This window comes from Anoplopoma fimbria, chromosome 5 (assembly GCF_027596085.1).
Source record: "Anoplopoma fimbria isolate UVic2021 breed Golden Eagle Sablefish chromosome 5, Afim_UVic_2022, whole genome shotgun sequence".
Taxonomy (NCBI): domain Eukaryota; kingdom Metazoa; phylum Chordata; class Actinopteri; order Perciformes; family Anoplopomatidae; genus Anoplopoma; species Anoplopoma fimbria.
This window is the reverse complement of record NC_072453.1, coordinates 4,793,660-4,854,607: the sequence shown is the minus strand read 5'-3', so window position 1 is coordinate 4,854,607 and position 60,948 is coordinate 4,793,660. Positions and strand designations below refer to the sequence as shown.

The following is a 60,948-nucleotide window of genomic DNA, read 5'->3' as shown; positions in this document are numbered from 1 at the left end:
TGATGCACTGCAGCCCACTGGCTCTGCATTTATGCATTTCCTGTTTGCTGTACTTTGCTTTTTTACTCTTCAGAGGGAAAACATCCTTCTTCTTCTGCTAAACTCATTTAACAGCTGTAGGTTTGTAACATACTTTTGGTTTTAATTGGAGAAAAAAAAACCATATGTTGTTAAAATAAGAGAATGAAGTATTTTCAGAAACAAAACAGCGAGTGCATCTACAATATTAGGTAATCATTTATATTAATGACTTATTGTAAGCTATATTTTACTTATTTAATGTATGCAACAATTCAAATGCAGTAATATTTAGGTGTGTTGGGGCTTTGAAGACTTTGTTGTATATTATTGTCTCCACAAACATTTTTTAGATTAATTTGAACAATGCTATCGTCAGTTTTTCAATTTGCCCTGACTTGGAAATCCTAAAACGTGTGCAGTGCTTTTGACAAAATTACAGAATTTGTGAATCTAAAATCTGAAAACAAGACCAGGACAAGGAGTTCAAAGAGCTAAGAGGGGTGGCCCTGAGTCGTGAGACCTGCAGCCATTCCTGGAGAGCAGCTGTGGGGAGAGGGGGGCTGGAGGAAGCCGTCATCAGCAGAGCTCAGAGTGTCAGCTGGCTGAGCAGAGCATGGTGGCAGAGCAGAGCAGCAGGACAAGGTGTTGCTGCTGGGCTTTGACCAGGAGAGTCAGATGAGCCAAACAGTTTGGATGCCACATCCGACTCCTCATAGTGTAGAAATGTTTGATAACTCTAACTACCCCTTCAACTGTTTTAATTACGATGGAGACGGATATCCCACCTCCAGCACAGACGAAGAGAAGAAAATGTGTAGACCTGCATACAGGTATGGACCATTTCCTTTTTATTTTATGTAACTTTGAAAAATCTGTTTTTACATCACTTCGTCTACCAGTATGTCATATATATCTATCTATCTATATCTATCTATCTATCTATCTATCTATCTTATTATATATATATATATATATATATATATATATAGATAGATATAGATAGATAGATAGATAGATAGATAGATAGATAGATAGATATACATTTAATATAGTACATTTCATATAATTTATTGATATTGTGAGCATATCATACTTTTGACAGTCTGGACAAAACAAAACGATTTTTTAGTGCAACCTAGTTCCGTTTATCTGTACACAAAATGTAGGCCTATATTCTGTATAATACAGTAGGTCTTAAAACATATAACTAATCAGAAATATATCTTGCTTTAAGAGGCATAGTTAGATATACTGTGTTTTTTCCTTTGCTTTCAGTGGTTCTTTTAATATCCATTTTTAATTTTTTTATTTATTTAGTTTCATGATTTTTCATAGACTTTTGCCAGAGTTTAATATAATATAAATGTTAATAAAAGATGTTTTTCAAACAGCAGTCTAATTTATTGTGGCTGCTGCATGCATCTGTTAGAACTCTCTTAAATTAAATTAAAGATACAATTCAAAACCTCCCATTCCATCCTCACTAAATTAACCATAATATTCAGTTTGGTTTCTTTAATAGCTCAAAAACATAATTAACATTGTTTTATTAGTTTATGAGAATTACTAAGAATTGCTCATAGAAGCAGTGTTGAACTTATTACATTTTATAATAAATGAAGCGTTACTCAGAGACCCCAGCTGTAAAACATTAAATACAATGTATTTTATTTATTTTTATCTTTATCTTTATATTTGTGATTGGTGTTGACCGCACTGTAAGTGTAGCACAACCACCAACAAAACCCAAATAAGTCCATTCAGATTTCTGTTATTGGTTTTGAGATATTAAACTGCACATTTCGGATATTTCTTTTTTAAACAAAAGAATATATATATTTTCTTGAAGCCCCCATACAACATATAACTCAAACAAGATGCATTTTATTTGCTATAATAACAGTGAAAATTGTTTATTTCTAGATTTTGTCTCCTTCATCAAATTGTTAGGACGAGTTTGTGGTAAATAGAAGGGTTACCGCTTCATTATTTTTCCATATATTGGGCTTTAATAACATCAGATATTAGGAATAAATACTCAAGGAAAACAGTTAGTAGAATTGGTCATTATCACAATTTTAACACACAAAAGTCAACAAAATTCAATTATCAAGAGCCTTTATCATGTGTCTATCTTTTGTCAACTTAACACAGTCTGTTGTTTGATTAGAGTGTGTGTCTGTGTGTCAGCTACATAGCTCTGATAGCCATGGCCATCCAGCAGAGCCCCGAGCAGCGGGTCACTCTGTCGGGCATCTACGAATTCATCATGAAGAGATTTCCGTACTACCGCTCCAACCAGAGAGCCTGGCAGAACTCCATCAGACACAACCTGTCTCTCAACAGCTGCTTCATCAAGGTGAGGGAAAACACACTGCACTGTCTGCAGGGGAAACTGGGAAATGATGTCTTTTACACAATATTTTCTTTTATTTTTCAATTCATATTTCCTGCAGGTTCCTCGTACAGAGGGCAATGAGAAGGGAAAGGGCAACTACTGGACTTTTGCCACCGGCTGTGAATCGATGCTCGACCTGTTTGAAAACGGCAACTTTCGGCGTCGCCGGCGCAGGAGGAACATGAAAATCGGCTTCCGTGATTCCAGAGAAACCCCTTTCCACCCTTTGGAAAGCCACAGCAATCAGCACCTACCCGCAGCTCGGCGGCCAGAACCCGACTCCACCGTCTGCGCTTTGAACCCTGAGAGGCCGAGGTCAGGCCCCCAGCCAAACCACCTCATCCCAAACCCCACACAGCATGGGAAACCAGAGTCAGAGATCAAGTTTAGCATTGACTACATCCTATCCACTCCGGATCCACCCCTGTCTGGGGTCAGATCCTCCCACGGCCCCGTTCACATAGGGCCCACAGGGCCTCCAATACATGTCCTGGAGCCCCAACATCTGAACCTGCACTTCTGGACTCTGTAAGACATGAGGAAAGCAGAGACTGAACTTATTATTTCTTTATGTCTGTATCCAAAACTGGGAAGTACTGTAAGGACATCCAAAGTCAGAGAAGGAACGCCACAGAAGGGATTTTACTGACTTGAAAGTGTAAATGAAGAGCAAAGTATATAGGTACAGACTCATGGGATGGATTTTAAATGGAAAAAAGTCACTTAAAATCATGGTGACTAAGAATTAATCAAAAAGATAAAATGTGAACAATACAGTACAGCATTCATTTTGTCATTATACTGTACATACGGTGTCTAGTGCTGACATAGACTAGATTTACAGTATTCTCTATATGTATGTACACAGGAGCCATTAGCACAAATATGACATGTAAAACACAACAAACTCCACTGGATTATCTTCTGATCAGAAGTTGAGTTAATTAAGAATCTTATGGTTTGATTTGTTATTCTTTGGCCAGACAATGATGCCTGTTAGAGCTAAATATGATTTATGTAATTACTCAATTTTATTAATCATTATTGGCACATTTTGTCATTTTTTTTGAGTGAATGTGACAACAAATGAGTTCAGCAGTAAAATACTTTTATTTTCAAACATCCCCTCCAGACACGTTTTATACAAAGTGGATATTCAAATACTCTTTTTGTCTCATAAAAATAAAACAAAAGACATATTAATTCCCTTTGTAAAAAATGTAATTAAATTCTAAAATGAAATTTGTTCCTTCTCCCTCATTGTAAACTCCAGAACCTATACATGCAGATATATAATGATATATTGAACCGTGATTGGCTAAAAAAACCACTTCTGAGGTCATAAACCATGCTCGTGAATTCACATCCTCCACTTTCCTTCTCCAGCAGACGAACACTATGTTGAAGGAACACAATACCTTTTGACATGTCACAGTAGGAAAGGAACAGATGTAAATACCACTATAAATGAAGGCTGAATTCCATTTAGCTGCTTCAGTTTCAGGGTCATGTGCGTGCTGACTCACTGTTGGCATATCGCAAATACGAAAAACATAAAAATTCCATATAGTACTGTATAAACTACATACTAATGGTCAAAGTATACAGTTTAAGCATTTAATATACTAAAGACAAAGACACAAGTTCAATTTTCATACTAGATACTAGATCATGTTGGAAAAGTGATGACATTTAGGAAATTCAAAACAGTCAGGACGCAGGCTTGAATATTGATTGGACTGTTGATGTTGATGTACTGTACCCTCCCAAAACACAAAGGAAAATCTAACTGTGGATGGTGGTGATACCATACCAGGAATTCCTCAGGAAACAGAAAAAAGGCAATTGAATTTTGGTGGAATATTTTGACGTCTTTAAGTTAAGTTTAACTGACAGTGTCATTCTAAAGTTGCAGTTAGACTGCCTTTGCACGACATCTATTGCAACATTTCCTTATTTTTTTAATACAAAAAACCTTTAGAATAATAATTAGTAAATAGTTAATATATAATACATTAGCATGGAAATGCAACACACAGTCAATGTTCTTTTTTTGCAATACAAACACCACTCACACTTTTTTTATGCAGCTGAGTAACTCCTCTAATTCCGTTGTGCATTGCATTGTCGCCAGTAGCCTCAACCGCATGATCAAAAATCTTATTTAATACGTATACAGTCTAGTTTGATTATATTCCATTTTGTCACTTTTCCATTTCAAACACACTATGTACAAAAACATGCTTAGAATAAGTATGTACTATGGAATTGGGCCAAGCTGACACTGTCATGAGATACTGGGAGATTTGGACAGAACATAGCCATGTTCATTTTAATATCAGTTACACCTCTGCTTGTGCTAGTATGACATGTCTGGTGTAAAAAAAAAGAAAAGGAAATGCAAGTCCTATTCTGACTGAGCGGTTGTTTCAGACCCACCTTTTGCAAACATTTTGCTAATTTTTTCATTGACCTTTCGAAATCCTGATTGACTGACACTTAAATTCAAATCCAGTCACTCATTATTATAACACATTGTATTCACACACACTTAAAAGAGGCCTAACGAAACAGAGGTCTGGCTAACATTTCCTTGCCTGTACAAGGTAGATCAATCATAGCGTGTTCCTGTGCCGTTGAAGGGACATTTTTCAATTTAACCTTTATATTATGTCTTGACTACATCAGAGGAGGGTTTCAACGCACTTAACATGAGTGGCATTTAATATAGAATAACACTTGCAAGGTGAGACCGAGATGTGACCCTATTTAAATACAGAGGCCCCTGCCTAAGCCTTAACAGCAACACCTCCCCCAACAAACACACACAAACCTCCTGACGCAATTATAATTAAACACACCTTATGCCTCCTTTGCAAATGCCCCTCATCGATCTATTGGTTTTTAACATTCATATGTGAACTGCCCCCCAGCAAACGTCTGCGGCTGCACAAATGTTTATGGATCAGCAAGTTTCCATTAACAAAGTTGTGATGTTAAATAGTGGGGGCTACTGCTGCCATGATGCCACGGATATATTTGGGTAAATTAACTTAGCATAAAGTGCTCCGAGGCTATGGGGGTCTTTTGAGGCAGCTAAAGAGAAAGCAAGGCAGCAGTCAGGCCCGAAAAGTCAATGCACATATTATGTTGTCGGTGAATAAATGAAACTGTAGCTACTGGCACATTGTCCCAATGAATGGCCTCTATTAAATAACTCTTTTAAATTCATCTGTTTGGTTTCATTCCTAGTTAATGCTTCTAACGTTTTATTCATAATTATGTGCAATACTTTTTCTCATTTATAGGAGAGTGGGAATTTATTTTGTTTGAGACTTCATTATGCTGCCAGGTAAAGTGAGCAGCTCAGGGTGAGAAACAGCAGAATGGCAGGTAAAATAAATTGGGAAACCATTGATCTGCAACGTTAATATAAAGTAAATCATAAACACAATTAGGTCATTTAATCTTGAGTGCTTGTTTAGCGATCAGATTGCACCGAGGCTGTGGATAGGATTATGGGGATGAAGATAAATATTAGTGTTTTGTTTTATTTGTGTTTTCTCCCATGTGGTTGGAGGAGTATGGATGATCTACACTGGAAAGACAGTATGAGCTACCGGCTAATGAAGAACCATAGTGAAATAGCTGGAGGCCTTTGACATACACACATCTGCAGGTTATCCAGTATGCACTTTAAGGCAGGAACGTGCTATTATTTGAAAATGGCTTTAAGTGTGTGCGTGTGTGTGTGTGTGTGTGTGTGTGTGTGTGTGTGTGTGTGTGTGTGGTGGTAATGACAACATCAACATGGCATGTCAATCAATGGCAGTCGGGGACGAGTTTACATTTTCCCTGTTAGGTTGATGTCCCTGCAAGGAATACCAGAAGTGCTTTTCCAGAAAGAAAAGGGAAAATAGTAAATTTATTAAAAGAAAGGGCTTGACATTCAAATGAAAATATATCTCAGAAATCTGCCAGATATCTGTTTAAATTTGTCATTTCTCATTTAATAAACACTCCACCTGTGGTAAAGTTTCAGGAAAGGTCCTTGTGCTAGAGGGTCATGATTAGATCCTTTGACACACTGTTTGATTTATATGGAAGCCCATAGGGGACTTTATTAAAATGAAAGAGTAAACTTGAAATTAAATGCAATTCCACAATAGCACACAATATTTCTCATATGTACAGTATGTGTTACTTGACAAACAATTTAATTGCAAAAATCCAATTTTCATTAGTATGAGTGCTCTATGACCATATTTTATATGAAAATGGAAAAGCTGTTTGACATTTCATTTCCAAACTCGTTCCCTGCTGTACAGTGGCAATATTAATGTCGATTCAAACTTTAAAATTTAAATACAATGTCATACAAACAACGCAACCTAATTTTCCATTCATATCATTTAAATGCAAAAAAAATTAAATGCAATTTTCTATCTTTTTTTAAATTAAATAGGGATTGATGCTTTATTTTCAGCATTGCTTTTCAGTGGACAATATTCAAAAGCAATAATGTATTTTGCATTTACATTTGAATGTCACCACGTTCTTTTGGTGTTCAAATCAAAATGAAAATGCAATCTGATGGCAGTAATATCTGTGGTAAACACACAAGCATTTCCATCCCTTACCAACCTAACTTTTGTAAGATGTAATTCTTGGCGAGAAACTTGAATGAATACAGTTGTTTAAAGAAGATATTTTCACAGTAATATAACATAGATATTAAAGAAGGAATTATAACTTGTTTAACTTCCTTACACTAACTCTAAGCAACTTAGAACACATAACTAAAAGTATTTCTGCAAAGATTTATTTTAAACAAAGCAAGTATTCGAATAAAAAAACAATCATATAGTTCCTATTCATTTGAATTGTGTCATTTCTGCAAATAACCACCATAGATGCCAATAAGAAAGTAAAATCATAACTTTTAGAATTTTTGATGGTTAACATTGATTTATGGTTAATTAAGCCATGTACTTGCCGTATCAGCGTTGTACCCCGTTCAGAAGCATTAATATTGACATTTAAGGAAAAATCCAATAATAGTGTGATATAAATTTTAGGCCACTCTGCCCAGCCCTGAGCTGCATCTTTTCACTATCAGTAACGTTATCCGTGTGACCCACCTAAGTACATAAACATAACAAAAGCGTAACATCAATTATTCTGTAGTGCATTCCAAGTGTGCTGAAATCTACAAAAACAAGTTTCACATAGCAGTTCTAGGACAGGGCACTGAATACCTATGGAATATTACACAGCATGAATTTGCATAGCAGCTGGAGGATTTTGGTTAATAAGTTAGTTACTTTTTCTTACTCATAGCTTTTCTATTCTAACTTTGTTTAAATTGCTGATTGCTAGACAAACATCTTATCTATTGAATTTCATCCTGAATGTATGTTTTTTTCAGCCCAACATCTTGACAAAAGAGCAGCAGCTATGTAATGTTATAGTACTCATAAAAAAAAGCCATTGTAAACCAAATCATAATGTAGTATGTCCATAAAAGTCATGAAAAAAAGACATAGTATAGTATTTTAAAAAATGTCATAAAAATAGTTTTAGTATAGTAGCTCGAAAAAGTCTTAGTATAGTATTGAAATAAGTCAAAATCTAGTAGGTCAAAAACGTACCATACCAAAACCAAAAAATAGTAGAGTAAATATCGAGACAGGTCAGGATAAAATTCACAGTATACAATGTTGAAGAAGGTCATGAATGTCATAGTTTTATATGTCAAAAAAAGGGACTGGTATTTTACAACAAAAAATAGCATAAAAAAAGTGATACATTTCAAAGTATAGTTTGTCCAAAAAATTCATAGTATTGTATGTCAAAGAAAGTAAAAAAATAGTCATGGGTGTCCAAAATAGTCTAAACAAGTCATAGCATTAAACTTCGAAAAAATACTTAGTAAAGTATGTCAAAAAAGTTGAAAAAGTCATAGTATATTATGTCGAAAAAGGTCATAGTATAGCATGTCGTAAAAACTCAAAAGAAATGTACAGTATATTATCATAGTTCAGTATGTCGTAAAAACTCGAAAAAAAATCATAGTATAGTATTTGGAAAAAATCATAGTATAGTATGACAAAAAAGTCAAAGTTTAGTATGTTGAAAAAGCTCAAAGTATAGTTTGTCCAAAAAAGTAAAAAGAGAGTCATAGTATAGTGTGACAAAAAAGGTCATAGTTTGCTATATCAATGAAAGTCGTAGTTTAGTATGTCAAAAAAGTCATAGTATAATGTGTTGAAAAAAAGTAAAAAGAAAGTCATAGTTTATCATGTTGAAAAAGTCAAAAAGAAGTCATAGTGTAGTGTGTAAAAAAAAAAGGTCATAGTATAGTATGTCAAAAAAAGTCTCAGTATAGTTTGTCGGAAATAGTCTAAAAAAGTCTTAGTATATTATGTAAAAAAACCTTACTTTGTGGCTCATACTGATAATATTTACCTGATATACAGTAGGCATGGCTTAGTAAAAGCAGAATATAGACTCACTGAATTCCCTTACAGTAGATATATTATCTCATTTGATGTACTGTATAATGATTACAGGCACTTGGGAAAAATCACTCCTGTTGACCACTTAAAAAAAAAAGTGAGAAGTTTCGGGGAAAATATAAACAGTTTCTGATTGTCCGTATTTCTTTAAAATATAAAAAATGATACCTGGTGAGCCCTGGTGGCCCCTGGGTTTAGGCACAAACTAAAATGCATCATCTGGTCGAGGACCTTTGTTGGATGTCATTCCCCATCTCTCCACTATAAACTGTCTAATAAAAGCCATAAAATGCCCCCCAAAATGATATTGACACAATGCTTATACCAACATTCGATACAGTAAATAGAGAAATATATGTAGTAATCTAAAAGCAGTAAGAATTAATTACACACTTACATAATATGTATACTTTTTGTATTCCCCTATAAATAACAATAGCATTTACAATTTTGATTACCTCTTATGTCAAGTGACAAATGTTAGTTATACAATAATGGACTATGCTTTGATTATGCTTGATGGTGTTCATGATTCAGTTGTTATATGACCGAGTTCTGTGTTGCAAAGCAGATCCATTGCACTGTCAGCATAGCATGCAATGCAACTACAATGCACCACAGCTCTGGCCAGCATTTCCACTCTCACTCTGAACATTTGGTTGATGGTTGATCCAGAGGTTTTTGTGGTGATTCCTGCTCTTTATTGCAAGTTGTTTCATGCTGCCTATTGTCGGTTCTATTGATGGTTAGAGTGGAAGGATGTTCCTTTTCCACTCAATTAAAACAATCACAAGTGTGTGTTCAGGCTCTGTAGTCCAATCACCAGGGTGTGCTATCTAGCTGCTTGTGGAGAGGGGAATCACAAACACCACGGTGGAGGTATCAATCTCAGGAGTAGTAAAAGCTGATCCTCTATATTTCTACTCTTTGGTGCACAGATTCCTGAGAGTCCAACAGCTCCACACGCTCAGGCTTCTGCAACAGACGTAATGATGTTAGAGTTAATGTGATGCTTGCCAAGATACGAGCAATGTGTCTAAATTCAGCACAGTGTTGAGGTTAGATTTTTGTCCATATTACTGCCTCAATATCAACACATACTTTTTTACAGCATTTGTGGTAGCGCATGTTTTTACACACACAGTAAACAGTACAACATTTTACACCAACAAGCAGCACATGGTGCCATTAACCACCAGTAAAACAGGATTGAGTCTTCAAATTACTACCAGATTTATATCCAGGGCTAAAATGCATCCTAAAAAAACTGAACACATTTCTAAAAAGAAACATTAAAATTAAATGTTTCTTTCAGTGATTAACTTGAAAACATAAAAGCATCCATTTACCTCTTGAAGAGAAATCCACAAGCTCTTTTGTGCAATATGACTTTTTAAGAGATTATGAAGTCTCATTTAAAATCAGCACGTTGAGTAAAACAGGACTCCTGTGCACTGGTGTATTCCAGTCTACTGTCCCACAGACACACCCCTCTTTTTCTTTTGACCGGGAAAACGCTCCAGTGGCCGAGGCTGAATGTGTGGGGCCATGCTGTGGGATGAGGTGATCCCAGACAACCAATGGGGAAGCCCCTGGTGTGGGGCCCATGGGCCTCCAGGGAGGGTTTACTGCAGGTCAGCTTCAGCTATTACCATCTGAAGGAGCCAGGCGAAGGATGGTATGCCAAGGAGAGGACTGGAGTGGTGGCAGCACATTGTGGTGCAGCAAATAACTGTTACATTCTGCAGGAAAAACAGCCCCGCAAAAATAAAGACAAACAGCTAGGATGCGGAAACAGTGCTAATGTTTTATTATATGTCATGCATAAGTCAAACAACACAAAGAGAAAGGGGAGATGAGGCAACTCAGGAAAGAAGCAGTCACACAGCACGGCCTCCTTTATCAGCATCTCTATTTATATCATCCAGCGACAAACAAAGAAACTAATTGTTCCTCTGCAGAACAGAGATGACTTGGCTATGCTGCGATTCAGTTACAAACCACTGACAGAGCTCACACTGATATAAACCAGGTTGATCCTGGACGGTATCAAACAGGATAGTAACATGTATTCTTTAAAACACACATTTTTAGGCTTCTATTTTTTTTTTTTAATCAACTGAGATAAAACGTTTCTGCGTTACAGAACAGCTGACACACACACACACACACACACACACACTCTGAAAACACCAAAACAAGGAAACAGAAGGAAAGGTTTCCCTTTCAAAATGTGCAATGTTGATGCTTTGTTGAAAGTGACCAAGTTGATTTCTTCTGTTTATTCATGTGCTACTACGTCAGAGTGAATCTATTCAAATATGTATCCTTCATGTGATAAATGGGAGATCTGGTGTCATTATCTTGCAGCTATGAATATTAATCAGTGATGGACTGCCCTTAATTATATGTCAGTATTTTTACTGTATGGACAGATTAAACCAAGAACAATATCCACATAACCAATATAATCATGAAACATAAAATACATTAGCCAGCAGCAATGTATAAAAAGGAAAATCTTAACTCTATTAACAAAAATACTAAAACGCACACCATTATGACAATTCCTCATTCTGTCTATTAACATTTCCCATTTTTCTTCTGCACAATAAAATTATTTAAAATACTGATCTGAAGAAGAAAAAAAAATAGTTCTGAATAAATTATTTCTACACTCCAGCTCAAATATTTCCAAACAGCTCTCATCAATTACATCTGGTTAAGTGTTAAATGATTTACAGTACAGGTTGAAAGGTAATGCGGCTGTCAAAGTGCACACTTGTTTTAAGCTTGTCGTGATTGCGTAACATGTTGCATGTATTATTGTCAAAAGAGTAAAACGTCTCATTTGTAGCACTATGTCTGCAGCCAGCTCATTTCTGAAAACAAATGTCATGTTGAAAGGTCAAGCCTTTTAAGATGTCAGCATAAAGATATGAAGGAGAAAACACACAAATGTAATGCGCAAACAGCTTTTGTAGTGTGATATTGCATTTCTAGATATTAAGTTGTGAATTCTGAGTCAAAGACAGGACCTGATTATATACCGACAATCCAATTATCCAAGAAATTTCCTTCCACATCCAGAAGAAAGCACAATTTTGGTCCAAAATCATACAGAACACAATCTACTAAAAAAAAGAAAGAAAAGGAGTTAAAACCTACAGGCAATGAGTAAAAACTCACCAATAACAGCATGTGTGTCTCTTCAGTTACCAGTTAGACCAACTCTGACTGGGATTCTGTTCCAAATAACAAGACCACTCCCTTTAAACTCAACCCATGTAAATTCATGATTCAAAGCATCTGCTTTGAATCTGAGACAGCAGGATTAGGTGAATAACATCTCAGCAAAATAATCTCAATGAAACACAACTGTGGTTACGTCTGTCAAAGAGAAATCTACATGTGATTTAGAGGAGGGTAAAAGGACACATTAGTTGGCGTTGTGCGCAATTATGCCAATTACAAAACCCATCTTCCTTCTTCTTCTTCTTCTTCTTCCTTTTAAATTCTTTTTTGTAGATTATCAGATGTATACAATTCCCTTTTCGTGTGAAAAAAGCTGACCTCAGTGAGGTACATCCCTATTGTCAAAGCAGCTGGAAGATAAAGCCTTTTCAAAAAAATCTTCATTAAATCAACATCTCTTTCTCTGTAGCTTAAATATACACACGACTAATAAACTTGACATTTGTCATTTACAGATTTACAATTCAACTCGGACTGAGTGGAATGCAGTGCTGCTGCCTGTGATGGGAATTTCCGCAATCAAAACCATAATAGCTCTGTCTGGGTCTTTTGATAATAATAAAAACTTAAATGATCTAGTAGGGTGGTGTTAATTCATGCTTTGGGTAAGGAATTGATTTCCTACTAATAATGTAAAGGACAGCGGAACTCTCTTTTATAAAACTCTTTTTTAGGAGCAGCTGCAACATGAAGCTCTGCAGTTCACAACAGTTGGAGGGAGATTCTTCACACATAAACATGGAAAAAGCGGGCCGGCTCATAGTCCCTGACACCAGTCATCATGTGGGTGAGATCCATCGTCTGATGTCATGAAATCGGCCATTCACTTGGTTTTCCCTTTTTTGTGAAAAATTAACGGAGAGCATGAATAATTCCTTTTTTTACAAGGAGAGCATTTACAAATCTGTAGTGTAATGAAAAAGTGTTGAATCCTAACAGTAGTGGATGTATTTTAAGTGGCAGGTCAGTCTGTCCTCGGGTGATGCCGCTCGGCTGGTCGGGTCTTAGGCTGGGTGATCAGAGGTCAAAAGGTGGAAGGTCTACATGGCGAACAAAGCGTCCTCCGGCCTTTCTGGCTTCTTGCGGCTGGGGGTTCCCTGTGCTGCACCCGGCTCACCACTGGGGGGCGACGGTAAGCTGGGGACCATCTCTGCAGCTTTGGCTCTCTCCTCAAGGAACTTGTCGAACTCTGTAAGTGTTGGATCATCGGAAGGAAAAAAGATGTGGATAAAATGTAGCTGGAAACAGCAGGAAATCAACAGATGGGAAATAAGAGAAAAGGAGATTTATGACCTACCTTCACTTGTCACGCCTTCTTCACCTTCATCCCCTTGCTGGTGGAAAAAAAACAAAAAAACAATATCACACCTGGGAGTTGACTCTGTTAAACATAATCCATTGCAAACCACAGCAACCCAAGTTAAATTCTGATCCCGTGCATTTGTCCAAAATCACCACACACCGTATAACCTCTCTTTTCTTTTTGCATTCTCACTCACTCACCAGTTTTATTATTTAACAAGAAGCCACTTACCTGACATTACCACACACCCAAAATTGTGCAAACAATTTTTGAATCAATAATGCCCATTTATAGAAAATAGTATGAACACCAAAAGAAATCCAACAGTTGTTTCCCAACTAAAACAGCTGGATATTACAACTCAATAATGCAACACCATCTCATCAATTTGTGTGAAATGAGCATGAACTCTTGTGATGCTTCACTGTTCATTCTAATACAAAGTTTGATACACTTAGGCGACACGTTTTGGTTAGGATATGGTTATGGCAACAAAAAAAATTGATCAAACCCACAGATACAACTAAAACTCTCACGCAGTAGAAGAAACTTTATCCCTGACTATTAGAGTTAAAGCCAGATGGATACAGTCATTCACAACCCTGAATGCTCATCGCAATGTTTTAGTGCCAGACTAAAACCAGATTATAGATATTTGATACTACATCCATTAGTGGTAGGAAAGCATGATCCTGATGACACATGTCTGCATTCAAAACTTCATGCTCAATTTACACAAATTTCTGATATCAGTTTCGCCCCAAAACACAGCGTTAGTAACATAAAGTGAACTAGGATATAAGTTTGTGATTGGCCAAAAAGTGAGGAAATGTAATGTCAATGAAACGTGTTACTTTCTGGTTTGAAAAGACTTGAATGAGATAAGGGGATAAAACAGAGTGAAAAAGGAAAGAGAAAGGGAGAGAGAACTGCAGGCAGAAATAAAAATCATGACGGGCTCACCACATCAGTACACAGCCACTCCTCTATGTCATCCATGACAGAGGACTGGCCTCCGACACCCTACGGGGCAGCGCCGAGATTGCAACAGGTGGCCGGAGGGCAGCAATGCCACAAAAGAAAAAAAAAAATCCCGCCCCAAACACAACAGAAAATATGACTTAAATGAACTTCAGTGTTAACTCAAACGCAACTTAAGAAAGTATTTTGTGAAGGAAAACAAAAAAATGAATGGATTGGAGATCAATGTTTGTGGCGTGGCACATCACACAAAGTGATGATAATGACAATGGGTCACATTGACATGCAGGAGAAACCACTTCTACATACAAAAAACACTGAGCACATCACAAAAGCTGATTAAGATGGGACTGAGGCGTTAAGATGCTGAAGATGAATGTAGCAGGCAACAGCATTTCTTACAGCTCAGCAGGTCACTTCGGCCGGTTACCACCAAGTTTGTCATTTTATTTGACAATTTCACACAATCGAAAACGCACACACTACAGCTGACAAGACGAAATCTTTGTCTTGTGTTAGTAATGTGTAAAAATAGCCACAGCAGGGGAAGCACTTAAGATTCTTGAAAAATGAAATGCACTGGAAATATATTGAGAGCCACACTGACCCCCCCCCCCCCCCCAAAAAAAAAACAGCTGGAAATGTAGCCTGAACACATATTACTGTTAAAACCATCCTGTTATAAAAACATAATGTTCCAAGAAAAGTTTAACCTTCTTTCCTTCATTTGTTAACTAAATGAGCGATTAGTAGCATCCAGCAGCACCAGTTAAAGCTTGAGGGGAAATGTCTGGTACAGTTGCATGGAACACATACAAACACACACTCAAATGTTTTTGACTGGTTATGAAAACACCAACTGAGCCTTAAAATCCATACTGGACATAAAAGCCTGTGTCACTGTGACTCACCACTCCTGCAGTCGGCTGTTGGACATCCAGAGTGGGAGGAAGGCCGTCAGAGGGGTTGCTGTCTTCTGCTGTCGCGCTGAGACAAGAGGTAGAAAACAAGCTTTCTATAATCCTGTTTTGCCAAATTTTTCATAATTGAAAATATGAATAGAGCACAATTTGTTGACTAATTGATGGACTATAAATTAATCTACAACAATTTTGATAGTCAATCCCTCTTAATTAATGAGGGCGGGATCTAAAATCCATAAAAGCACAAGCAGTAAATTCTGATGCATAAAAATGTATGCACAGTAGAATTCACGATATATTTGGAACGCGTCCTTACGTCTTGCGTGGTTCAGGCAGAGTTCCAGTCCTGGTCTGAGCGAACACGTCAAAGTCATCCTGGCCAAGAGGAGGCTTACAGCTAGACAGAGAGCTCAAGGTACTGCTAACACTGTCAGCACCCATGTCTGGAGGGAAAAAAACAATATTTGGTTGTCTACAGCATAAAACAGATTTTCACTGCTAATGGAATGGTCACACACTATTCAATAGTGTCAATTATTTGAAGAAAAAATCCTCTAGCAACCATTGCTGGTGCTAAAATAGAGGTCAAATGCAGAATCAGCTGGGGGCTAAATTAGTGTACAATAAACTCTAGTGGTGCAGATGCAGTGATTAGATGAATAGGTTAACTCTTACAATTAACTTCTCTTCACTTCACTTTCTTGCCAAGATTTAGACAGGAAGATCAATACCACTCCGATATACGTGCATTAAATATGTTGCCAGAGCCAAGAGTTAGCTTAGCATTAAAACTGTCTACCCTATATCCAACTCTCAGTAAGAAGGTCAAATAAGGGTATTTCCCTAAGTGTTCAACTTCCTTTAACCGTGTAATGTAAGTGAGTAGTCTCTATTCAAAGAAACTTTTTGCATGAGGAGCCTCGGCTTGCCTTTATCAATACATAGCTAACTAGCCTGCAGGCTGATTTAGCAAAGCCCCTTATGTTGGTGTGGTTCAGCCAAGTCTTACATATGTTCAGAATCACAATCAGCTCTTAACAGCTACAGTACAACATACAATACGTCATTCAATGTAAGTATAGAAAGTCGCAATTTGTTGTATCAGAAGAAGAAGAACATCATTTTTTGTTATCTCAGAGTGAGAGCTTGGCTAATGTCTGAGGTGGAGTATGCATACCAAGGCCGGCCAGGCGGGAGGCCAAGGTAGCCGGGGAGGAGGGCCTTCCTGCGTTGGCTGTGATGGTGGGAGGCAAGCTGGTTGGGGCTGCGTTCGGCATGTTGCTGACCACTGCTGGGGAGCCGGGGCCGAGGTCTATGAGGTTGTCCTCTGTAGCCTCGCTCAAGACCTGGTGAAGAAGAAACTGATGAGCAACACTAAAGCTCTTGTTTTGTGTAAAAGCTGTATGAAGGATTGAGGGTGTCTGGCTCATGGGCAGCAAAACAAATCCTTTTGTGGAAGTCTAAGAAAAAGTCAGGGTTATATTGCATATTGTTTCTTAACGGTGTCTCAAAAAATAAAGACAAAACAATTGTGGCACAAATGAAACATTATGGGGAATGGTTCATGATAAGAGTCATGATAATAAGTACAATCTTGAAAAACATGTGGGTTAGCTACAGGAGAGCATGAAAATGTATATAACTGAGGATAGCAGAAAATTAAGTAATCTTTTGAAAAAGATGATTCTTAAGGGGGTCCAAGAATATTGCTCTTCATAAGAGACACATTTACCTTTTTATGTGGTGAAAATTTTTGTCAATAACTATAAAAATGCTGTTATCTATAAAGACAAAACAATCCCCTTAAGAAGGTACAAATACAGCAGGGAGGGAGGGGGGAAATTGAATATTTTGGCTCTGGAGGAGTTAATATGTTAAATACCATTTTGCAAATCCCAAACTTTGAATGTTTGAGATAATGCAAAGACAACATGACAGTGGTTTTAGGGACACATTCACGTAGTGCCATCTTAAAGCTTTCCATCACTGTCAGTCTACCTCCAGGTTTCATCATATCATTGGCTGTTGGGGGCTGCATCGTGAAAACATGCCATATGGGGGTGACAGCTACTGGTGGAGGCAGGGCTCATATTATATAACCATGTTTCAATAGTCGCTGTGGGGTGAAGCTGGTCATTTAGGGAGTTTGACAATTATTTTCATACTTGCCTGTCTCAGCTAGCCACAGAAACAGAAGAACAGAAAAGAACAGAAAGGAAGAGACAGTGAATACCATTAACATGCCTGGGCAGGGATACAATGTAATGGCATGATATCTATGGAAGCTATAGCATGCCTGATTAACTTGAAACCCAATAGGGCGGTAAGTATGTTCCAACAAAGTCCTTGCCCCATGCTTTTCATCAGATTCCTGGCAATGTTTTTGTTCAATGTTGATTTTGTTTTATAACTAAGAAATAGAAATCAGTACATACAGAATCATCAGATGGAAACGGACAAAAGGCATGAAGACAGAGCGCCTTCTACTATAAGCATATACAAGCATATGATGTAGCGTACATGGAGTTAAGGGAACATTGCAAGGCAGGTATGTATTTCAGTACAGCTGTGACAAAGCATGACAATTGAAAGCTGACCAGAAAAAAAGTGAGTTTTGTGTTTTAGATTAAAGTAAAAAAAAACAGGCATAAAACAATGACTTCTATGTGATGTTGAAACTAGGCAACAATGCAGTCAGGGCTCTTGGCTGATGAATCCTAAAGAAACCTTTTGGCATAAACCACCGCTCTGAAGCTGTGATTGGACTCTTGATTGTATTTAGTTCTGGGTTGGACAACACAAGTGGATCCTTAAATACAAAGAGCTCAATCCCAGTACTTCCCAAATGAAATGACTGTGCTTTGCATTGACTACCGTTTTGTCACAGCCAATGTTTCCCCCTGCTGGACAGGACATAAATGCAACAGGCCTGCAGTTGCTGTATTATAGAGAAACAATGGCAGATGGAATATTAAATAATAATAACAAAAAATGTATAAATTATATTTGCTTTGCATTTTTATAATGAAAGTAAATGCATGCATGTCTCTATTGGAATTCCAATTAATTAGGCATGTAAATCTGGTAAATCACTGATAGGTAACTGACAGAAAGCAGCACTTGTCATGCAAGTCCACATTACTGACACTGAAAGGTGACGACATCAGAGGGTGAGAAAACATGAGCATTAATTAAACACCATGACATGGAGATCTAGCTCTGAATTTTCAGACAGGTAATCCAGGATATTTACGTGTGATCGGAACATTAGTTAGTAACTGCTGACTCACCCCATTGTTGACACTCTGAGCTGAAGACCTCCCAGTCCTAAACCTCTCATACCTGAGGCAAACATGAAAAAAGTATACAATATTAAAGAGAACAACAATTAAAAAAATCCCTCAGAGTTTACCTCACAGGATATGTGCACACATTCACTGATGTTGGTGAAAAGATACGTTTTTATATGCATATATTTTTACCCTCCAAAAGATGAGTAAGTATGAACATGCATTTTTTTCCTGTGTGTTCTAACCTTTCGTAGCGTAGGAAAATGTTATTGAGGTCATCGTTGACATGCAGCAGCTCCTCAGTCACCGCCTCATTGGAAACACAGGAGATGAGCTCCATTATCCTCTGCTGCATGGCTCTACAAGTCCTGTTCAGCTCCTACACACATGTAGACATACGGGACATTATTGCATTGTGGTCTCAGGTTACTGTTCCTAATGATTTGTTCATGTATCTTAAACTAAAAACACTAGTTGTTTATTATATTTGAAGGCACACACGCACACACACACACACACACACACACACACACACACACACACACACACACACACACACACACACACACACACACTTCCTTGCCTGTAGCAACTCATAGTCTGAAGCATCCTCCTGTCCTGGGACCATCTCAGTCAACATCTCCGACATCACTTTAGTGTTTCCACGAACAACGTCCAACTCACTGCGCAGCCGGCAAATCTGTGTGTCATAGAGTTAAATTAATCTACAGTTTGTATAATATGAAAAGTTACGAAATTTAAAGCCAATAGTATCGCTTGGGACTGGGAATCACGACCCGGGGTACTTAGACTCCAGGGGCACATGGAAAGCTCATAATAATTAAACTTAACTTAGCTACAAAATAAAAAAATATATATTTGTTTAAAAGTGTGCTAAGGATGAACGATAAACAAAAAAAAGAGTAAATAAATGTACATAACACATAAGCTGCCAATCAGCCTGTGTCCATTGTGCCAAAACTGATACACCTAAAACCATGTATTGTTATTGAGAGTGCATTAAAACTACACAGCAAAGGAGCAGATCATTTAAAAATAGCTAGCTAAAAGTAGCACATAAACAGTTGAAATAGTTACATTAAAGTAATGATTAAACAGTTGTTGAAACATCCAGTTTCTGCCTCTGCAAATGTTTGTAGTATGTAGTATGACAAGCTTAACCAAGGCAAAGTAAACACTAACAAAAAAGGTTGGGATTGGGAACCACTGGCTTAGGGCATAGCCACACCAAGTAAGTTTTCTGCAGAGCATTCAAACTCTGAAGTTATATCATTGTGTTTGGTCTTTGGGAAGGGCAAAGAAGGGCACCTGTGAGGGAACTGCAGGTACAGCGAGTACATATGTGACCCAACTGTTCAGTTTCAGTGTGTTTATTGTACAAGCACTGTACCTGTTCAGGTGTAGGATTGATGGATCCAGTGGCCTGAATGTTGGGGACCTGAGGGGTGGTGTAGGCTGGTGGGACAGCCTGTGGTGTGGGCTGGGGAATGGTGCTGAACTTATGTAGGGTGGAGTCGCCCTCTGGAGCAGAAGCCAACTAGAAGCAACAGAGGAAGAGAGACAAATTACCTGGGAAGATAAATCGCATTATACTTGGTCCTTGCATATAAACTTTTGTACACATTTAAGATGCTTAGTTTTAGGGCTGCCAAACTAATATTCTGAATTCATATCAATAATAAAATAGTAAAAGATCTTTTTTTTTTTTTATACAAAAATGTATCTTCGATTATTTTTTTAAAAGAAGCACTACCGCACCCGTTTGCCCTGCATCCACTAAATGCATTGCATGACTGGAGTCACACTTTATTCATCGAATGAAAATGAAAAGTAACGTAAGGTCGTGCTGAAGTAGGAATAATTCATCAACAACCATATTGATGGCAGAGAACAGCAAGTGGGTATCATAAAGATATAGATGAGGAGGCATCATATAGATAACTCCTCATTCCAAAGTTACAATTCAGCCGTTATTTGTCCATTGTGGTGCTTTCAGTGTTGGCTCGCTTGCAGCCAGCTAGGACACAGTGTCAGGGACATAATGTGCAAAAATAGATATTGGAATAGTTTGTACTCATGTGAACAAAAACATCATTTTTGGCAGCCCTACTTCGTACGATGCCTCCTACCCGGTGAGGTGTGTGTATAGGTGACAGGGTCTCCAGTTCTGACATGGGGAACTCAATTCCTTTCCTCTTTAGCTCCTCATAGACTTGGACCACCCCTGTGAGGTCTGGACTGCTCCTGAACGCATCAGCCCATGCCTGGAGAAGGCAGGGTAAGAAAAGAGTTTAATTGAGAGAGAGGGAGAGCAAAATAGAAGGAAAAAAATGGGTAAAAGGAGGGCTGACAAAGCAAACAAAGCAAGGGATGTGGGAATAGTAAAGAGGCCTGCTCTCTGATCATTTCTGTTTGTCCGCCTTGAATACATTCAGTCAGCAAACCACAAAGCTCTTGGCTTCTCTCTCACCAGTGGGCAGGTTATAGCTAAACTGGGTCATAATCCATTACAACAGCTCAAAAACAAGAAACACTTTTAAAAAACAAGTGCACAAGACTTTGAGATGGTTCTATGCAAAAGTTTTCTACTCAGTCACCTCAAACTGCTAGCCAGTTTGATTTAAATTTCGAATTTCCACTACAGCTCTCTTTATTTGGTTTATGTGTGTCTAAAACCAAAGTAATGCATATTACAAATCCATTACTCTGACCAAGGCTGGTAAGAGTTTGGCTCTTGGAATATATCAACTTAGAATTACTTTAGTGTTGTAAGGAATATTAACTGTGCACCCAATACTCACATTTACAAAAAGGTACACACATTAACTACTGAGAGTTGAGACAGGTGGTTAGGGAGCTGCTCAACACAACCGCAGTCTGCAGCCCAGCTGGTTATTACACATCTTTCTAAACACAATGTTAACAATACTCTTGCTGTTGTGTAAAGGGAGTGCTCTTCGATACATTTTCCCACACCGTTTTCCCAGCTAACCCTCCTAATGACTAGACAAACAAGAAAACAATGGACCCCCCCGTCTTCCTTGATCCATGCTGTAGGGTAGTCACATGGTTTCACTGGTGGAAATAAGATCAGCCCACATGAGTCTAGCAGTGTTACCCGAGCTGCGACAGGTAACTAGAGCTGCTCCTGGCTGAAGCCCTGGAGACACTGTACTCTACCTGAGGCTCTGCCTGGGGATGACAGGACACCCTTTGGACTGTAACACACCCATACATACTTTACACCTACACTGCTAACCCCACTTCACCTCTCAGACTCAAATCTGAAACACCAGCTTTCTCTCACATTGATGTTTAGCATTAAAAAAGATTTTTTTAAGAATGAATTACGTTAATGCAAATAACCTATTAGGCTTATGACATGCACGGACTGTGCTATTGTACAAGCAATTTCACTATTATCTTACCTGAATCAGGGCAAGTACTTTGTCTTGAACGATTGTAGGCGGGTTGTTTTTAGGGGAAATGATTTTAACGAGCACGCCTTCAACAAAGTCCCTGCTAGTGACCAAAGCATGAAAACGATGGCCACAGTTCTTCACACCTGTCTCCAGAACCTGAAGGATACAGAGAAGAAATCGCTGTCACTATATACTGTTAAATAATTCCTGTTATAGGCATCTACATTTTTAAGTTTTGCAACCCAAAATGGATGGAAATGTTTTAAATGATCCGTTAATGCAGATTATACATAATATTACATTAAGTGACAGAAAAAACCCACAATAACACTTAATTTCACATGTGACTTAGTCGTCTGATATGACAATAGGAGACTGGACTACATGAATAACTCGTTTTAATACTGTAGCATGTAAATACAGTGTAGCTGCCCTCCTCTTGCCCCCTTTCAACTCACCGTTAAAGTCAACATCACTTCCCTATAGTTCCTGTTGCCATTCAGCCTCTTCTTCACTGCTCTAATCGCATCCTTTGGCCTGCACAAACACATTAAACCAGAAAAGGAAAAGCACACATTAAATACAAAAGGATAGCATAGTTCAGTAAGCCAACAGCTTTTTAATGGATTGATGAAGTAATAAACAAAAAAATACATATAGTGAAATAAACATGGAAAACAGACGTAAAGACACACATACAGATATTAAAATGAAGCAGTTACAATGACAAACACAATTGTCATGTTGACTGACTTGACTTAACGACAGCGGTCTTTAAGGGGCATTTAGAATGGCAGAATGATGGACACAACTGCAAAAAGCTAAGTACCAGGCACAGGTACATGTCAATGATTCTTTGTCTTTTCAAATCTCTTCCTTAACAAAGCAGCGGTTTAACTCTAAGGCAGTAATTATTAACTTTTCAATTCTTTGACCGCTACTAACAGATCAAATCAGCCGCACAGCAGTTTGTGTATAACACCACTTACATTCCCCAGAGAGAAGAGACAAGGTGAGTCAGACCTATTTTTATAGAATGCTGATATATAGTACACTGCAATGGGTTAGATCAGCTAAAGGCAGTTTACAACCCCCTATTCAAACAAGACCTGGACGACACACACCTGCTTAAACATACAGTACAAGGTTAATGGAGGGATGAGATAAGCAACGAGGCCTTGCATAAATCCCCCTTACACAGCCAGAGCTAGGCTTCTTAGTATGACACAGATAAAGAGAAAAATAAAAAGATTGACTCTGATAATATATCCTGATACAGCAATAAATTATGTAAAACAGCACAGGAACAAAGAAAACACACTTATGCCAGTGCATATAAGAGGGTTAATCAATAACATATGGATAGTCATTGTTTTTCCCCTCGGTACTCACCCATCCTCTGTTTCATTGATGATGTCACATATTTCCATGTTAAGAGTCCAGTCTTCATTTTGCAGAGAGCCATCAGTGGCTCTCTCTGGAAAGACCCAAGTACTCAGTTAAGAAAATAAAAGACATCCAAGTAACAGACAGCAGACCAATCATAAGACGATGTCTGGCGGCTAACTGTTAACGTTAGCTTGTATCAGTCAGTGGATCAGTCGTCCTTTAACATATCAGCAATTGTATTCGTTTGTTTTAGCACTGACCTAAACATTGACACTGACAGAAAACAGACCTGAAGTTTGTTAAATGTATTGCTAGCAAAATGACAAGAGAGATTACCGCAACTACCAATTAGCTAGGCGGCTAACGGTCCAGCTGTAGAGAACTCATTCAGGGACGTTAGCATGCTAAAGGTAGCAGGCAAGCACGTAAACGACCATCGCACAACATTGATACATTTCCAGGACACACACACAGCTGTTGTCAAGAGGTGTCGCTCTCTAAACGTCTGATTACATACCAATGCAGTGCCCCACTGGGGTACTGTAAGGATTTCCCAAAAGGAACTCCATCTTGCTCGACAACAAACAAATCAGCCCATGGGTTGATGACGATGAGACATGAGGAAACGTCCTGAAGGTCCCGCCCCCACAGCAACGTCATTGGCCAAGAAATCCTGACCTTTGGCGTGATTGGACAGCTAACACATCAATCATGAGAGTTGGACGATTGTAAATAAAAGGCACCAAAAGGTTGCATCAATACAACTCTAACGGCAGTTTTATGACTGTAGCATTCATCCTGATGTATTGTACAGACATAACACAGACACGTATTGTAATAAATTCTGACAGACACCTATAAAAATATTTTTGCCTTGCTTGGATTTTAATTCACATTAATCTTTACTGTAATTTTGCTTACAAAAGGTGGAAAGGGAACAGACATGTTTTATTTCATTTCAACTGTAAAAGCAACAAGACCTTCAGCTTTGTACATGAAAATGACTACTGGATGAGGATGCAGTCTACTTTTCCACTAAAATTAAACTTTTTGCAGAAACAGAACTGTGAAGTGGAGATGATACTGATGAATTATGTGTTCAGCACTCAAATGAAAAATACATACAAACTGGATGAGGAAAATCTTAATTACATAAAAAATAATTTAAATGCACTATGTTTCACCTAATGCACCTACTGCAGTGTACCATTGATAAACACTTTACACTTTGTCTGGATAGAGTGCTGTTAGGATAGCATATGTGCTTTTCAGTTTTCAAATGTGGCACAGAGCGGAAGCAGACATGGAATTAACATTCCACCACCAAACAGACAACAACATTAGTCACTATTCTCTCGAAACCACGCACAGTGTCCAAAATATCACGGATGACTGGAAACTCGGTGAGGGGTGGCACACTTGGCAGCTGCCACATATTAACACTGCAGAAACACAGCCAATGTTTTTCCCTGGAGTGAGATGACTCTATAAACAGATCACAGACAAAGCAGCCGTCACTGCTAAGCAGAACTAACAGGATGTGTCGTTTGTCTGAATGGATAAAGAAGCATGGATGCGCCGAGTTGCTTGGTGTGTTCTCAGTTTTAGGGTACATTTGATGTGTGTTCAACGAGAGCTTTATGTTTGAGCTTATCCTTCTCAGTCCTGCATAAGTTTGCGCTTGACTGTTGAACTCTCAGAAGCGAGGTGAACAAAAAGAGCTCCAGCTGCAGTTCGTGCCCTCAGCTCATACATGTCATAGTCGTGGGCCCACTCCACGTTTCCCCAGTGCTGAATCTGTGCAGGAGCAAAAAACATGTTAGAGAATAGTAAGATTGTCTGCATGAAGAGCAGCAGGAGCTTAATTGTTACACTGAAGGCCCTACATGCAGCAGTGCAAGATAAAAAATAAAATAAAAAATCATAGCAAAGTTAGCTTCTACACTGCACTGTACATCATGTGCTACCAGTTTAGGTTTCATGAGGAATATGAGGAAAACAGAGGAGGGTGCTGTTGTTCTAGAGAAAATGAAGCAAACCGTTTTTGCAACAACACTTCCAACATGTTTTTTTTCTGCTCTTCGTTTAAGTCAATTAAAACTTTGACTGAAGAATAAAAGATTCTTTTTGCGAAAGAAGTACAGGGATTTCTTGAAAGTGTGGTTATGAGTAACACTAGCACTAACAATAACAGTTTCCCAAATAGAGGCTACCAAGCATCTTCACCTACCTGGTATTCCTCCTCCAGTCTGGAGAGAAGCACAGCCTGTTCCACAGTCAGATGTCTGTCAATCATGCCCATTGTCAGCACAACAGACTTTAGCTGGGTGATCACATACTCGAGCCCTTCACAGGAGAAACCATATTACTGTATAGATCTGTCCTACTACGATTAAAGCTTATTACAATACTGTTTATGCAAAAAAATTATAAAATCACAACTATTACACTTATTTACAATCACACACAACCCAAACAAAAACATTTCTATACATATAATCTTGTCATTAGGGTATGGATGATAGTATTTAGCACTACAGTTAAATCATCTTAATCATGGCCCTTTTCAGAAGTGCACATAATTGTTAAAAGTGCTTATCTCGGATCAGTTTGGAGATGTTTTACCTGTCAGGGACCAGAAGTTGTAAGACTTCAGGTGTTGCCGAAAAGTGTTTTTGGTTGCTTCTGGGATCTCAGGACCCAAAATACTGGACGAGGAGCCAATAGTGACATCATATCTGCAATTGAGTTGTGGAAGATAAAGACAATGAGGAAAGATTTTAACATGGTAGCTACATTTACCAGGGCTATATCGCCATACATTGCTTTAACGTGCCTTGACTATGACAAAAGCTAATGCTGCTGTTACCTGTTTTCCATCCAGTGCAGCACAGGGTCCCACTCATTCTTCTGTAGCTCAACCAAACCGTAGGGCTCATCTACTCTGTAACTACACAAAACAAACATCATTCAAATTTAAGGCCACAACTGCAAGGAAAGTCACTTTTAACAATGTCAAAAATATCTCTGCAAATAGTCAACAACATATAAATTCTAAGTCAAGAAGCTTGTCTTAATGCAGGACAGCAACTTTTCTGCAGCAATCAAGTCCAGGATAAAACAATATGATGTCTGTTGTTTCATCCTGTTCTTCTCACTGTGTTGATTTTGTCTTACAACAAAACATGGCCTTTCAATTGAAAGGGTGTCACTTCATTTATAAAATAGAAAATGTAATATCTATGATGTCTTTGTGTTTATTTTGTTAGAAATTAGCTCTGTTAACATATATGGATGTACAGAACACTGAATAAGTAATCGTTGTTATCCATGGCAACAATAAAGTCCAGTTTAGAAAAGTAAATTTCATTATGGTTAATTTAATAAGTAAATAAATAGTATACCAGACAGTGTCAGTCTCCAGGAACTTCAGGGCAGCACTGATCATTTGGTCCTTGTTACGTTGGGTGGGATTGTCCAGAGCTGTGTTGCATAGTGTACTCTGTAGGAAGAGTACCAACATTACTCTTTCAATCAGTTACATTTGTGTTAAATATCCTTTACCAGTGGACTCTCTTGTCTCCTCTCTCCTCCTGCCTGTGACCTGGGAATCAATTTCAGGCCGCCATCTTTAAGGATGTCTCAATTCCTTAAATGCATCCCGAGGAGAGAGGAGCTCCAAAGGTATTAAAACACATTAAAAACCTCTAAAGCGGTCTTAAAGACTATCAAGCAACCCTAAATTGGCCCATGGATAATACACTTTAAACCCCCTCCAATTGTACCAGGTGCATGGTGTAGAACTTGAGTGTGTCCTTTTGAGCATCCCACTCGGTCGCCACGGCGATGGCCAGGGTTTCATTTGGCACCGTGAACAGTTTCCCTCCTGGCGTTTTCAGTTTTCTTCTGTCTAGGTTTATCTCATATAAACCACCTAAATGAAAAAAATGGAAATATTAATTAAGCAGGAGAATGACAGAAAACAGCTCAAAAACATCAAACAAAACGATGTTAGATACCTTGACAGTTAAGAACACTGTTTTTCCAGTCCAAATTAACCAAACATTCACTGAACTTCCATAATCGACCTATTTCTTGTGACTTTTGACACTTACCTTCACCTTGGGATATACTGACATCTTGATAAAATCTTTTTCTTTCTGGAAACAACAGAACACATCACATCAGCAACACAAGCACATCAAGGTTAAGTTGATTTTATACATTTTTGATTATGAAGCTTACCTGCCGTGGCTGAGGAGTAACTCAGAGCAAAGCCAAATTGCTGACTTCTTGGGCACATTTTACTTGGAGAGAGGATGTTTCCAAAATGGCTTTGAAGTCTAACAAGGCTCCTCAACATAGCGGCGGTCATGTGAGGATGAAACGTTAATGTTTTTAAGAAGAGCTAGCTGACAGGCTATGCTACCTGTTTCGTTTCTGACTGCGGTACGTTATTTCATTAAACGCCTCATAAATCCTTGTTTGTACCGTAACGTTACTGGCTACCTGTTTAAAGTTTATATACCTTTATTCAGTGCTGTACATTTCTTCCTCTGCTTTCACATAGCAGCTCCTGTGACCAGAAGCACGCTTGACCTTCTGTGTTTGAAAGATAGCGGCGCAAATAGGTTTTACAGCTGGGAAGTGTAGTTTTTATGATTGCTTCTACTTACCGTAACACTGCATGAACAAACTACAGACGGATATTCCCATGAAGCCTTCCACAATTCGCACCAATGAGCGTTGAGGATGTAGGCAAGGTGAACTCTGTTGACCAATGAGAAGGGCGGATTCTGCTGCTCGAGGTCCACATACTTTTCTGGAAGCTTGGTGCCTGGTAAACTAAACTGTGGAGGTATCGGGGGGGATTTGAATGTCGGTGGACGTCTCAGTCCTCTCCCTCTTGTTCGTATACACCGCCGGAGGCCATCGCTCAGACGGCAGTTAACCACGATCGGTGTCAAGCTAGCCAAGCGGGAGCCATGCCCGTCCCCGCTGGATACGTCAGCGACTCCCCGGCCGCGGCCTTCACATCCTCGGCCTCGCTTACTCCGCCGCCGCCGATAAACACCCAGCAGCCCGGTGTTGTCACCTCACTGCTGTACAGCGGTTCCAAATTCAGGGGCCACCAGAAGAGCAAAGGGAACTCTTACGACGTGGAGGTTGTTTTGCAGGTAGGGGTATGAAACGTGTCATTTACTATTTAGGCCAGCTGTCAGGGGCATTTGATGATCTGTCAAACGGGCGGTGTGATGATTGACAGCTGGTAAACCAATGAGCCCTGGCCTGTGGTTGAGTAACTCGCCTAGCTAGATGTGGATATAGCAGTGCCATCGACTCTTTACTATCAACACTTTTCAACCATAAAGAGACATGTTATGCCAATGTCAAATGAATAGAGGTTCGATAAGTTTGCCATCTGCATTTGTTGAAAGAGTTTTAAAAACCTGCATGTTTATGGCTGTTTTGTGTGAGAGGATATTAGTTATGTAATGCAATCCTTTTTATTTGATTTGACTGCCACTGTATTTCATTTGCCTGTCTATGAAACTACAAATATGAAGTAAATGTCCACATTCTCTGTTGTGTCTTGTGTTCTATTTAAAGCATGTCACCATGGAGGATTCCTACTTGTGTGGCTACCTGAAGATAAAAGGACTGACTGAGGTGAGAGGAGTATTTCTTTTTGTTAAGCCACAAACATAAATAATTTATGCTGGCTGTGGCAACTACTCATTTGCGATCTTTTCAAAAGATGGGTATAGTCTAGTTCATTTTCTTGTTTACATCATAGAGACTGTCAGGTTAGGCTACTAAAGATTCAACTTTCATTCTGTACAAAACTGTATATCATTCACAAGTTACAGTATCATACAAATCCCACAATATGACTACAGTGATTGAAGATTAACATGATAAACAGTGATTATCAGTCCAAGTCACTTTCTTCCCTATAATTTGTTTAGGGATGAAACATTATACCGACAGACTTTAGAATAGGCATGACATACTTTCACTTACAGGGGAGAATAAAAGACAAAACGGAGTGCATAAGATTGGCAGTACCAGAAAAAAAAATAACATCCCAGTTTTCTGTTGCATTCACTTTCACAGGAATACCCAACTCTGACCACGTTCTTCGCCGGAGAGATCATTAGCAGGAAGCGGCCGTTTCTCACGCGGAAATGGGACGCAGATGAGGATGTGGATCGTAAGCACTGGGTAAGGCGAAAGCTCCATTCATAATCTACGCAAGTGCTCTACAGCAGGCTGGTTTACAGTGACATAATCCTTCTTTGTGATAAGGGCAAGTTCCAGGCTTTCTTCCAGTATGCCAAGACATTCAACTCGGATGATTTCGACTATGAGGATCTGAAGAACTCTGACTATATTTTCATGAGGTGGAAGGTAAGGTACTGCCTAAATTGAGCGTGACCATATGTCGTAGTAAGTCACCTCTGAACTGCAGCTGCTGCTATTTCTCCCCCCCGTCCGTCCCTGCAGGAGCAGTTCCTGGTCCCCGACCACACAATAAAAGACATCAGCGGAGCTTCCTTTGCTGGATTCTACTACATATGCTTCCAGAAATCCACAGCAACGATCGAGGGCTACTACTATCACAGGAGCTCTGAATGGTAACGCAACGCAACACTGGTCACTGTGAGGTGAAGCAGAGTAATTTTACGAAAAAGCAGTTGCTTGTTGCTGAAAGGTTGCTGGATCAAACCCCAGGCCAGCTGGAAAATGTGGTTGGGGAAAGTCCTTAACAGAGAAAATGTCCAGCTTTCTGCAGGGTTTTGTCAAGGTGCCCTTAATTCTAAATTTCCCCATGCTCTGATGTTTGGTAGATGATGAATGTGGCCTTTCGAACAGCTCCAAGTTAGACTGTGTAACCTTTTATGGATGAAGCAGAACAATCTGACCCTAAATATGTATTGCATTTGATTAATATGGTTGTCAGGTCTGGTTTTAAGCAATCTGAAGCCTGCTAGTACTTTAGCGTTTTTATTTTCATTTGACATTCTTTGGCATTTCTTTCAAGGCCCTCTGCACATAATGGTTTGGCTATTGTTACAAAAACCCTCCATTCAGTATTTTTTAATCCCTTCTCCGTCCAATACTTGGAAGCAGTTTTGTTTCCCTCTTGGTTTTTAAAAGTGGTAAATTATTAACAGGCAGTGCATGTGTCATTCCTGCTATAACACTGACATTTAGCACTATTGTGAGGACTGATATCAGTATCAACTTCAATGGGAATGTTTTTATGTGCTAATAAATGGCTTGTCTAAAGCATAAGCTCTGGGGTGAACTCAGCAAACCACACATGAAGTAATGGATGAATATGAGCATCAGTCCAGCCTGTGGTTTGCCCTCAATTCATTTTGTTCCTCAAGTATAATTGACTATTGGCTTTCAGATGTCAACATCCATCTTTTTATTCTAGTAAGGCCTTTCATTTCGGAGTTGTTTTTGACGAACTGGACTGCAGTTGGATCGGACGATTCAAGAAAAGTCAATTTATTCAGATATCAAATTTTCAAGCAGTGAGTGCCTGATATTGTTTTCACCTGGCCCAGATGAACAAAGTTGAAGGAGTAAATGCTTCAGACTTTTTAATTAACTTCAAACATGATGGATGTGAACATGGCCAGGTTTATTTTTTTGGTGGTAAAATAAAAAGTTAATGGCGTATTCTACTTTTTTAAGAAGTAAAGTTCAGTTCTGGTTGTTTTGGCGACACCTCTGGTTAGCACATGTGCGGTTTAATTCTACAGCAAACAATCCTCCAGCTGCAGAAAGAAAAATGAAGGCCATCTGGTATATCTGTTTACTGTGCAGCCAAACAAACTCTCGTAGTTTTAATGAATATGTCAGTCAGTAGTCTGCCTTTTACCATTGCGCTGTAAACGAAAGCGATCTGATTTCATGCTGCACAGTAAGTATTTTTTACACAACAGCAGGGCACAGAGTTGGAGGTGTGCAGCCTGTCACCTGCAGCTCTTCATCTAACAACTCTTTGCAAAAAAAAACAAAAACTGAAAGGGGCCGTTTTGTTTTTTAAAGCTTATTTGATGAACGATAACAAATACATGGTGTTTTATTGTGGCTTTTTCACTATAAAAGCCCCGCCGTGATTCAACAGTTGAATGCTCTTAATGCTTTAATAAGGTGTTAAGAGAGCGAACAGTAACCAGTAGTCTAAATTAAATCAAACTACATGCATCTCGTATAGTGAAGGGAGTTTAAATCCAGTAGAGGAGTGGCGGAGTCGGCCACTAACAATTATAACTTTGATACAGGAAGGAAATAGCTGAATGGCCGATGCTGAAAAATGCTGAATATATAAAGTATAACATTTTAAGGATTATTCTTTTAAACATAATAAACCACCACAAACTATTTGGACTTTTTGAGAAATGCTTTGTCTCAAAGCTGCATACAGGCTTATGCTATGCACCTCTAACATATACTGTGTTGTTACGCTGCAGGTACCAGTCTCTAAACCTCACCCACGTTCCCGAGCACAGTGCAGCCATCTATGAGTTCCGGTGACCCCGGCTGGCATCGTGGATCTTTTCTTGATGGACAGAGACTTGAGGCAAAGCAGAGGTCTGCAGATGCTACCGAGAATGAAAAAGGAGAACGACCAGGGATGAGAATTTGGGAATTTGGAGCAAAGCAAACTCATACATGTTCCCAATAAGTGGAAAGACAGTGGATCGACCAGTGGACGGGATATCGGACAAATGAATGTATTGATGAGACAAGAAGAACGGAACAAAGAGCAGTTGTGCTCCCTGGCTGGAGCTTGTAAACTAAAAACCAGCAGCAGAGACTGGGCCTGGCTCATATAGTATACCCCTTTTTTCTTCTTGAGTTTTAACTTCTGGTTTTAAAAACGCTTAGCGCAGTATCTCGAGACACTTTGTAAACTGAGTAGGGAATTCCCCTTCTTGTTTTGCAACTAGAAACGTCTCCAGCTTTCATCCAGCCAATGCCAAGTAAGCAGCATAAACACATTTGACTACTGTTGGACAAGGATTCCTCTGAGGGGTCTGCTCTACACGATCTCTAAAGAAGTAAACCACCAAGTCTGTGAGGAAGAAAAGCACGAGAGTAGTTTGGGTTCATGATTAATTGGAGCTTTAATCAGCCCATAAGCTAGAATGGCAGTATTTTTTGAGCTAAGCTGGGTCTTTGTTGGCCTGCCAAGGGGATATTTTGTTATTTTACTCTAAATGATGGATTCAGAGTGGCACTTTTAAAGGCTGCAATGTGAGTAACAAGCAAAACGAGCTTCACCCCCCCGTGTTCATCCACCTGCTGGGAGATTATTATCAACATGTGATTGCTGTGGATCTTGTTCTATTGCGTTACATTTGCACAAAGATGGACTATATGTTACTAATGCTTGCAGTCAGGATTTACACTCACGTGCCCTAGTACACTATGTGGCAGGACAACCTCTTTAACTAGGTTTTAAGGGTTTGACTGCATGGGGAGTTCAGAGCCAAAACAATCACATAAAAGTATTCAAAAAAAAGTATTTTTACTTTGCACTCTGCATTAAACAAAGACCTTTTTATTCCCACATTTGTCATTTTAAATGAAGATCCCCCTCTATTCCTACATTTCTGTCACCTCGACTATGCAACACTTTCAACATAGCACTATATAAACATTAAACCTGCAGTTTTCAGAGACAAAATTTATTCTATCCTCATAGTATATGAAAAAAAAAGAATCTATCTTCATGAAAGGAAATATTTTTGTTAAATGCCAATGAAAACACTCCCTGATCATGTTCCCTTCCCACGTGATGGTGCCATCTTTCTAAAGCTTATCAGAGTTGTATTATAACAGTGTGTTTTTTTTTTTTTGAGAATTTGATTGACGGTGTGACTGTAAAGAATGGATTTTAAAAAATCATATCAAAATACCTTTCACTGTGTCTTGCTTGTTTGACCAATATACTACATCATTTTTTTATGTGATTAAATCATAACACACCCTCAAGTTAATTATTATTACTCATTTTAAAGTCTAAAACAAACTGCATTGTATACAGATAAATAACAATTCAAAGTATTTGTCAACACTGTTAAACAAATTATTTCCTCAATTAATAAAATGGATTGTGTACTTGAATGTAAAAAGAAGAGTCATGATGCTGCCCTGGTTGAACATTTGAATAGGAACACTTTTAACCCTGCACTGTCCTCTGGTGTGCTAAACATTTCACACACTCTTTGTTGTTTTAGCATGAAGTTGACGCAATAAAAATATGACACAATGCTAATGTGCTCATGTCAAGCAAGTATAAAGTTTATCATGCTCACCATCTCGGTTTAGCATTTTGCATGCTAAAATTTGCTCATTAGCACTAAACACAAAGTACATCTGAGGCTGATGGGAAGGCCATTAATTTATCTTGTTATGTTGTAAACAAAATTTTTGACAGATTCCATTTACATTACAGTCATTTAGCAGACGCTTTTATCCAAAGCGACTTACAATCAGTAGTATATTACATATCATTCACCCATTCACACACTGATGACAGGCTACCATGCATCAGACTCTAACTAACATTCATGCAACATCCAGTCACTCCCGAAGGCAAGCCTTCAGCAGCAACTTGGGGTTAAGTGTCTTGCCCAAGGACACATCGACTGCCGAAGCCGGGTATCGAACCACTGATCCTTTGAATGGAGAACTACCTTGCTCTCCACTACGCCACAGCCGCCCCCATTTATTGATTGTGCTAGATGAAAAGTCAGTGGTTTAGTTAGTAGGCGTACAATTCATCCTGAAGGGGTAATGAATGTATGTGGCAGATTTCATGGCAATTCATCCAATAGTTATTGTGACATTTTACTCAAAACTACAAAAGTATACCACATGGTGGCACCAGAGGATAAGGCAAGCACAATCATTTTGTGCCAATCCATCAAGTAGATGTTGAGATATTGAACAGCCAAAGTGAAACGTTTGACAGCCTGGTGGCGCCAGAGGAAAAACCAAGGGATCACCAAAGTTAGTGAGGATTCATTCTTTGGGTACCATTCATATATTTGGACTACATATAATGGATTTGCAATCCATATAATAGTTGTAGATTTAACCCTGTATCTGCCATAACCACGGTTTGGCCAACTAATAGCCCCGTTTTCTTCCATAGTATTACTTTTGGCAGAGAGACAGCCACTTCCTTGCCACTAGTGTTACAAGCAATAGACAACAATGAAGAGAAAGGAACATCTTGGGATAAGTAAAGTATTTCTGTAAAAGCCGTTGCAGACTATGTCTGATGTGTCCACAATATCAATTTAATGCCAATGTATACATTTACTCAAGTACTGTACTTATGTACAATTTTAAAGAACTTTACTTAAGTATTTACCTTCTGCAATAGCTGCCATATTTTATGAATGTATTGAACGTTTAACACTGTTGGTTTGTAGCCTTGCAAGCAGCATGGCACTAGGGACGGCACTGTCCATTTGTCAGTTGCTCTTCAACCACTTTGGTCCAGACTGAAATATCTCAATAACTATTGGATGGATACGAGTGAGTTTTGTACAAACATTCATTGTTCCCAGATGATGAACCCTGATACCTTTGGTGATCTTCTAACTTTTGTAGTGCCACCCTATTGACATTTGTAGTTCTGAGTGAAATGTTTCAACTACGATTAAAATAATTTAAATTGTATTTAAATTTGGTCATCATGTTCCCCTTTAGGATGAATGGAATTTGGGATCCTTTCACTTTTCATATTGCGGCCTTATCAAGTCACATTTTAGTGTTAATTAGCAAAAGTTAGCATGGTAACATGCTAAGCCAAGATGGGAAATATGCTAAACATAATGACGTGCAACAAAAGTCCCCAGCCGGAATCAAACTGGCAACGTTACAGCCCATACAAAACATGGCTATCATTGGTCTTTACTGGTAGAACATCCAGTACAATGTTAAACATCTACCATATACAGGAACAGTATGTGCTAACCATTCAGCTTCTTCCCCAGCAATTCTTTCCCATTATACAGGTTACATAATTTCCAGTTCCCCTCCTAGTACCAAGTTCAATCGAGGAAACCAATTTGTCTTGTACTTAAAGTTCCAGAAGAGCAGGTAAATCCACATGTGGAAGTAAGGACATTTGTGTGAATTGCACACATGAGTTAATTGCACACCAAAGAAAGCAACTCAGATTTTCTTTGTGACATCATGCAAGCCTATTTGCGTAAATCTTCAGCACAGCTTTTTAATGCACAGCAGGGTGGATGCCAAACCAAATGAATGTGCTGACAGTGATGAGTTGGGTGTAGTCATATCAAATTAGTTTATTTGAATTATTTGTGACATTGCACACAAAAGAAAGAATATGATTGAGAGGTTGTACAGCACACAAAAAATTGCTTGCCAGAAGAGTATACGTGCAGATGTTTAATTAAAATTGTCTTTCACCAGAGGATAGGAATGTGACAAAGATATAACAAAGTAAATAAGATTTAAAAAAAGAATAAAACAAACGTATCAAGATAACATCTACAGTTACTGTGAGTTAGTGGAGCCTATTATATTTTGTGTGACTCACATTGCCGAGAGGGCGTATCACAGTGCAGAATTTCTTTATCCTGGGTGTTGTTGTGCATGTGTGTTTAGATCTCTGTCATTCTGATTTCCTGGCACTGACTATAGAGTTTCAGTGACTGATTTCTTCAAAGTTGCACAACTCCTTCCTTCTACTTGTGATAACACTTCTCAGAAGCTGCACACCCTTCTGGACACCCTTCAACCATGCCCACTATTGAGACTTGTCTTGACCAAACACTTCACCTTACTGGCATTGATTAACTGCTTTCTCACTCTGTTGCACGTTTAGTGCCACGTCTGCAGCTTCCTTGTGATAGACAGTCAGGCTTAATAACCTTGCTTTTTTTAGAATCACACACATGTAATCTAATCAGCATTTCCTTGACAAGAGGCAAACTGTGTGCCAAAACAGATTCTCTTCTGATATGCCTGCGTTTCTTTGATCACAGATTGCGGCATGTTTTTTTTTTTAAAGCATGCTACTACTGCAAAATCTGTCCTGTCCAGCATCAATTCCTGTTTTTTTTATTGGGGGGGGGGGGGGGGGGTTTGGTCCTACAAAGGTAAACACCTGAAAGCACACCAAATTGTTCAGTGCTTAATGTCTGTGCTTTTGAAATCACATATGAAGTTCTCAGTTTTTTCAAAAAAGATCGATTAACAATCTTGATTCATCTCATGCGGTGCTTTAACCCCCTTAAGAATTTGGTAATGTTTGCCAGGGGCTGTGCAGAAAGCCATGAAGTGTGTTTCATGTCACGTACTCATCTGTTTGGTTTGCAGTTAACGGAGTTGCTGAGTTAGCAAGAATTACGTGTCCATGTATAAACAAACACACAACACAAGTTACTTCTTTCCTTGTAATAAAAAGTGTAAAAAAACGCTTTTTGCCTCTTCCTCCTTGTTTGTGATTAAAGTCACGCTTAATTAGAACGGTCAAAGGTTAGGAAAGTTTGAAGGAGTGAATTTTGCAAGATGTTAACATCCATTTTTGTGTCAATGCCCAGCAGCGATACAGGGAAATTAAGTCTATGAGCCATGCACCTGGAAAGTTTCTGCCATTTCCATTGTCAGTCTCAAGGCAACCCAAACAAAGAAGTGATTGTGAAGTGAGTCCAAATCAAACAAAATGATGCTCTGTGTCTGGGGGGCTTTTTGGAAAATTATGGTGAACAAATCTTGTGGGTTTTTTTCTTAGATAGGAAGCTAGGTATTTTTTGGCAGACAGAGCTATTAATCCCAATGACTGGCACACAGACACCCGCTGCATAGCTGAACTCTGAACCGACCTTCACAAAAAGTGTCTTATTTCTTTGAGGTCTCAGAGCAAAGAGTGTTATATGTGCTAAACCAAGACTGTAGATTTTAGAAAACTTATTATAAAATAATTATTGTTTTCGTTTTTTTAAAACTTATTATTGTACTTGATTAAAGTTAATCGTGACTGATTTATTAAGGAAGTGTCTTTTGAAACAAATTTACAGATTTCTAACAAAATGCTGGTTTATTGTCTCTGGTCTAATATAACAGTTTATAGTTTAATGTTATATCATCTTGTAAGGATTTCATGTATCCTTATTGTATGTAAAATGTATCATTATGTATAATCTTACATCTAACCGCCCCACCACGTGCTCCCTTGACCCGATCCCCTCCCCTCTTCTTCAGTCTATTGCCACTGAACTCCTTCCTTTCCTCACCCACCTCATCAACACATCTCTTGTTTCGGGATGCTTTCCCTCGGCTTTCAAGACTGCCAGAGTCACCCCCCTTCTGAAGAAACCATCACTTGACCCCTCTGATGTCAAGAACTTCAGACCAGTTTCTCTTCTACCCTTTCTATCCAAAACACTTGGACGTGCTGTCTTTAAACAACTGTCTTCCTACCTCCACCAGAACAACCTCTTGGACCCCCACCAGTTCGGGTTCAAGGTGGGTCACTCGACAGGGACAGCCCTCCTTGCGGTGACAGAGTCGCTTCACGCCGCGAGAATGAACTCTCTCTCCTCTGTCCTGATTCTCCTGGACCTGTCAGCGGCGTTTGACACGGTGAACCACCAGATCCTCCTCTCCACCTTCGAGGGGATGGCCGTCTCAGGCTCTGCACTCTCCCTGTTTGCATCCTACCTGACAGGCCGATCCTACCAGGTGACATGGAGGGGGGCCGTGTCGGAACCACGCATGCTGACTACGGGGTTCCACAAGGTTCAGTTCTGGGCCCCCTTCTCTTCTCGCTCTACACAACATCTCTGGGTTCTGTTATTCGCTCGCATGACTTCTCTTACCATTGTTATGCCGATGACACCCAGCTGGTCTTGTCATTTCCTCCCGGTGACACCCAAGTGGAGGCACGCATTGCTGCGTGCTTAGCTGACATCTCGAAGTGGATGGCGACACACCACCTGAAGCTCAACCTGGACAAAACCGAGCTACTGTTCCTCCCGGGGAAGGGTTGCCCGCACCGAGACCTGTCCATCACCATTGATGATGCCGTGGTGAGCCCAACTCGGACTGCGAGGAATCTGGGTGTGACCCTGGATGACCAACTGTCGTTCTCAGCAAACATTGCATCGGTCACACGCTCCTGCAGATTCCTCCTCTACAACATCAGGAGGATTCGCCCCTTCCTCACTGACGAGACGGCGCAGGTGCTCATCCAGGCTCTTGTCATCTCCCGCCTGGACTACTGCAACTCACTACTTGCTGGAGCCCCGGCGTCGGCCATCAGACCTCTGGAGCTTGTCCAGAACGCTGCAGCTCGTCTGGTGTTCAATCGCCCCAAGTTCTCCCACACAACTTCCCTTCTCCGTTCTCTACACTGGCTCCCTGTAAGAGCTTGCATCCAGTTTAAGACTCTGGTGCTAGCCTACAGGGCAGTGAAAGGAACAGCTCCTTCCTATCTCCAGGCCATGGTCAAGCCCTACACCCCCGCCCGACCACTTCACTCTGCTGCCTCGGGGCGATTGGTTGCCCCGTCGCTCAGAGGTCCCTGCGGCCGATCCACCCGGTCACAGCTTTTTTCTGTCCTGGCCCCTCAGTGGTGGAATGAACTCCCCACTGACGTCAGGACAGCAGAGTTGCTGCCCATCTTTTGGCGCAGGCTGAAAACTCGCCTCTTCAAGAAGTACTACCCTGAGCCTTCCTCATAGCACTTATTGCATTCGTATTAGTTTGTTGCACTTATTGTATTCGTATCAGTCGATGCACTTATTGTATTATTATTTTATCTGTTGGAACAGTTTGATAAGGATAGAAAACATTTCTTTGTGGTAGCTTTTTGGTATCTTATCTTCTGTATTGAATGTGCTTGGATCTTCCAAATTGTTTATTTCTGTGTTTTGAACAATCTCCTATCATCCTTTCCAGAATCAGCTTGTGCATAGTAACGGCGGCAAGTGTGATTGTGTCCTTAACCAACTGTTTTGGGACCGAATGACGAATGTGCCTTTGCCTGCCCCAAAATTTCACGTGGCTTTACACACAGGCATTGACATCCCCTCGGGTCGTACACAAAGCTGGACAGTCCTGACCTTTTACACCATAACACTGTGTGTGTCTGTGTGAGTGTGTGTGCACGATAAAATCCTGGCATGACTTCAGACAAAGACTCTACACCCACGTCCATCTGATGAGTGGTCGGGATAACCCCCTCCGACTCTAGTCCGCACGTGCAATCCTCACTTTGAAGAAACACCTGCTCCCCCGCCCCTCCCTCCACACACACAGACACACACATGGGCACGTGCTCCCCTTTGCCCCCTTAAGTCAGTCTCAACAGACGCACACATACACACCCGGCTCTCCACACTTGTTCCTGATAAGGTTTATTGCTGGCAGACGACAAGTGTGAAGGGATTGCATGAGTAAAAAGGTTTTAATTATGGGAGTTGAGAATGCTGGAGATGCCGGGAGACGATTGAGGAAGACAGCAGCTGATGTAATAAATTCTTTAGAAAATTAGAAGCTAACATGTTTGCTTGCTTAAAAAAAAGGAGCCTTTTTTTTTTTTTTTTTTTAAACTGGTGCGTCAAAATCAAAAGTTGAAAAATGTAGCAGCAAAAAAGAGCAAAATACCCCCAACCATGGATCACCTGACATCAAAGAAATTGTCAAAATTTTGGGAGATATTTTTATTTTCTGTCTTGCTGAGAGCTACATGAGAGGATCAACACTACTCTCCATTAGCTTGTTGTTAGCTAACTCAAGCACTGTTACATTGGTAATTTGTCACAATATTTGTTTTTAATATTTTTATAACAACATAACATTATTATTATTATTAGCCTACAGTCTTCTATAGGGGAACATTTGGATGAAATGTAGTGTATTTTCAACTAATGATGAATGATGAAACTATGAACAAATATAACACACAGTAAACATACTTATGTCAAAGCTACTTTATCAGTAATAAAAAGTAAGTTATTTGTTTAAACATCACTTGTTATTGAACGGAATCCTGCAATTGCATCAGCATGTCGTACAATAAATTATTATTTTCATGAGGGATGCCTTTTTACATGCCTCTGCATATGTGCATCCTTTTTTCCAGCCCTCAGGTGTTGCTCACTCCGACTCCTCCTCCGTTCTGTGAAGCGTATATAAAACGCAGCAGACATTCAGATTTTTGTCAGAGCAGCAGAGGCAGTTCAGCTCGACACTGAAGGTCAATAAAGCAGCTATTCATCCTGACAGCTCAGACAAAAACAAGTTCAGGATGGCCGGTGAACAACGCTTTGTAGTCAATTCCCGCATTATCGGAGCCGTCCACAGGGACACACCAAAACTGAAGGTGAGTGAAGACCTCAATTGTTATTTAATTTAAGGGTTTAATGTCTCTGCTGTATTTGTGTGTGTGAAAGTTTCTTGTCTCTCATCATTTATTTTCTCTCTCCACAGATGTTCATGATATCTGTGTTGTGGTCTGACGAGACTGAAGTTATTGTCTACAGGTCCTTCAAGGATTTCAAGAAATTTCATGTAAGACCAAAGAAACCCACTTGGTGTACTCAGTGTGCTGTTTATATTGTAGGAATAATAATTAAATAAAATGTGTTTTTTTTCTTCCTAACAGACACAGCTGAAAAAGAGGTTCCCTCACCTGAACCCTTTCAGGAAAAACGACAGAGTGATCCCAAAATTTAAAGGTAAGATTATTTCAACTATGGTTTACAAGATGTATTTAAATGGTATTTTATGAGCAACTGTTGTTGTTCATTAAATACAGGAATAGCACACAAAAACCTTTTAATAACTCAAAAAACATGGTTTGTTTCGCTTGCTTGTCTTCTGATGTACACTTTTGTATCCTTAAAGCATCATTTCGCTTTGCATTAGTGGTCTTTTTTTGGTCTTTGATAAAAAAAAATGTAAGCATTTAGAAAAGGCCATGGAAATGACATTCAAATATATCTTAGAAAAATACTTGATAAATCTATTTCTTAAATTCCTCTTCCTCTCTGCAAATCTAGTATTAATCCTTAAACCGTTTCCTCTCCTCTCTCCAGGGCAGGTCAGGAGGAACAACCTCCAGAAGAAAGGATCCAAGCAATATGTCCAACGGATGAAGTTCCTGGAGAGCTACTGTGACAAGCTGTTGAAGTGCGACCAAACTGTGTCTCAGAGCTCAGAGGTGGCTCAGTTCTTTATGCCCAAAGACCATGACCTGCAGCCAGACTTCACCAAGAACAGGTAGGTTGTCATGTCAGTGTTTAGGTCAAATCATGTGAGTGTTTAATAGAAGATCTTGATTCTTAAATTACTGACTTTTCTCTCACACAGCATCATGATCCTGCTGTCTAATGATCTGCCTGATGGCTCAGGTGGAGGAGGGGGTGATGTGACTCGCCAGCATGCAGGCAGCATCACTCACCCGTTTGTCACCCAGACTTACCGCTGCGTGGCCGCTTACGAGACAAAGGATACCAAGAACCGTCCGTTTAAGGTCGCTGTGGACGAGAAGCTGGATGTCCTGATCAAAGACCCTGCAGGTCAGTGCTTAATGTTTTTAATGTAGTTACTTCCATGAAAATCATCAAAATCCTTGAGTTACCCCCACACCCATTTCTGTGATGCTGAAAGTATGTTTTATTTCCTCTCCAGGTTGGTGGCTGGTGGAGAATGAAGATAAGCTTTTGGCTTGGTTTCCTGCTCCCTACCTGGAGTTATGTGAAGGAGAGGATGGGGATGATGCTGGATTTCAGCTTGCAGGTGTGTGTTACTTGTAGTCACAGTGGAATATTAATGAGCAAGAATGCACGTAAGAAGAACTGATGTCATTTAAGCATCTTGATTACAGAGCTGAACCTTTGAGAGCCTGATATTGGTGTGACATCATCTGGCATTACTGTGAAAATCAATGTATGTCATGTGCATCTACTTCATATTTCTATGAAGGCTAGCTGTTACAAAAAAACAAATCAGGGGAGTGCCCTTTTACCACTGAAAGTTAACATGCATCTATTCCCTTCTAACAAAACTCAGTTTTATGAAGATAATATGTAGCTGTACAGCAGTTCCTGAGCTTGTTGTCTTGTGTGTGACCTTTAGGTGCCCTGTACTGTGCCATGAGGAGTTACTCTACTAAGAAGGATGACGAGGTGTCTGTGCCCATTGGCTCTGTGGTGGAGGTGCTGAGGAAGTCTGACAACGGCTGGTGGTTCATCAGGTTCAATGGCAAATCAGGTTACATCCCCTCCATGAACCTGCAACCATACAACAACCCACGGGCAGGCCTTTACAGCCTGCAGAGAAAGCTGCATGGCTCCACTCTGAACCTGGCAACCAGCAGGGAACCTCAGGCTCCTCGTCCATCTGGCATCAACGAAGAAAATAGTCCACTACGGGATTCTGCAGGTCAGTCCAGAGGAGAGCCCAGTCTGCCAGGGCGTCTCCACAAGGCCCGATCTCTGGATGTTCTCTCTGACACCTGGGCGCAAGTACAGACGGAGAGGGAAGCCTCAACCTCAGAAGGCCGTGCACGCAGCGTGAGCAACACAAGCACTGAGACCAGCTTCTCAGACTTCTCCTCAAACAGCCAATCATCCTCAAGTTTAAGAGATGAAGTGCAGTGTGAGAGTCCAACAGGCAATCCTACAGCCTCACCTCAGCCTGGTGTCAGTGACAGTGGGAGCAAGAGCCCTGATATCATCCTGTCTGACCGCCGAGGCTCCAACACTAGCTCTGACAGCTCTGGATCTTTCAGCTCCAAAGGAAGTGAGACGGCTTCAGTGGCTCCCAGGATGCCACCCAGACCAAAAACAGAGGAGATCCTGACCCGCTGCACCACCATGACCCGCAAGGCAGCCCTGGCTACCAAGACCCGGCTTCAGATTCAGCCAGAGTCCATCCACAGCCGCTAGGGAATCACAAGACTTTGATTTATGAAGTATTCATGTAACTTATCAAACCGGTTAGACCCCATAGGGTCTGAGAGTCAAGTGTGTTTTGTGCAGTATTGTTTATTTATCTGTCGACAAGAATTAAAGAGACAGTAACATTGACAAGATAGATATGCTGAAAACCAAAAGATACCTAATGATTATAATGTAGCTTCAGTGAAGTGTCAGAAGGAGCAGGAACATGAAAATGCATGTGACATTGTCATGCAAAAGTAAACAATTATTATTTTAGCTTTGAACTCACTTTAGGGTAAATCTATGTGGATTGTTGGAGTTAAAGAGGCAGTAGAAGTTTTTTATACTAAACTAAATTTTATGTATCCTTTTTTACCATTAATCACAGTTTTAAATACATAAAAATCAATTCTACAAGTTCTAAACTGTTTGGTGATAAAAAGATCATCTCTCACCATATTATCATGCACCTTTTATTTTATATCATTCACAGTAGTAACTTAACTTTTATTCTATGTTATAGTTCATATGAATAGACTGAATGGTATTGTGAAGGCTTCTTGATCCATTCCCAAATAAAGGCGGTGAAATGACGGGCATGTTAAACAAGCTGTCAGCAGATGGATAACCGGTTTCCTTTCAGAACATGTTCTTATTTAATGAATACCTTCCATGTATGTTTTGTTGTTTATTGTATGGTTATTTTTATTCATGTACAGTATGTGCTGCATTATAACCTGTTCACAAGTTTAACATCAACATGTCAATAAAATCTATTTAACACTTAAGTACCAAGAAGTCCTTGTTTTATGATTATAGAAGAGAATGGGTATATATTTGGGTAACCATTACTTTTTATATCTTTAAATGGCATAGGCCTTTATCAATAAAGAAATGTTGGCATGTCACATTAGGAAAATCACAGGTGTAAATAATACAATTTACAATGGCTGTATTCCATTTAGCTGATACAGTGCCAGGATCCTGGTTTTGTAATGCTAGCTCAATGCCACAGGGTCATGACTTATTGGGACACTTAAATAGAATAGAGCTACTGTTTATGTCATTTTAACACTTGTGGTTTTCCCTAAGATAACAATATCTTTAGCCTATAAGGTGTAAGTCAGTAGTAGTTTTACCGGTGGAGTACTATCTTTTTTTTCTCTTTTTCTTTCCCATTAACAAAGAAAATAAGGCAAACTGGGAAAATGTTAAACGTGAGGCAGAATAATAAATAAAAACAATGGTGGCTCTTTAACACCCACCCAACCTTCAATTTAAATCTGCCCGCTGAATTTTGAACAAAAGCTTCAACTTTCAAATTGCCTTTTTCCCATCAGAGTTAAAGTCACAGAATGCAGCTCTTGGCAAATTCATCTGACAGCTATTACACTTCATATTGTTAGGTACAAAGAATTCAAAATGAATGGGATTCCTTTAAGGAAGCAATTCTATCAAGTTCCAAGTTGGCATGTGATAGCAGATACATGCCTGACTGCATGTTTTGCAGACCTCTTGCAGATCATCTCTTTATTACCTATTTTGTACATAATTAAGGCATTTTATACCTTCTGTAGAAATGTAATCCTTTCCTGTGCTTATAGACATCATGCGCTTTACTTCCCCTCAGTCTCATATAAAAAAGAGCAGTGCACCAAACATAAACAGTGGGAATGTTTCTGGTCAATATTCTTTGTGATTACTGGATCACAAAGGATTGCAGTGTTAAGTGTGATCTGTGTGTAATAACATTACTGACTGATCACACACACACACACACACACACACACACACACACACACACACACACACACACACACACACACACACACACACACACACACACACACACACACACACACATATAGTTGTTATAACATTAAGCTTGTTTGAATGTAAAAAATCTAACCAGAGGACATATTTCTCCTCAGCAGCACATGTCTGATTAATTATTCACCTCAGGGTTCCTGAACTTATCACAGGAGTTACCGTAACCACCAAATCTATTTCCTTTTACTGTGTGTTAATGAATGATAATAAAAGCCATATTTATTTTTGTTTCAAAAAGAAAATTGACACATTTAATCAAGCAAACAATGATGTAAGTGCACAAGCTAGTCTGAGTAAATCTTCATTAATGTCAAAACGTTATACTGATGTATTTTACAATTCAGTTTCAGGAACAAGAGGCAATAAATTACTTTGCAGCATTGTTTTTGATGTGGATGCTGTTGCATTAATCAGATAAGCTTTAGAGTTTATCTGATTAACAATCCCTTTATGGTGGTAGATTATTTCTTTATTTACTGCTGATGCAAGAAGGGAAAGCCAGAAACTGTGTCTGACCTAAAGCTGAATCACACGTTTACGTATTTTCTCTTTGTCAAATGTAATCTTATCTTGTTTACATGCATTGTTTAGTGGTGAATCTAAACAAAGGGCTAAATTGTGAAATGCTTAAAAGTTTAAAAGATTGTTGTTGTGATATAGGCTCGGGCGAAGTTATGAGATATATTGCCCTCCAAACAAAGATTTTTCAGAGGCACGCTCCAAAACAAGCGTTATAAACGAAAGTAGGTATAACATTATCTTATCTTAGTAAAACAAAACAAAAAATAGCTGGTATTCCGATGCCTCAAGCTAGTTACACTTTTGTCTTAATTTCACTATTGCAACACATTATACTTGTGTTGCAATAGTAATTAATACATTTCATGTCTGTTTTTATAGTTATTTTTTTCATGTACAGTATGTGCTGCATTATAACCTGTTCACAAGTTTAACATCAACATGTCAATAAAATCTAATTAATACTTAAGTACTGTGGCATCCCGCCCCTTAAACCTCGGCCCGGACGGGCCCGAGGGTTCGGGTTGGATGGCACATACCACCGCCATCCACCAGCCGGCGACAAAGAGCCTCCCCGAGGGCGGGCTAACGAACGAGAGTGGAAACAGCTGGCGGGGGAGAGGACAGGAACCGGAAGCCCCGATATAAGGAGCCGGCATACAGCAACCGAGGAGGAAGAGAGGAGAAGAAGAAGACGACAGCGAGAGAAGACGACGAAGACGAGAGAAGAGAGAGAGACGACGAGAGGAAGAGAAGAAGAAGAAGCAGAGGAGGAGCGACCGCGACCGGGAGAGGACCGCCGACCGGGAGAGGACCGCCGACCCGGCGCGCCATTTAGAGGCTCACGGAGACCCTAAAAGTAGTGTGACCCGGTTATTCTGTTTTTGTGAAACATTAAAATACCGAGCAAGGCTGCACCTGAAACGTGACTCCGGGATTTATTCCAGGATTCCGACCCATAGGGGAACGGGATCCCACATATGGTGGAGAACGCGGGCAGAAGACGAAACCACTACGAACCCCGGTAAGAAAAATACCCGACCGGAAATGCAGAACCCGGATGGAGCCGCGGCAGCGGCTGCGGCTGCGGCTACACAGCGGGAGACGGCGGAGAGCCTTGCCCTGCTCCGCGAAGCTGTGGTACGGCTCACACAACACGCAGTCCGGGACGCCCCGACCGCCGCCCCGACCAGCCGACTCACCAAGCTCGGACCCGACGATGATGTGGAGGCGTACCTCGAGACCTTCGAGCGGACCGCCCAGAGGGAGAACTGGCCAGTGGAGCAGTGGGCCCACATCGTGGCTCCCTTTCTCACCGGTCCGGCCCAGCAGGCGAGCCAAGATCTATCAGCGGAGGACGCCAGGCGGTACCCCGCCCTCAAACAGGCAATCTTGGCGTACTACGGCCATAACCTCGCGGCCCGCGCGCAACGGATCCACGACTGGCGTTTCGACGCCCGGGCGCGGTGCGGACCCAGATTGCACAACTCGGCCGGTTGGTGAAGAGATGGCTAACCTCCGGTGAAGGACCCAGCCCTATAGATAGGGTAATTATAGACCACTCCCTACGCCAGCTACCGCCGGATGCCTGCCGGGTACTGGCCCACCACCACCCCAACACCATAGATGACCTGGTCAGACAGCTGGAGAATTGGCAGGTGGCCCAGCGGCTGAGCAACCGGACCTACACCACCCCACGACCCGCCGAGACCCGCCGAGACCGACGGGGACCCACGACCGGGGCTCCCGCAGCTGCACCAGTCCCACCGCTCGTAATCCCGGAGAATCGCGAACGGAGACGCTGTTACGAGTGTGATCAGCCCGGCCATATAGCGCGCTACTGCCCGGGAAAGCAGGACGTGCCCATGCCGTCGGCCTACGCGGACTGGAGGGGGGACCGGCCCTGCATGCTGGCCACCTGCTGGACCCAGACGGCGCCCCAGAGCCCGACCATACCGGCAAGGGTGATGAACATAGACACGCAGGCCATATTGGACACCGGCAGCGTGGTCACCCTCCTCCGCCCCGACCTGGCGGGAGGGAGGGAGGGGGAGCCCATGGACGTGGCCTGCGTGCATGGGGACACACGGACCTACAAGACATGCCATGTGGTAGTACGTACACCACAAGGGGTGTTTACAGCACGGGCGGGGATTGTACCCCACCTCCCGGTCCCGCTCTTAATTGGGAGGGACTGCCCAATATTTAACCGGCTGTGGGACCCAACGCGAGAACTCCGGAACAAGAGAGAACCTCCCCGTCGGGGGCGAGGAGAGCTCGGCAGGCGTACGGGGCCACACGGCGCCCGTCGTCCCTCAGGGAGTCGACGGCAGAGGACCAGGAGTCCGAGGAAGACGGACCCTCCCAACCCGGATCACCGGGACCCCAACCCGGCACCCCGGACACCCTCACAGCGTCCGAGCAACCCAACCCCCCGGAAGACCCGGAGAGCTCCCCCCTCACCGAGTTTTCCGATTTCCTTCCGGAGAAGGAGGTAGGCTCGGCCCGACCAGGACAGTTCGCCAGCGCCCAGCTCCAAGACGAGGCCCTGAAACACGCCTGGAGCCATGTGGTGGCCCACGACGGTCAGGCCCGGGACTCGGTGAGTCACACATTGCACCCACATTTTAGCACGAGGAGGGGGCTGCTATATAGAGTAGTGGAAGGAGAGGAGGGAGTAAGGGAACAATTGGTGGTTCCCCGGGCGTACGTGAGCAAGGTGCTGTTTATGGCCCACACCCACCTCCTAGGAGCCCATTTGGGCATGGACAAGACCCGAGAGCGGGTCCTCGCGAGGTTTTATTGGCCAGGGGTAAAAAGGGACGTGGAGAGCCATTGTCGGGGGTGCCCCGAGTGTCAGAGGGCAGCGCCTAGGGCCACAGTCAGAAGCCCCCTTATTCCCATGCCCATAATAGAGACCCCTTTCGAGCGGATAGCTATGGACATTGTGGGGCCCCTCCCCAAGACCAGCCGGGGTCATCGATATATCCTGGTCCTGGTGGACTACGCCACCCGGTACCCCGAGGCCCTACCCCTGCGCGCAGCCACCGCGAAGGCGGTCGCCCGGGAGCTGATGCTCCTCTTTAGCCGGGTGGGGATAGCCAAGGAGGTGCTAACCGATCAAGGCTCATGCTTCATGTCCCGAGTCATGAAGGAATTACTCCGTTTCCTGCAAGTGAAGCAGCTCCGGACCTCCGTATACCACCCCCAGACCGATGGCTTGGTGGAACGCTTCAACAGGACATTAAAACAGATGCTGAAGAAAGCCATGGCGATAGATGGGAAGAACTGGGACCAGCTATTACCCCATGTGCTGTTCGCAGTCCGAGAGGTGCCCCAGGCCTCCACCGGATTCTCACCGTTTGAGCTGCTGTACGGACGGAGACCCCGCGGCATCTTGGACATCGCCAAGGAAGCATGGGAGAGCCAGCCGTCACCCCATCGCACCACCCTGGACCACGTAGAGCAGGTGAAGGACCGCATGGCCCGAGTGTGGCCCATCGTCCGAGAACACCTCCGGCAAGCCCAGCAGGTCCAAGCGAGGGTCTACAACCGGGGAGCCCAGCTGCGAACCCTCCATCCCGGGGAGCTGGTCCTGGTCCTGGTCCCCACGGCTGAGTGCAAATTCCTGGCCAAATGGCAGGGACCTTATGAGGTGGTTGAACGGGTGGGAGATGTGAACTACCGGGTTAGACAACCGGGGAGGCGGAAGCCCACCCAGGTCTATCACATAAACATATTGAAACAGTGGCGAGGGGGAAGGGAACCCCCGGACCCTGGCCCCCTGGCGCTGGCGGCCCGACAAGAGATCCCGGAGGTTCCGGTGGGCGAGGACCTCAGCCCAGCCCAAAAACGAGACTTGGAGGACCTCGTCATGCAGCACCGGGACGTGTTGTCCGAACTTCCGGGGAGGACCACAGTCGCCCATCATGACATCCGGACGGCGCCGGGAGTGAAGGTGAGAGTTCCACCCTACAGGATCCCGGAGGCCCGGAGAGAGGCCATCCAGGCAGAAGTCCGCCGGATGCTACAGCTCGGGGTCATCGAGGAGTCGCGCAGTGCCTGGTCCAGCCCGGTGGTCCTCGTACCAAAGCCGGACGGATCGTACCGGTTCTGCAATGACTTCCGGAGGCTGAATGAGGTGTCCGAGTTTGACGCCTACCCCATGCCCCGGGTAGACGAACTGATCGAACGCCTGGGTCCAGCCCGGTATCTTTCGACCTTGGACCTAACCAAGGGATATTGGCAGGTACCGCTGACCAGGGCGGCCCGGGAGAAAACGGCGTTCTCAACTCCAGGGGGGGGCTCTACCAGTACACCGTCCTCCCCTTTGGAGTACATGGAGCGCCGGCCACCTTCCAACGCATGATGGACCAGATCCTAAGGCCACACCAGGACTACGCGGCGGCCTATATAGACGACATTATAATATATAGCCACAGCTGGGATGTCCACCTCCGCCAGCTGAGGGCGGTGCTAGGGGAGCTGCGGAAGGCAGGCCTCACGGCCAACCCGGCCAAGTGCAGGCTCGGACAGGAGGAGACGGCGTACCTGGGGTACCAGGTGGGACGGGGGATCATCCGACCCCAAGAGAGTAAGGTGGCCGCCATCAGGGACTGGCCCGAACCCCGCACCAAGAAACAGGTGAAGTCGTTTCTAGGGCTGGTGGGATACTACCAGCGATTTATACCCGGGTTCGCCACACTGACCAGCCCCCTGAACGACCTGACCCGGAAGGCCCTGCCGGATCGGATCACCTGGTCCGAGGCGGCTGACCAGGCCTTCGGGACGCTCCGCGAAGCTTTATGCGCAGAACCGCTACTCATAACCCCTGATTTTGCTTCCCCTCTGTTAGTGCACACGGACGCCTCGGAGGTCGGGCTGGGGGGGAGTCCTGTCCCAGGTCCGGGCAGGAGAGGAGCACCCCATCATGTACATCAGCCGGAGACTACTGCCGAATGAGAGAAACTACTCGACGGTAGAAAAAGAGGCCCTCGCCATCAAGTGGAGCCTCGACAAACTGAGATACTACCTCCTAGGGCGGGAGTTCACTCTGGTCACCGACCACGCGCCACTAAAATGGATGGCAGGCGCCAAAAACACGAACGCCCGAGTGACACGATGGTTCCTGGCCCTACAGGACTTCAGATTTAAGGTGGACCACCGACCGGGCCGAGAGCACGCCAACGCCGACGCCCTGTCACGACGGGACGCTTGCCTGGGGGATTCCCCGGCTACCGGAGGCCTGAGCAAACGATGGGGGAGTGTGGCATCCCGCCCCTTAAACCTCGGCCCGGACGGGCCCGAGGGTTCGTGTTGGATGGCACATACCACCGCCATCCACCAGCCGGCGACAAAGAGCCTCCCCGAGGGCGGGCTAACGAACGAGAGTGGAAACAGCTGGCGGGGGAGAGGACAGGAACCGGAAGCCCCGATATAAGGAGCCGGCATACAGCAACCGAGGAGGAAGAGAGGAGAAGAAGAAGACGACAGCGAGAGAAGACGACGAAGACGAGAGAAGAGAGAGAGACGACGAGAGGAAGAGAAGAAGAAGAAGCAGAGGAGGAGCGACCGCGACCGGGAGAGGACCGCCGACCCGGCGCGCCATTTAGAGGCTCACGGAGACCCTAAAAGTAGTGTGACCCGGTTATTCTGTTTTTGTGAAACATTAAAATACCGAGCAAGGCTGCACCTGAAACGTGACTCCGGGATTTATTCCAGGATTCCGACCCATAGGGGAACGGGATCCCACAAATACTGCTTTAGATAGGCGGTGACATGTTAACAGTAGCATTCACTGAAGATGGTCAATAATATAAAAAAAACCATACATAAATATAGACAAAAGCCTTTTTTTTTTACAGCCTTGGACATGTACAGCTAATGTTTATTCATCATAAAACGTATACAAGTTGCTACTGACAACACAACAAACACTCATATATGAGCACACATCATTTAGTAGCAGATCAGATTACTTTGGAAAGGCAGTTTCAGGAAGAAGATAGGACAAAATAGAAAGCATGACTACACCTCCAAGGAAAACATACTTAGGTACATAACATTACATTTCTTACATTACATTACAGTCATTTAGCAGACGCTTTTATCCAAAGCGACTTACAATCAGTAGTATATTACATATCATTCACCCATTTCACACACTGATGACAGGGCTACCATGCAAGGTGGCACCATCAGACTCTGATGGCAAGCCTTCGGGAGCAACTTGGGGTTAAGTGTCTTGCCCAAGGACGCATCGAAGCCGGGTATTGAACCACCGACTCTCTGATTGGAGAACTACCTTGCTCTCCACTACTACATTACATTACATTACATTACAGTCATTTAGCAGACGCTTTTATCCAAAGCGACTTACAGGAAGTGTATTCAACATAGGTATTCAAGAGAACTACTTGTCACCAGAAGTCATAAGTGCATCTCCTTTCTTAAACAAGCATCTCAAAGCATAAGCCAGAGCAAAAGTATGGTGCAGAGGCAGATTACTACGAAAACAATAATTGCAACAGACTAATCCGAATATAGTAAGTGCTACAAACTACTACGAATAGGATAAGTGCAGCGAACTGATACGAATATAGTAAGTGCAGCAACTAATACGAGTGCAATAAGTGCTACGAGGAAGGCTCCGGGTAGTACTTTTTGAAGAGGTGAGTTTTCAGCCTGCGCCTAAAGATGGGCAGCGACTCTGCTGTCCTGACGTCAGTGGGGAGTTCATTCCACCACTGTGGGGCCAGGACAGAAAAAAGCTGTGACCGGGTGGATCGGCCGCAGGGACCTCTGAGCGACGGGGCAACCAATCGCCCCGAGGCAGCAGAGCGAAGTGGTCGGGCAGGGGTGTAGGGCTTGACCATGGCCTGGAGATAGGAAGGAGCTGTTCATTTCACTGCCCTGTAGGCTAGCACCAGAGTCTTAAACTGGATGCGAGCTCTTACAGGGAGCCAGTGTAGGGAACGGAGAAGGGAAGTTGTGTGGGAGAACTTGGGGCGATTGAACACCAGACGTGCTGCAGCTTTCTGGACAAGCTCCAGAGGTCTGATGGCTGACGCCGGGGCTCCAGCAAGTAGTGAGTTGCAGTAGTCCAGGCGGGAGATGACCAGAGCCTGGATGAGCACCTGCGCCGTCTCGTCAGTGAGGAAGGGCGAATCCTCCTGATGTTGTAGAGGAGGAATCTGCAGGAGCGTGTGACCGATGCAATGTTTGCTGAGAACGACAGTTGGTCGTCCAGGGTCACACCCAGATTCCTCGCAGTCCGAGTTGGCGTCACCACGGCATCATCTACCGCCCAATAACAGATCCATTGGAGCACATAATGTACAAGAATGTCATGACATCAAATGCATGAGTGAAGCATTTGGAGGCATATAGTTAGATTGACATTACTGGCTTATGATTGATGTTGTTAATGTCAGGCTCTGACATCCTACACAGTAAAATCGGCAGTGTCAATTTAACACTTAAAGAGTCAGTTTTAACACTAAGTCAGTGAACATATGGTCCTTATCTAGAGAGTGTTAAAGTTACACTGAACATAGTGTTAAAATTTCAGAGTCAATTCAACTCTTTTAAGAGTTAATATTTTACACTACGTTACACTGAGAAGTGTAACTCAAATTTAAGACTCAAATTGCAGCCCCACTGCTCCTCCGGGATGGGTTACATGCAGAGAAATAATTTCCCCATTGTGAGACTAATAAAGGCTTAATTATTATTATTAAATAACACTTGTAGTGTTATTAACATTTGACACTTTGACACTAAGTGTTAATCAAAACTAACTCTTATTAAGTTACTCTACATGAGTGTTAGACCTACTTGACACTTAGTGTTGATTACGAAATAACTCCAAATACAGTGTTGATTTTTAGCTGACTCTTGCCAGTGATAAATTATTTACTCCTGTATTCACTCCCTTTTAGTGTTATTCTTACCTAACACCTTATGTACAGAATAACAATAATAGGAGTTTTGCATTTACTATGTCCAGCTAACACAGTTTACCCAGTAAAACTCAAAATGTTTGCAGGGGAAAAACAACAAAAAACCATTATATCCATGTCTTAATAACAATTTATTAAAAATAACAACAATATCATTTTTTTTATAAGGTTTTGAGATGCAAGTGTAACTCCCATTCAGAACATCACAGTGCCATCACAGTGAGTTCATCAGGTTCAATGGCAAATCAGGTTACATCCCCTCCATGAACCTGCAACCATACAACAACCCACGGGCAGGCCTTTACAGCCTGCAGAAAAAGCTGCACAGCTCCACTCTGAACCTGGCAACCAGCAGGGAACCTCAGGCTCCTCGTCCATCCGGCATCAACGAAGAAAATAGTCCACAACGGGATTCTGCAGGTCAGTCCAGAGGAGAGCCCAGTCTGCCAGGGCGTCTCCACAAGGCCCGATCTCTGGATGTTCTCTCTGACACCTGGGCGCAAGTACAGACGGAGAGGGAAGCCTCAACCTCAGAAGGCCGCGCACGCAGCGTGAGCAACACAAGCACTGAGACCAGCTTCTCAGACTTCTCCTCAAACAGCCAATCATCCTCAAGTTTAAGAGATGAAGTGCAGTGTGAGAGTCCAACAGGCAATCCTACAGCCTCACCCCAGCCTGGTGTCAGTGACAGTGGGAGCAAGAGCCCTGATATCATCCTGTCTGACCGTCGAGGCTCCAACACTAGCTCTGACAGCTCTGGATCTTTAAGCTCCAAAGGAGGTGAGACGGCTTCGACCGCTCCCAGGATGCCACCCAGACCAAAAACAGAGGAGATCCTGACCCGCTGCACCACCATGACCCGCAAGGCAGCCCTGGCTACCAAGACCCAGCTTCAGATTCAACCAGAGTCCATCCACAGCCGCTAGGGAATCACAAGACTTTGATTTATGAAGTATTCATGTAACTTATCAAACCGGTTAGACCCCATAGGGTCTGTCAGTCAAGTGTGTTTTGTGCAGCATTGTTTATTTATCTGTTTTAAATGTTTTTTTCGACAAGAATTAAAGAGACAGTAACATTGACAAGATAGATATGCTGAAAACCAAAAGATACCTAATGATTATAATGTAGCTTCAGTGAAGTGTCAGAAGGAGCAGGAACATGAAAATGCATGTGACATTGTCATGCAAAAGTAAACAATTATTATTTTAGCTTTGAACTCACTTTAGGGTAAATCTATGTGGATTGTTGGAGTTAAAGAGGCAGTAGAAGTTTTTTATACTAAACTAAATTTTATGTATCCTTTTTTACCATTAATCACAGTTTTAAATACATAAAAATCAATTCTACAAGTTCTAAACTGTTTGGTGATAAAAAGATCATCTCTCACCATATTATCATGCACCTTTTATTTTATATCATTCACAGTAGTAACTTAACTTTTATTCTATGTTATAGTTCATATGAATAGACTGAATGGTAGTGTGAAGGCTTCTTGATCCATTCCCAAATGAAGGCGGTGAAATGACGGGCATGTTAAACAAGCTGTCAGCAGATGGATAACCGGTTTCCTTTCAGAACATGTTCTTATTTAATGAATACCTTCCATGTATGTTTTGTTGTTTATTGTATGGTTATTTTTATTCATGTACAGTATGTGCTGCATTATAACCTGTTCACAAGTTTAACATCAACATGTCAATAAAATCTATTTAACACTTAAGTACCAAGAAGTCCTTGTTTTATGATTATAGAAGAGAATGGGTATATATTTGGGTAACCATTACTTTTTATATCTTTAAATGGCATAGGCCTTTAGCAATAAAGAAATGTTGGCATGTCACATTAGGAAAATCACAGGTGTAAATAATACAATTTACAATGGCTGTATTCCATTTAGCTGATACAGTGCCAGGATCCTGGTTTTGTAATGCTAGCTCAATGCCACAGGGTCATGACTTATTGGGACACTTAAATAGAATAGAGCTACTGTTTATGTCATTTTAACACTTGTGGTTTTCCCTAAGATAACAATATCTTTAGCCTATAAGGTGTAAGTCAGTAGTAGTTTTACCGGTGGAGTACTATCTTTTTTTTCTCTTTTTCTTTCCCATTAACAAAGAAAATAAGGCAAACTGGGAAAATGTTAAACGTGAGGCAGAATAATAAATAAAAACAATGGTGGCTCTTTAACACCCACCCAACCTTCAATTTAAATCTGCCCGCTGAATTTTGAACAAAAGCTTCAACTTTCAAATTGCCTTTTTCCCATCAGAGTTAAAGTCACAGAATGCAGCTCTTGGCAAATTCATCTGACAGCTATAATTACACTTCATATTGTTAGGTACAAAGAATTCAAAATGAATGGGATTCCTTTAAGGAAGCAATTCTAACAAGTTCCAAGTTGGCATGTGATAGCAGATACATGCCTGACTGCATGTTTTGCAGACCTCTTGCAGATCATCTCTTTATTACCTATTTTGTACATAATTAAGGCATTTTATACCTTCTGTAGAAATGTAATCCTTTCCTGTGCTTATAGACATCATGTGCTTTACTTCCCCTCAGTCTCATATAAAAAAGAGCAGTGCACCAAACATAAACAGTGGGAATGTTTCTGGTCAATATTCTTTGTGATTACTGGATCACAAAGGATTGCAGTGTTAAGTGTGATCTGTGTGTAATAACATTACTGACTGATCAAAATTATATTTCTTCCCACTTCCTTAAGGTACTCCCTAACTGTAACACACACACACACACACACACACACACACACACACACACACACACACACACACACACACACACACACACACACACACACACACACACACACACACACACACACACACACACACACACACACGGAGCTGTTCCTTTCACTGCCCTGTAGGCTAGCACCAGAGTCTTAAACTGGATGCGAGCTCTTACAGGGAGCCAGTGTAGGGAACGGAGAAGGAAGTTGTGTGGGAGAACTTGGGGCGATTGAACACCAGACGTGCTGCAGCTTTCTGGACAAGCTCCAGAGGTCTGATGGCTGACGCCGGGGCTCCAGCAAGTAGTGAGTTGCAGTAGTCCAGGCGGGAGATGACCAGAGCCTGGATGAGCACCTGCGCCGTCTCGTCAGTGAGGAAGGGGCGAATCCTCCTGATGTTGTAGAGGAGGAATCTGCAGGAGCGTGTGACCGATGCAATGTTTGCTGAGAACGACAGTTGGTCGTCCAGGGTCACACCCAGATTCCTCGCAGTCCGAGTTGGCGTCACCACGGCATCATCTACCGCCCAATAACAGATCCATTGGAGCACATAATGTACAAGAATGTCATGACATCAAATGCATGAGTGAAGCATTTGGAGGCATATAGTTAGATTGACATTACTGGCTTATGATTGATGTTGTTAATGTCAGGCTCTGACATCCTATAGGATGGGAACGGATGTTCACAGTAAAATCGGCAGTGTCAATTTAACACTTAAAGAGTCAGTTTTAACACTAAGTCAGTGAACATATGGTCCTTATCTAGAGAGTGTTAAAGTTACACTGAACATAGTGTTAAAATTTCAGAGTCAATTCAACTCTTTTAAGAGTTAATATTTTACACTACGTTACACTGAGAAGTGTAACTCAAATTTAAGACTCAAATTGCAGCCCCACTGCTCCTCCGGGATGGGTTACATGCAGAGAAATAATTTCCCCATTGTGAGATTAATAAAGGCTTAATTATTATTATTAAATAACACTTGTAGTGTTATTAACATTTGACACTTTGACACTAAGTGTTAATCAAAACTAACTCTTATTAAGTTACTCTACATGAGTGTTAGACCTACTTGACACTTAGTGTTGATTACGAAATAACTCCAAATACAGTGTTGATTTTTAGCTGACTCTTGCCAGTGATAAATTATTTACTCCTGTACTCACTCCCTTTTAGTGTTATTCTTACCTAACACCTTATGTACAGAATAACAATAATAGGAGTTTTGCATTTACTATGTCCAGCTAACACAGTTTACCCAGTAAAACTCAAAATGTTTGCAGGGGAAAAACAACAAACACCATTATATCCATGTCTTAATAACAATTTATTAAAAATAACAACAATATCATTTTTTTTATAAGGTTTTGAGATGCAAGTGTAACTCCCATTCAGAACATCACAGTGCCATCACAGTGAGGAGTCAGTCAGACCTTTCGTCCGGTTGTATTCCTTGACAATACGGTCTCCACCAGGTTTCTTGGCCAACGCAGATTGAACCAACTGTAAAATGAGAGTAAACGACAGGAAAATATTTACTAAAAATTAAATGATTGACCGTAGATACACAGGATTATTTATTGTAGTTCAGTATGAGTGCTTTTGTCTGGATTTCTTTGCACTGAAAAAGACTCGAACAACACTTTGAACATAAACATGGAGGAGGATGAAGAGTGATGTGGTAGTTGATGCTGTTTACAGGAGCAGTGCTGTTGAAGTCCCTGCTGAATGATGAGCAGGTGCTGCCCTCTAATGTTTGCCTGAAGACTATATAGGATCAGAACACATGTTCAGCAGTGTAATGTCTCGTGAATGTGACTTTACTTTGACATCCCACTGTGCAGCCTGAAGGTGAATTATTCTTTACTCAAACTGCTTTAAAATCTCACCAGGGTTCGTCGACAGAAACATTCGATTAAATTAGACATATTAAACAGCAATCACTTGGTATGGTGCAGCTTAGTTTGATTATATTTTATAAAGTTGCATGTCCATTCTATGACGGAGGCAGTTAAGCAAAATAACTAAGTTGGGGAAGAAACATCATGGTTTGGGTTCAAATTACTACGTTCCAAAAGTGAAGATGAACTTACCCACAACACAACGTGATCAGCTTTTTGTAATGTTAAAATGTAACTTAACCTTGTGAACACAACAAAAGAAACCTTGCATATGGGGCATGTTGTTGGTCTAACAGCTATACCAAAGTCAAGTATTACTGAAGTCTTTTAATACAGAGCAATATTATGTTTAATTGATGTTTCATGATCCATGAAAATACTGCAATGGAATTGATTCAAGTGTGCGGCAATGCATCATATTCTTAAGATCATCATAATGTTTGTAGTGTTACTTTCCTTTGAGAACGTCGTTCTGTATTGGCATGTCAGTATTGTTTTCAGATGGACTTGAATACAATTAATTTATCATTTAAATCAAGCCATTGTTGAACATGAGCCAATAAATTCAATCTAACTATATGCCTCCACATATTTCACTCATGAGTTTCATGTCATGATATTCCTGTACATCATGTTCTACAGGAGACAGAAAAACCAGCTCCAAAGGATCTGGTATGTCTTGGAAGATCCTTGGAAGTGACAACATGCTTTCTTTTTCCTCATATCTTCTTCCTGAAACTGCATTTGTACAGCAGTCTGGTCTGCTGCTAAAAGATGTATGCTCAAGCATGAGTACTCATTGTGTTGCTATGGCACCTATCCAAAGTTTAGAAGTTTAAGATAAATAAATTAGCTGTACCTGACCTGCTTAGGCATGTAAAACCATTAGGCCACCCTTATCTTTTTTATTTTTAAATAATTTTTTATCTTTTGTAAATGCTACTGTAAACATGTTCCCTAGCAGTATTTACCTACTTTTTGTATTATAACTTTGGTGATCATAGACCATGTATAATACTTGAATGATTGGAATGTTTGTAATGCCATAGGTCTTTATCAATGAAGAAATTGTAAAATGTCACAGTATGAAAAATACAGATTTAAATAATAAACGAATGATGTCTGAATTCTAACTAGCTGCTTCAGAGACTTATTTGGACACTTGAATGCAACAGAGCCATCGTTAATATTATTTGAACCTTTTTGCTTTTCCTATAATAACAATATCTATAGCCTATAAGGTGTGAGTTATTTTAGTGGTGGGGCATCCTTTTAAGATTAGTTTATCCAATCTTTTTATTTATTTTTTGCTTTCTCATTAAGAATGAAATCACTCTCAACTTGCAAAACAGTAAATTCTCATCCAAAGTGAGGCAGAATAATTGTGGGAAATTTCTTCCGAACTGCGGCTCTTTAACATCTGAATGCAGAATCCTGAATCCTGTAGAAATATTTACTTTCCTTTGCTTATGGGCATCATGTGCATCACTTCTCCTCAGATATTGTTTCACATTAAAAGAAATATAACGGCGGGAACAAAGGCAGTGTACAGTGCGATTTGTGTATAATACAATTTGTACGGTATTCAATATGATTGACTTACCAAAAGTACAACTTCCCTGAAGGTTTCCGGTTACTGTATGACACACACACGCACACACACACACACACACACACACACACACACACACACACACACACACACACACACACACACACACACACACACACACACACACACACACACACACACACACAGTCATTACAGCATGAAACTGGTTTGGTGATTGTCAAAAGTGTGCTGTCAGTTTAACCAGAGGGCGTCTTTTCTCATAAGCAGCATGTGTCAGATTAATTATTCACCTTGGGTTTCCCTGTCTTTCTCACAGTAACGCAATAAATCCTTTCTTTATGAAGATAATATCCCTCCTCAAGAAAACAGTGGAGTTACCGAGAACCCCATATCCATTTCCTTTTACTGTGTGGCAATGAATGATGACTGTAAAACTATAAAAAAACGCATTTTATTGAGTGAACAGAATATAATAAAATGCTGTATTTGCATAAGCTTGTCTGACTAAGTCTTCATTCATGTCGTGCCCAGTTGCACGTCTGCACATGCAGGTGTGTCTAGTACAGTACATGTATCAAAATGATACTAGGTCAAAATGCTTTCACATCTTAACTTCCTGCTTTATCATAAGTAATACATTATGTTTAAAATTTAGTAGGTGAAATGTTTAAAGTAGGTTAGAAGCCATTGTTTTTCTTTGTGAAGCTGTGATTGTAGACGGAAACAGAAACAGCCACAAGTATGTTCTACTGTATGTCATCAGTGTCTGATCTTTAATCCATACCGAGATTATCTGTAAAGTGTCAGGAAATATCATCTTATACTCAAACATCGCTGTTCAAACACAAATGTGCCATAACAATGCATGCACGCCTCCTGAAAAAGACACAGACAGTCAGGGTTTTGCCTCTTTTATGAGAA

General features: G+C 41.3%; 5 protein-coding genes across 6 annotated transcripts; 3 read left to right on the top strand and 2 right to left on the bottom strand.

The window, feature by feature from the left end:
* Positions 1 to 744: 744 nt before the first annotated feature.
* foxl3 (forkhead box L3) lies at positions 745 to 2,951 on the top strand. Its single transcript, XM_054599560.1, has 3 exons — positions 745 to 851; positions 2,194 to 2,380; positions 2,478 to 2,951. The coding sequence occupies exons 1-3, from the start codon at positions 745 to 747 to the stop codon at positions 2,949 to 2,951; spliced, it is 768 nt and encodes a 255-aa protein (XP_054455535.1).
* A 7,779-nt stretch (positions 2,952 to 10,730) lies between these two features.
* tom1l2 (target of myb1 like 2 membrane trafficking protein) lies at positions 10,731 to 24,130 on the bottom strand. Of its 2 annotated transcripts, XM_054598913.1 has the most exons (15): positions 24,039 to 24,130; positions 23,525 to 23,609; positions 22,591 to 22,669; positions 22,139 to 22,288; positions 20,840 to 20,974; positions 20,101 to 20,247; positions 19,273 to 19,389; positions 18,935 to 19,068; positions 18,690 to 18,741; positions 16,577 to 16,745; positions 15,716 to 15,842; positions 15,388 to 15,463; positions 14,459 to 14,518; positions 13,490 to 13,526; positions 10,731 to 13,381 (listed from the first exon to the last, which is right to left on the bottom strand). In XM_054598913.1, the coding sequence occupies exons 1-15, from the start codon at positions 24,088 to 24,090 to the stop codon at positions 13,233 to 13,235; spliced, it is 1,569 nt and encodes a 522-aa protein (XP_054454888.1). In that variant the 5' UTR covers positions 24,091 to 24,130; the 3' UTR covers positions 10,731 to 13,232. The 2 variants fall into 2 exon arrangements, with proteins under 2 accessions (XP_054454888.1, XP_054454890.1); XM_054598915.1 differs by lacking the exon at positions 14,459 to 14,518.
* A 265-nt stretch (positions 24,131 to 24,395) lies between these two features.
* On the bottom strand, positions 24,396 to 28,124 carry atpaf2 (ATP synthase mitochondrial F1 complex assembly factor 2). The gene is made up of 8 exons (XM_054598927.1): positions 27,767 to 28,124; positions 27,637 to 27,681; positions 27,307 to 27,455; positions 26,926 to 27,023; positions 26,391 to 26,471; positions 26,147 to 26,259; positions 25,752 to 25,867; positions 24,396 to 25,318 (listed from the first exon to the last, which is right to left on the bottom strand). Exons 1-8 carry the CDS (start codon positions 27,894 to 27,896, stop codon positions 25,181 to 25,183), a joined length of 870 nt encoding a protein of 289 aa, XP_054454902.1. The 5' UTR covers positions 27,897 to 28,124; the 3' UTR covers positions 24,396 to 25,180.
* Positions 28,125 to 28,301: 177 nt separating this feature from the next.
* On the top strand, positions 28,302 to 33,792 carry LOC129091347 (glucose-induced degradation protein 4 homolog). Its single transcript, XM_054598928.1, has 6 exons — positions 28,302 to 28,698; positions 29,132 to 29,191; positions 29,639 to 29,746; positions 29,831 to 29,932; positions 30,029 to 30,159; positions 32,014 to 33,792. Exons 1-6 carry the CDS (start codon positions 28,507 to 28,509, stop codon positions 32,075 to 32,077), a joined length of 657 nt encoding a protein of 218 aa, XP_054454903.1. The 5' UTR covers positions 28,302 to 28,506; the 3' UTR covers positions 32,078 to 33,792.
* Positions 33,793 to 40,884: 7,092 nt separating this feature from the next.
* LOC129091770 (NADPH oxidase organizer 1-like) lies at positions 40,885 to 43,488 on the top strand. Its single transcript, XM_054599465.1, has 7 exons — positions 40,885 to 40,919; positions 41,027 to 41,107; positions 41,202 to 41,274; positions 41,635 to 41,818; positions 41,909 to 42,117; positions 42,230 to 42,343; positions 42,677 to 43,488. Exons 2-7 carry the CDS (start codon positions 41,027 to 41,029, stop codon positions 43,486 to 43,488), a joined length of 1,473 nt encoding a protein of 490 aa, XP_054455440.1. The 5' UTR covers positions 40,885 to 40,919.
* Positions 43,489 to 60,948: the final 17,460 nt, after the last annotated feature.

Excerpts from the sequence above, each read along its gene's own strand:
- foxl3 (XM_054599560.1), top strand. The coding sequence starts at position 745 with ATGTTTGATAACTCTAACTACCCCTTCAACTGTTTTAATTACGATGGA. Across the intron at positions 852-2,193 it reads ATGTGTAGACCTGCATACAG|TGTGTGTCTGTGTGTCAGCT; the intron begins GTATGGACCATT and ends GTTTGATTAGAG. Across the intron at positions 2,381-2,477 it reads TCAACAGCTGCTTCATCAAG|GTTCCTCGTACAGAGGGCAA; the intron begins GTGAGGGAAAAC and ends TATTTCCTGCAG.
- tom1l2 (XM_054598913.1), bottom strand. The coding sequence starts at position 24,090 with ATGGAGTTCCTTTTGGGAAATCCTTACAGTACCCCAGTGGGGCACTGC. Across the intron at positions 19,069-19,272 it reads CAGACTATGAGTTGCTACAG|GAGCTGAACAGGACTTGTAG; the intron begins GCAAGGAAGTGT and ends ACATGTGTGTAG. Across the intron at positions 13,382-13,489 it reads AGAAGGCGTGACAAGTGAAG|AGTTCGACAAGTTCCTTGAG; the intron begins GTAGGTCATAAA and ends CAACACTTACAG.
- atpaf2 (XM_054598927.1), bottom strand. The coding sequence starts at position 27,896 with ATGACCGCCGCTATGTTGAGGAGCCTTGTTAGACTTCAAAGCCATTTT. Across the intron at positions 27,682-27,766 it reads TTACTCCTCAGCCACGGCAG|AAAGAAAAAGATTTTATCAA; the intron begins GTAAGCTTCATA and ends TGTTGTTTCCAG. Across the intron at positions 25,868-26,146 it reads CAACTTCTGGTCCCTGACAG|GGCTCGAGTATGTGATCACC; the intron begins GTAAAACATCTC and ends TCTCCTGTGAAG.
- LOC129091347 (XM_054598928.1), top strand. The coding sequence starts at position 28,507 with ATGCCCGTCCCCGCTGGATACGTCAGCGACTCCCCGGCCGCGGCCTTC. Across the intron at positions 28,699-29,131 it reads ACGTGGAGGTTGTTTTGCAG|CATGTCACCATGGAGGATTC; the intron begins GTAGGGGTATGA and ends TTCTATTTAAAG. Across the intron at positions 29,933-30,028 it reads ATATTTTCATGAGGTGGAAG|GAGCAGTTCCTGGTCCCCGA; the intron begins GTAAGGTACTGC and ends CCGTCCCTGCAG.
- LOC129091770 (XM_054599465.1), top strand. The coding sequence starts at position 41,027 with ATGTTCATGATATCTGTGTTGTGGTCTGACGAGACTGAAGTTATTGTC. Across the intron at positions 41,275-41,634 it reads AGTGATCCCAAAATTTAAAG|GGCAGGTCAGGAGGAACAAC; the intron begins GTAAGATTATTT and ends TCCTCTCTCCAG. Across the intron at positions 42,118-42,229 it reads CCTGATCAAAGACCCTGCAG|GTTGGTGGCTGGTGGAGAAT; the intron begins GTCAGTGCTTAA and ends TTTCCTCTCCAG.